Source organism: Erinaceus europaeus, chromosome 17, assembly GCF_950295315.1.
Source record: "Erinaceus europaeus chromosome 17, mEriEur2.1, whole genome shotgun sequence".
Taxonomy (NCBI): domain Eukaryota; kingdom Metazoa; phylum Chordata; class Mammalia; order Eulipotyphla; family Erinaceidae; genus Erinaceus; species Erinaceus europaeus.
Genome location: NC_080178.1, coordinates 22,096,305 through 22,168,393, shown reverse-complemented (window position 1 = coordinate 22,168,393; position 72,089 = coordinate 22,096,305). Strand labels below are relative to the sequence as shown.

The 72,089-nt window shown below is 36.4% G+C and overlaps 1 pseudogene; it reads left to right on the top strand.

Annotated features, from left to right (window-relative positions):
• The first annotated feature begins 15,171 nt into the window (after positions 1-15,171).
• Positions 15,172-33,692, top strand: LOC103118773 (Y-box-binding protein 1-like; annotated as a pseudogene).
• The last annotated feature ends 38,397 nt before the right edge of the window (positions 33,693-72,089 follow it).

Here is a 72,089-nt window from a genome sequence, read left to right as displayed (position 1 = left end):
ATTTACAATTCTCTTTCTTATTACTTAATGGAAATACTGATTAAAGTCCCTTCTCAGGAAGCTGTGTCATCCTAATCTGCAACTCAAGAAAAACTGGTCCTAAAAAGAGTGTAGCCTAGAATGTTCCCAACTGTGACCATGGACTGCTAACACAGACTGACAAGGACTAGGAGGTTATACAGTTTCCTGTACTATACAGTTTCCTGTATATAAATATAAATAGATATGGGTCTCAGGTTAGATACATGTGGTAAACAGTTAATTGTATATATATATTTTCTTGAAGTTTGGGAACTACTCTTTTCCCTGATCCAACTTTCTAGTCCTATTCTTAACTCTGACACCATCTTCCCAGACAATATTTTTAGCCCATATCTGTATTAGCTATCAAACTTAAGCAAAAATTACTAAAGTCATGGGCCCCTAGGAACAGTACCTAAAATAGACTTCCTAGATTTTTGCCACCCCATAATCCCTAATCTCATCTTCTCTATTCCTATTTTTGTGGTTACTGTTTATTAAACACTCTGTCCTGATTTTATATCTTAGCATCTTTCAGCCACCAAGTTGTAGATACCAGTATATATATCCTGACCTTTCTGGACAGATGACCTCACCAATGTGTCCTGGAAGCTCACCTTTCCAGAACTCTATCCCACTAGGGAAAGATAGAAACAGGCTGTGGATATGGATCGACTTGTCAATATCAATGTCCAGCAGAGGAGCAGTTACTCTGAGCAGAAACCAGAACTCTCACCTTCTGCAAAGCATAAAGAACTACAGTCCATACTCCCAGAGTGGTAGAAATGTTAAGGGAAGATAACCGGAGAACTTTAAACTCCAATTTCCTCAGGAGCCAGAGAAATAAGAGGAAAAAAAAAAGTGTTGGGGGGGAGGACAATAGAAGTAGTACATGTGACTCAGGAAGAGAAGGTAGGACCATAGAAAAAGTGGGAATATGTGTGTGTGTGTGTGTGTGTGTGTGTGTGTATAGTTACAGAAATAACAGTGAACCCACATCTGTGATCTTGGAATAACTACTTCAGTTTCCAATGGAAGAAATGAGGACACATAACTCTGGCAGTGGGGAAAGTGTTAAATTATACCCCTGTTATTTTATGATTTTGTAAATCAATATTAAAATGTTAATTAAATTTGAAAAAAGAAAAAGATAAATCACCTTTTCAAGGAATACCATAATGTTAGACAGTGTAAAAGTACAATAGTTTAAGTCATTTAAATCCTACACACACATATATTTTTCAGTAGTCTCTGTGTTACAGCAGTCTTCATAGGAGATGCCAAATGGATATTTCACTAAGATTTTTCTTTATATCAATTATAAAATGCATTTAATTTTTTTTTTTTTTGCATCCAGGGTTATCACTGGGGCTCGATGCCTATGCTGAATCCGCTGCTTCTAGAAGCCTTTTTTTTTTCCCTTCCCATTTTTGTTGCCCTTGTTGTTATTGTTTTTTATTGCTGTTGTTGTTGGATAGGACAGAGAGAAATCAATAGATGAAGGGAAGACAGAGAGGGGGAGAGAAAGATAGACACCTGCAGACCTGCTCACTGCTTATGAAGCTACAGCCCCTGGTTGGGAGAATGCATTTATATGAAAGCAAAACCACTAAGTACATGGGATCAAAGAGTAAGGCAGTATGTGGTGAGAGAAAATTTGAAATTTTAAAGAAGCAATTCACAAGCAAAATCACTCAACTTTGTAATTCTAATTGAAGAGATAACTATCAAGAAAATTTGAAGTCTTAACAAAATTGTTATCTTGAATCTCTAAGGAGGACAGATTTTTTTTTTAGTGCTTAATGTTGTAAAGGTATTTTAAATTTATAAAATATTATGATTAATTTAAATGAAAATTTAAAATATTCCTCTTAACTAAGAAGAACAGAAATGTACACTCAGGCAATATAATTAATTAACTAACCAGGAATAGAGTGCACAGGTAACTTCAATCTATTCTAAATCCACCTTTGCTAAGTATACACAGTGACAAGATCACATCAAAAGCTGTAGGAATATTAGAAGTCTTATATCTGCACAGATATTTTCCATCAAACAATGTTAACTTGACCAAGTTTTTATACTCTATATCCTATAGAATGTAAACATATTGAAGTCATTGAAAAACAATAATAAATCACAGCTAGTTGTGAGTATGGGTATTTGCATGCATTTGTTACTACAGTGCTATAATTTAAAAAATAATCCTTGGGGAAACAACTTATAAAAATGTAACATCTTATTTTCATAAAAGAAAGAAAGCAAGAGGTGTTTTCCTTTACAGTAAGCCATCATTGTTAGGACAAAGGAACACAGACTAACAATATAAATCAAAGAGCAGTAACGGAACAGTAATGTACATACTGGAAGGGTAAAGCAATTAGTAAATAACAAAGGTGTTTTCCAAACTATGAAGCACACTTTTTGGAAGAGTCAGATAATATAAGCAGTGGTGTCTTAGCCACGCTTTTAGGTAGAGATATTTTTAGGTTGTAACACTGACTGTAATGATGAATGTTCTCTTTTGTAGCATCCTTGCATTTTCTCTGATTAAAGAAGAAGAAAGTCTCTAAACCATGAGTACGGTTAATTTTTAGTAATGAAATAGTGAAAAAATGATCTTATACATAACAATATACACAGTCTTTATTATAATCTTATCAAGAAATAGTTCATGAAAAATACTCAACTCAATTAATAAACGATAATGTGGTTAAGAAAACAAGTCTGGGACCACCATTTAGGAATTTGATAATAGTGCTTCAACATTTTTAAAATTTTTTATTGGCTTATCTTACTACCCTTCATCAAGTCAGGTTGGCATCATGGTAGCATCTGCAACTTGTTGTTCTTTTCAGCACCTCCAAATTCTCACATGTGTGTTCTTTGCTTATAATCTTGCTTCTCATTTCATGATGGTCCGGACACAGAGAGAGAGAGGTCTCCTTATCTTATAATTTTGAAAATCAGTATTAAATCACTAATAAACAAGAAAAAAAGAGGAATACATTTCTTTCAATATCATCTGAACATACAGACTGTATATTCTTATGAACATTCCTACTGCCATCTTTCCAAAATTCAATAGGAAATTTATAATTACTGTATTCCTTGTATCTAATTATCCACACAGTATTTTTGTAGTCTAGTAAGGACCTGTGAAAGACTGCTCTTTCTCTATCCCTGATTCAGTAGGCTTCAAGTTTCTGTTCTAGTATTCTTAAATTCTATCGACATTGGTAGTTATTCATTGTTTTAATATTCTCCATGTCAAAAACTCAAAAAAGTATTTGCTGGATAAAACTGATCAATCAATGTACTCTCATAGTACGAAATATATAGTTCAACATTTTATTCTCTAAAGAAATATTTAAATTTTGATGAGCAGATAAATTCATTCAAACATAGTATCTCTAGTGATGTGTTCAGGGGACTGGCAGTTGGCTCACCCAGCCGAGCACATTTGTTACTATGCTCCAAAAATCTGAGTTCTACAGGCCTGCATGTGAGAAGCTTCTTGAGTGATCAATTAATTCTGCAGTGCCTCTCCATCTCTCTCAGTCTCCTCTTCCTGTCTATCTTTCTAGGTATCTTATTTTTTTATCTATAAGAAAGAAACATAAATGACTGTGGGAGCATTGGATTCAAGCAGGTACTGAGCCTCATTGATAACCTTGGTAAAAATAAAATAGTTTCTATAGGCAACATTACATTGATAGAATTTGGTTGGGGAGACTCTTGAAATGACTCATTTCAATTCTCCTCTGGGCAAATTATATCTTCCAGAAAAGCCAGCTTAGAGCTTTTGATATAACCAACACTATCTGTGATTACCATTTAAGCCTTAATGATAGAACAAGAGAAATAGATCACCTTAAGGGCTACGCGCTTTGCCATGTGGGCAGTCCAGGTTTGAGTTTATCATATGAGTGGCTCCATAACAACAGAGAAAGTTCCAGTGCTGTGTTGTCTTCCTAATGCATGCAAGTGGCCCAGCACTCTGCAACAAAAGTCAAATGAATAGATGTTAATGTCAGGAGGTTGGGCAGTGACACACTGGATTAAGAGCACATAGTTTGAAGCTCAAAGATAATGGTTCCAGCCCCTGGCTCCCCACCTGCAGGGGGGACACCTCACAAGTGGTGAAGCAGATTTGCTCGTATCTCTCTGTGTCATTCACTCTCTACCTCCCCTCTCAGTTTCTCCCTGGCCTATCCAATAAAAGTAAAAAGAAAAAAAAAAGGTTGCCAGGAGCAGTGGATTTGTAGTGCCGGCACCTAGCCCTTGTGATAACCCTGGAGGCAATAAATAAATAAATTCTAATGTTTACTCCCTTAAATGTTTAGAAATAAGTGGCTGAGGGAATCAGGCAGTAGAACAGCAGTTTAAGTGCATGTGGCACAAAGAGCAAGGACTTGCATAATGATCCTGGTTCGAGCCCCAGGCTCCCCACCTGCAGGGGAGTCACATCACAAGTGGTGAAGCAAGTCTCCAGGTGTCTTTCTCTCCCCCCCCGCTCTGTCTTCCCCACCTCTCTCCGTTGCTCTCTGTCCTATCTAACAACATCAATAACAACAGTAATAACTAAAACAATAAAGCAACAAGGGCAACAAAAGGGAATTAATACAAATAAATAAATAAATAAGAAATAAGTGGCTAAGGGTTGGCTTATGTCTTCAATGATTTATATTTAATTCTTAATGAAACTTCAGTATTTCAGAATATGGCTTTAAGTATTAGGCTAAATTGTTCATTTACTGGAGTCATTTCTGGTTTTAATTTAATATGACTAGTTTGCCAACAACAGGGAAAGGAATGCTGTGTGAGGACAAAGGCAGATAGGAGTGATTCTTTGAAAAGTCAGGGTATGTGTAGGCTTACTAGAAGCTGACTTAAGAAGCAAGGACACATCCTTCCCTAGAGGATTTAGAGAAGGCTTTGATTCTGCTAAAAATCTCATTTCAAACTTCCAGACTCAGACATTAAGACAAAATAATTTCCTGTTATCTTAAATAGCCTTGTGTGTGTTAACTACTAAAATTAGTCATTTCTTTCTTACCCAACAAACACATTATCCAAAAGAGGTATCGGACTAGCGTTATTAATTTAATTTTTTCTTTTAATTTTTTTATTACCTTTATTTATTTATGTATTGGATACATCCAGCCAGAAATTGAGGGGTAGGATAAAGTATAAAGAGAGAGAGAGAGAGAGAGAGAGAGAGCGGGCCCTGCTTCACCACTTCTTTATATTTTTTAATATTTATTTATTTATTTATTCCCTTTTGTTGCCCTTGTTGACTTCACCACTTTTGAAGCTTCCTCCCTGCAAGTGGGGACCAGGGGCTTGAACCCGGGTCCTTGGGTATTATAACACATGTGCTCAACCAGGTGTGCCACTACCCGGTTCCTATTCCTTTATTATTAATTTTAATTTAATTTAATTTAATTTTTTACTTACAGGGTGATCTCTGGGACTGGGTACCTGCGCTATGAATCCATTGCTCCTGGAGGCTTTGTTTTTCCCTTTTTTGTTTCCCTTGTTATTATTATTACTGTTGTTGGATAAGACAGAGAGAAATTGAAAGAAGAAGGGACAACAGAGAAGGGGAGAGAAAAATAGCCACCTGCAGACCTGCTTCACTGCTTGTGAAGCGATGCCCCTAAGGTGGTGAGCTAGGGGCTCCAACTGGGATCTTTATGTTGGTTCTTGTGCTTCATGCCATGTGCTCTTCACCCACTGTGCTACTGACAGCCCCCCTATTCATTTATTTTTAAACAACGTCTGTTTAGGTTGTTCGTGAACAAGGACAAGGACAAGGAAAAAGACACTGAGAGAAGAAAAACACTTTCATTATTTCTCTAACTTGTTAGGAAACCTGGTAAAATTGTTATCTTCTTAAATGGATTCAGATTCTATAATAATCCACCATCACACAGTGAGACAGAAAACCAGGATTCAAAAGTAGGTCTACGGAGCACACAGTGCCATGAACTGTTAAAAAAAAAAATTGGGGGGGTGTTGATAGCTTCCATTCTTCTTTAGATCAACATATTGTCAGAGTAAATTCTTTTATATCTGTGGTGAGATGAGAGGAACTCAGGTAAGTAAGCAATTATAACTTCCTACGAAATAACAATAGTACATGGCAGATGTGTGAGCCCCAGCAACAGGTGGTGGATATGACTATTTCCATAGACTTGCACAGCCCGAGAGTCTATAGCATTTTCTCCTCACTGCACAAAGAGTTTATTTTCACCTCTAGTTGATGAGGACAGGCTTCATATCACCCCTATAGTGCTAAAGCAGCAAACATTTCCTTCCTTCCTCCACACTTTCACATTCTATATAAAGTTATGCTCAGATGGCACTGAAATAGACATTTTTTATGTCCTACAAAAATACCACTGCAAAATAGCAAAAATGCCATAACTTGAATTAGATCATCTTCTAAGATTAACTTTGCCTAAAGAACAGACCCCCCCCCCCTTCATTCATTCTGAAACCTTTGAATCTTGGGGTTGGGGGAATGTTCTTAATTTTGAACCCCTCTGTGATCTCTGTACACTTACTATGGCTTTTATTTCCCTTTACAAAGTGAATTAACCAAATAAGCTCAAAGAAATCATTCCCTAGCTATGTAATCTTGGAAATTTAAGATAGCTGTATTCAACTTCTTATCTGTAAAATAGTAATACTGTTTTTTTTTAATTTAATTTGGTTTTCCTTCTCAAACTCATACTTACACTTTATTACATAATATCTTTTAAAAAAATAATTGAATAATCTCATAGAGATGTATGTTGATTGGTTTTAATTACAAATATTATTTGATGCCAGATAAATAATGGACTTTTAAAAACCTATTTCTGTTCACTCTACTTTTTGCAGCAATTTCTTTTTTTTCTTTCCATTTTATTTATTTATTTTTTAAAATTTCTTTATTGAGGAATTAATGTTTTATATTTGACAGTAAATACAACAGTTTGATCATGCATAACATTTCCCAGTTTTCCACATAACAATACAACCCCCACTAGGTCCTGTCATCCTTCTTGGATTTGTATTCTCCCCATCCACCTACCCCAGAGTCTTTTACTTTGGTGCAGTACACAAATTCCAGATCAGGTTCTACTTGTGTTTTCTTTTCTGATCTTGTTTTTCAACTTCTTCCTGAGAGTGAGATCATCCCATATTCATCCTTCTGTTTCTGACTTATTTCACTTAACATGATTTTTTCTTATCTATGGTTACTTCTGGTTGATTTGTAGTTTCTTCTGGGCTCTTGTCTTCATTCATTGGAGTAGCAGTTTTATTTGTTTTTGATCTATCCATTTTTTTGATTTATGTGTTTCTTTTTTTTTATGCTCTGTTGTTCCTCAGTTGTTGTGTCTTGAGTACAAGTAACACTGTACTAAATACCTTTATGACAATTGCACTCACCAACCTCAGGAATTACAGTAGCAACTGAAGCAAGTATTGAAGCAGTTTATTCACTACCAGTTAGTGAAACAATTTCTCCAGTACGTGAAAAAATAGTAACCAAATCCCAGTGAAGAAAGAGAAAAGAAAGGATAGCAAAAATAGACAGTTATGCGAATCTACTATCCACTGTATATTCTAGGGGTAACAAGAGGGGAAAGGGAACTAGAGCAGAGATACACACATAGAGAGTTCACTCTGAGTCAGATTTCTTCCCCAAAATAATTCACAAATTCAGAAAGGCAAAGAAGAAGGAAGAAGTGTATGACAAGATTAAAAAAAAAAGAGAGAGAGAGACAAGAGAGAGAAAAGGGAAAAGATAAGAAAAAGAGCTGTAATTAAAGAGCAGTGAAAGGAAATTCCCAAATGTGTATCAGTAAATTCAAAAAAGCACACTGTTTGGTGGTGTGGGGGCTTGGGGCTGTGACTTTGGAAGCTGTAGGATTAAGGAATAAAGGATGACAAGAATGAGAAAAAGAAAAATAAAAAAAGAAAGAGAGAGAGAAAAGAAAAAGATAAGAAAAAGAACAGTCATAAAAGGGCAGTGAAAGGAAAGGGTTTTTTTAATGTATTTATTTTTAATTATTTAATTAGCTATGCGGGTTGAGGTGGGGGGGTTGGCTACTTAGAAAGAAAAAAGGCCAGTGGTTTCAGAAGGGTATAGACTTAGAATTAATGATACTCCCTGGTGGGAGAGGAATTTGTTAAAGAAAAGGAGCTCCTAGCAGGGGATCCTGCTAGGAGCTGGTCCCCAGGGACTGGTTATGGGGGAGGGGAGGTATGCTTGAAAATTAAAAGGAAGAAAAAAATTTTTTTTTCCCCTTTTTTCCCCTACTCTAATTCTTAACCCAAATTAAGTTATAGTTACCTCCTTGGTGTCACCGCTAGGACCCCTTATTGGCTGGCCTTCTAAAGGCATAAAATCCTACCATTTCCAGGAGATGTGGTCGGAGCTCAGCCACTAGCAGCTTCTCAGTCCGCCATCTTCCAGGAAACACCCCCCCCCCCCGAAGCTTTTTTAAAGGATTTCTCAAAAATGAAAACTAGCTCCAAGTCCTTTTGATCCAATGAGAGCTGTACTCAAGATGTCCTTGGATCCGCCCTCAGGGTCATGGTGGTCCCCGGAGACTCCCAAGAGAAAGGCCCCGAGCTACAGTGCTCCCTCCCGGTCCTCTGCTGGCCGCCCAGCAGTGCTCTGTAACCAGCCGAGGAGACGCCTTCCCGGGCCGAGGACAGTGCCCGGCGCACCCGCCTTGTCCGCCACCACCTGGGAAGTCTGGAGCAGCCCGCCCGCTAGTCCGCGCCACCTCTACTCTAATTCTTAACTGTCACCGCTAGGACCCCTTATTGACTGGCCTACTAAAGGCAGAAAATCCTACCATTTCCAGAAGATGTGATCAGAGCTCAAGCTACTAATAGCTTCTCAGTCCGCCATCTTCTGGGAAACTACAACATGATATTTTTCAAGGTCCATCCAAGATCAGCTGAAAACGGTGAAGTCACCATTTTTTATAGCTGAGTAGTATCCATATATATACTTGCTCAGTCACTCATCTGTTTGTTGTTGGACTCCTGGGTTACTTCCAGGTTTGGGCTATTACAAACTGTGTCGCCAAGAATATATGTGTACACGGATTTTTTTGGATGGGTGTGTTAGGTTCCTTAGGATATATCTCCAGGAGAGAAATTGCAGGATCATAGGGTATGTCCATTTCTAGCCTTCTGAGAGTTCTCCAGACTGTTCTCCAAAGAGGCTGGACCAATTTACATTTCCACCAGCAGTATAGGAGGGTTCCTTTGACCCCACAACTTCTCCAGCATTTGTTACTGTTACGTTTTCTGATGTATGACATTCTCACAAGAGTGAAGTGGTATCTCATTGTTGTCTATAGTTGCATTTCTCTGACAATCAGAGACTTGGAGCATTTTTTCATGTGTTTCTCAGCCTTTTGGATCTCTTCTGTGGTGAATAGTCTGTCCATGTCCTCTCCCCATTTTTGTATGGGGTTATTTGTTTTCTTATTGTTGAGATTTACAAGTTCTTTATATATTCTGGTTATTAGCCTCTTGTCTGATGTATGGCATGTAAAGATCTTCTCCCATTCTGTGAGGGGTCTCTTGGTTTGGGTAGAAGTTTCTTTAGCTGTGCAGAAGATTTTTAATTTGATGCAGTCCCATGGGTTTATGCTTGCCTTAGTCTTCTTTGTAATTGGATTCGTTTCATTGAAGATGTCTTTAAAATTTATGCCACAAAGAGTTCTGCCAATATTTTCCTCTAACTATCTGATGGTTTCTGGTCTAACATCCAAGTTCTTGATCCTCTTGGAATTTACTTTGGTGTTTGGTGAAATACAGTGGTTCAGTTTCATTCGTCTGTATGTTTCAACCCATTTTTTCCAACACCATTTGTTGAAGAGACTCTGCTTTCCCCCTTTAATAGTCTGGGCACCTTTGTCAAAGATTATATATCCATAGGTATGGGGGCTTACTTCTGTGCTCTCAATTCTATTCCACTGGTCAGTGTGTCTATTCATGTTCCAGTATAAGCAGTTTTGATGACAATGGCCCTATAATACAATTTGAGATCTGGTTTGCAGCAATTACTAAGCTATGGTTCATTGTCTTTCCATTTTCATTCTTATCAGATTATTTGCTAATTTAGTTTGTGATTTTTTCTAAGTATTACTAAGGGATGCAATGTGTAGTTTCCACATATTGCACGTTGTACATTTTTGTTATTGATTTCTTATTTCATTTCTTTGTGGCTAGAGAATAAAATTCGTGGAACAATAACTAATAGAACTTACTGAAGAACTAGATAATTCTATTGTAATAGCTGAACATTAAAGCTCAATTAAAAACATAGAGCTAGACAGAATATCTGCAAGGTAAAATAAGATTTGAACAAAATAAAAAAAAATACTCTTAACAGACAACTTAAGATTATTTGCTTAGTGAAAATGGACTATTCTATAAGATAGACTATATTTTAGACCATAAAATAAGTAAAGAAAATAAGTAAAGAATAACTAGATAATATGAACAGCTCAATCACAGCCAATGAAATATAAGCAGTTATCAAAAACTTTCCCAAGAATAAAAGTCTTGGACTTTTATTATGGTCTTACAAATGAATTCTATAAAAACTTCAAAGAAGAGTTAGTACCTATACTTTCAAAAGTCTTTCAAAAGGTATACTCCCTTTCAGCTTCTGATATCAAAAACAGACAGGGAAACAACCGAAAAAGAAAACTACAGACCAATATTTGATAAACATAGATGCTAAAATATTGAACAAAATTCTAGCCAACCAGATACAACATTATATTAAAATGATTGTTCCTCATGACCAACTGAAGTTTATCCCAGGGATGCAAGGTTGGTTTAATATGCATGTAAATCAATGAACGTGATCCACTACATCAATAAAAGCAAGACCAAAAACTGCATGGCCATATCAATATATCAGGTACTAGACATGGCTGCCCACTATCACTATTAATATTCAACATAGTGTTGGAAGTTATTGCCATAGAAACCAGGCAGGATCAAGGAATTAAAGGGAGGATACAGATTGGAAGAAAAGAAGCAAAACTCTCCCTATTTGTGGATTACATGATATTATACTTAGAAAAACATAAAGAATCCAAGAAGCTTTTGGAAATCATCAGGCAATACAGTAATATGTCAGGCTAAAAACTTAACATTAAAAAGTCAGTGGCATTCCTTTATGCAGACACTAAATTAGAAGAAGTTGAAATCCAGAAATCAATTCCTTTTACTATAGCAACAAAAACAATAATATATCTAGGAACAAACCTAACCAAAGAAGTGAAAGACTTATATAATGAAACTTATGAGTCACTACAAAAGGAAATAGAAAAAGACACAAAAAAGTGGACAGATATTCCATGTTCATAGACTGGAAGAGTTAACATCATCAAAATGAATATATTACCCAGAGCCATATACAAGTTTAATCCTATCCCCATCAAGATCCCAAACACTAGTCTCTTTTAGGAGACTAGAACAAATGCTACAAATGTTTATCTGGAACCAGAAAAGACCTAGAATTGCCAAAACAATCTTGAGTTGAAAGAATAGAACTGGAGGCATCACACTTCCAGATCTCAAATTGCATTATAGGGCCATTTTGTCATCAAAACTGCTTGTTACTGGAACATGAAAAGACACACTGACCAGTGGAATAGAATTGAAAGCCCAGAAGTAAGCCCCATACCTATGGACATCTAATCTTTGAGAAAGGTGCCCAGACTATTAAATGGGGGAAAGCAGTCTCTTCAACAAATGATGTTGGAAAAAATGGGTTGAAACATGCAGAAGAATGAAACTGAACCACTATATTTCACCAAACACAAAAGTAAATTACAAGTGGATCATGGATTTGGATGTTAGGCCAGAAACCATCAGATACTTAGAGGAAAATATTGACAGAACTCTTCTCTGCTTAAACTTTAAAGACATTTTCAATGAAATGTATCCAATTACAAAGAAGACAAAGGCAAGAATAAACCAATGGGACTACACCAAATTAAAAAGCTTCAGCATAGCAAAAGAAACCACTACCCAAACCAGAGATCCCTCATAGAATGAGAGAAGATCTTTACATGCCATACATAAGACATGAGTTTAATAACCAAAATATATAAAGAGCTTGCCAAACTCAACAATAAGAAAACAAATGATCCTATCCAAAAATGGGGAGAGGATATGGACAGAATATTTACCACAGAAGAGATCCAAAAGGCCAAGAAACACATGAAATAATGCTCCAAGTCTTTGCTTGTCAGAGAAATGCAAATATAGATAACAATGAGATACCACTTCACTCTTGTGAGAATGTCATACATCAGAAAAAGTAGCAGCAACAGATACTGGAGAGGTTGTGGGGACCAAGGAACCCTCCTGCGCTACTGGTGGGAATCTAAATTGGTCCAACCTCTGTGGAGAAGAGTATGGAGAACTCTCAGAAGGCTAGAAATGGACCTACCTGTTGGAGAACAGGGCCCACTGTCCCAGGAAGTCCAGGCTGTTGTGTCTATGAGGTCCAAATGGGTTGACCCCTAACTCTCCCTTCTGGTTAAGATGAGGGCAGCCCCCCTGGCCTTTTGAACTAATGATGGATGGTTTCACTGGAATGTGGGCTACCTCTTCCCTTAAAACAAAGGCCATGAATTACTGTACATTGTGTTTGACTTAACTTGAAAGCCACCACCTATGTTCTTGCTCAACTGCCCCCTCCTCCTCCCCTTTCCTCTGAAGTGCCTGTAACTTACCCTGAGGTGCCTGTACTATTTACCCAGGGAAATATGCATTGTGAAGCTTATGATAAGACCTTGTATGGTAATTCTTCACTTGTTATCAAATAGTTTATAGATCAACATATGGCTGCGAATTGTGTTACTCTGTGCTTGGGCTAATGATTACCTTGACCTTCTACCTGGGCAATGGGTATATATACCTGTTTTCTCTCTCAGACAAACAAATCACCCTCCAAGGCTATTCCCAGGGCTGACTGTTTGTCTCCCTGCGCACATCACCCTCCACAGGGTGAGCTGCCCTAGGAGCCCCGGGAGGCACTCTGTCCCTCCATCTCCCAAAGGTTGGTGAAGTGGGGAACCCAGAGCAAGCTGCCCTGCACCTACTCTCTGACCCTACAATTCCTCTCCTGGTTATATATCCTAAAGAACTCAACATACCCATCCAAAAAGATTTGTTTATACCCATGTTCATAGCAGAGCAATTTGTAATAGCCAAAACCTGGAAGCACCCATGTGTCCAACAACAGGTGAGTGGCTGAGTAAGATACAGAATGGAATACTACTCAACCATTAAAAATGGTGATTTCACTGTTTTCAGCCCATCTTGGGTGATGTTTGAAGAAATTATGTTAAGTGAAATAAGTCAGAAACGGATAAATATGGGATGATCTCACTCATAGGCAGAAGTTGAAAAACAAGATCAGAAGAGAAAACTCTAAGCAGAACCTGGACTGTTGTCAGTGTATTGCACCAAAATAAAAGACTCTGGGTTGGGTTGGGGGGGAGAATACAGGTCTTGAAAAAGGATGACAGGGGACCTAGTGGGGGCTGTATTGGTATGTGGAAAACTGAGAAATGTTATTCATGTACAAACTATTGTATTTACTGTTGACTGTAAAACATTAATACCCAATAAAGGAAAAAGATATAAACATGTCTCAATAAATTTATAATTATTCAAGTCATATTGAAGGAAAATAATTCTTAAATGCCATGCTACTCTTAATTGGTTATATACGGTACAGTGGAAGTGCATTAGTCACTAGGAACAAAAATTATTAGTTTTTATTAATAAACTTAATGTGATAGAGACCTAACCCCCTACTTAGAAAGGATAAACTTAAAAAAGAACAACCTATAATACATCATAGGAGTTGCATGCAAATTGTCACTGATTTGGAGGCCTAGAGTAAATACTGACCACAATCTGGTAAAGGCTGGGTAGGATCAAAGTCAGTCTCATGAAAGAGGATCACACAAATATTTATAACTAATTCTGTAGAGCCTTAAATATTTCAATGTATATGTTTTTTAAGACAGAAGAAAAGGGAAAGGGGAAAAGTTGATAGTCCACTAAGTATTCAGAAATATTGGTGAATGATCCTACAATGTAGTTGGAAGTGATCAACTTTTTTCTTCAAATCATTCCCTAGCTTCAATATTTGACTTGCTTATAGTGGTTTTATGGAAGGAAAACACAAAATAAGAGGGCATGAGTGGTAGTGACTTGTTAAGGCAAGATTACAAGTTTAAAATTCAAGGATGTCTAGTGTTTAAGTGTCTGTAGCAATCACCCCAAGTATTAAGAAGCTTGGATTCTAGTTCCTATACTAAGCGTTTGATTTTGATTAAGTGTGGTATGATTTTAAATCATTGATAATTAAGTTATGTTCTCAGTCTATTAAAGTAGGTAATAGTGAGTCTTTCAAGGAGATTCTTTGCCATTTTTCAGAGGCCCAAAAATGTGATGCTAATGATTATCAAGTAAGTTGTCATATTTCAAAATTACTCATGGAAATGTTCCTAATTACTTGTCTTAGTGTGTAGCAAATAACAGCCTTACTAAACTAATAATGCTCAACATGATTTAAGGACTAGCCTTGAGATCTAATTCCCCTGTGATTCTTTGATGGAACATATATATTTGTGTTAAAACCATTGGCAGTCTAACATCAGTGACATATTCTATTTGAGTTTTTCACTAATGAACTGATAAAAATGACTTCAGTGTGAAAACTTTTTCTGAAGTGTTTTGGGAAACAAAAAGTATATAAATGCTTTCTATAATTCATAGTTAAGGCACTAGTGATAGAAAAGCTACAAATAAAAAATTAATCTTTGGTCAATTCACTTCTCATGAAGGTTTCCCTCCTTCAGGCAGGGGTTAGTGCTTGATCCTAGAGCGTTGTGAAAGATTATATGTGCTCGACAGGGTGAGCCACCTCCCAGACCCTATTTTTCACTTTCAAATTTTCCAATTATTTAAACTGCACACTTAAAAAAATATGGGGCTTTTTAAAAAAACAAATAGGTGTCACAGTGTATTACGCTGAAAAAAAAGTGACGGATTCATCCTGTGAGATACCATATTCACAGAGTGATAGATATGACCTTGCTTGAGGGTCATGATACAGTGTTTACTGTGGTATTTGTCAGTAAGGCTACAAAGGAGACACCATTAGCAAAGAAGCAACATAAGGTATTGCATTTACAAAGCCTACTATTTAAATAAAGCTGATTGAGATATTTTATAAATAACATAAATTAATTTTTAAAAGCCATTAAATATTGTGTATACATGAGAATGTTTAGAAATGTGTGTCTGAATATATACTAAAATACAAATTATCAGCTTTTTAAATTTATTTTAAATTTTTACTTCTTTTTAATTTTAAATTGTATTTATTTTGCATAAACAGAGAAACTGAAGGGAAGGAGGAAATAAGGAGACAGAAAGAAAGACAACTTCAACACTGCTCCACAATTTGTGAAGTTTCTCACTGCCATTGGGGACTGGGGGTTTGAACCCAAATTTCTACATTATAACGTGTGTACATTTCTTGTTGTACCACTGCCTGGGCCCCTATAAATATTATTCTTTCATTATTATTATTATTTGGGTAATTCTCCTGTCTTTAATTTTTTTTATATTGTGTGAGAACTGAATGAATACTATGTATTTTATAACAGAAAAAATAAAGGCTATTTTCATTTTGAACAACAGAAAAAAATACTATTTTATCTTTTGTATGTGGAATAAATTATCCTCACTACCTTTCTTTGATGATCTCTAATATACTTATGTGTAATTTTATATTAGTTAATTATACAAGACACATTAAATTCTTTTGAAAGAATAACGGTTTAAGTGCTAAGATTAAAATGAATACTCATTATATACTTATTTTAAAAACTATCTCTGAGTGTGTGGTTTTTACTTGTCCCAATATATTCATTCCATAAGGCAATCTCGCCAAGCTGTTCTACATATGTTGAATGTAAAATGCATTTTTTACTTAATTGCACAATTATATGTTATTGAGATAAGAGTCTGAGTTGGCTGAAGCTTATGAACTTTCAAGACTCCTCTAGCTCTTTTATATAACTACAATAATTATGTATTTTCCCTCTTTTGTTGCGTACATGGAGAGTTATGTGAAGTAAATCTCAGCATCTAATCCCTGGGCTGGGAGCTAGCTCCTAGCTGAGTGTGAGAATGTAAGTTTGAACACCAGACAACACATGGAATTAGTATAACAGCATAGTAGGAAATGTGTTGAACAGTAGATAAAGGCTGTGATATCTCTCTGTCTCTTTCTTTTTGTGAATGCATGTATGTATTTTCTTACCAGAGCACTTCTCAGCTCTGGTTTTTGGTGTTGCAATAGATTGAACCTGGGACTTGGGAGTTAGGGCCAAGCAGTGACACACCTGATTAAGTGCACACATTGCCGTGTGCAAGGATCCGGGTTCAAGCTCCTGGTTCCCACCTGCAGGGGGAACACTTCAGAAGTGGTGAAGCAGATCTGCAGGTGTCCCTCTGTCTCTCCCCCACACTATTCCCTCATCCCCTCACAATTTCTCTCTGTCTATATTCAAAATAAAGATTTTTTTAAAAATTAAGTCTGTTTGTATAATCATTAAGCTATATCCCCCAACCCACACCCAATTTGCCCCTCTCTATCTTCTCTAAACCTGCTGGGTAGAGTAGATTCTCAAAATTGCAAAATACAGAGAGAAACAATAACAACAACCAAAGTCTCTGGTACATGTGTATAAGAGGGGTGTGTTTATTTGCTGAGATATGACTGTTTTACCATTTGAGTGACTTGACATGATAAACATGATTCATTGATTTAACAGAGGCATCATTTTTTTTTCTTTCCCTAGATACTATTAGTAGCTAAGAATGAAAAAATAAAAGGTATTAGTAAGGCTGTCAAAATAGCTCACTGAGAAAGTACACAGTGAGGACTTCCTGGAGGCATGGCCATAATGTAAGGGCTAATAGTCTAGACTCTCCCTAAAAACAACAAATATCTACAATTGTAAGTCTTGACAAGCCTCACCATCTTCAGCTGAGACATCCACAGAAGCTCAGGTGGGTGCTCGAGTGTGTGGTTGGGGTGAGAAGACTTGTGGTGTGAGAATAAAACCATCATAGGGTGATTAAAAGAATTTTTTTTCTTAGGACATGCATTAACCAAATGAGCTCAAAATAAATCATTCCCTAGGTATATGATATTGGACTACTCTATATCCAACTTCCTATCTGTAAAACAGAAATAATACTTTTCTATTTGTTATTATAATTTTTATTTATAAAATGGAAACACTGACAAGACCGTAGGATAAGAGGAGTATACTTCCACACAATTCCCACCACCAAAACTCCTTATTTCATCCCCTCTCACTTCCTATTCTTTAATTCTCTCGGAGTATGGACCCAGATTATTATGGGGTATTAAAGATAGAAGGTATGTCTTCTGTAATTGCTTCCTTGCTGAACATGGGCAGGTCAACCCATACTCCTAGCCTCACTCTCTCTTTCCTTAGAGGGGCTGGCTGGCATCTGGGGAGGTGGGACTCCAGAACACATTGGTGGAGTCGTCTGCCCAGGGAAGTCCTGTTGGCATCATGGTAGCATCAGGAACCCGGTGGCTGAAAAAGAGTTAAGAGATAAAGCAGAACCAACTATTGACTAACCATGAACCTAAAGGCTGGAATATTACAAATGAAGATTTGGGGGTGTCTCCATTTTGGAAAAAGCTAGTAGGTCTATTTTAGGTATATTTCTAGGGGGCATGATTTTACTAGTTTTGGCCTGACCCTGACATCTGATATGCATATGGTCCCAAGTTATTGTCTGGGGAAATGATGTCATGGCTGGAAAAAGGGCTAGAAAGCTGGATCAGGGAAGAGAGTATCTCCCATATATGGGAATAGTGTATAAATATTGGGAACTGTAAACCCCATTGATTTGATCTGGGGCCCATAGTCAGCAGAGGAGCCTATGTAACCTCTGCATCCCTATAGTTCTGAGCTCACATTCTGTGGTCATGAGTAGGAACGGAATGTTCCAGGATGCACCAATTTTTATTGTTTATTTATTTATTTATTTTTATTGTTTAGTTAATTTGTTCAGCCTTCTCAGACTAGTACTTACAATTTATTAGACAGCATCCTTTAAAAACATAATTGAATAATCTCATAGAAATGTATATTGATTGGTTTTAATTACACACATTATTTTATGCCAGATAAATAGTAGGCTTTTTGAAAAGATATTTTGGTTAGGTCTACTTTTTGCAGCAATTTCTAAACTATGATATATTGTCTTTCTGTCTGTATGCCCTTTAGGGAGATCCTACAGTTCATCAGAGAATGATATGTTAGAGAAAGTCCAAAATGAGATAAAATATAAGTAGTTCTAAGTGGCATATGCCCCTTGAGCACACATTACCATCCAGAAGGAGCCATGCTCACGTTTTCACTTCCCATCTGCAGAGGGGAGCTTCACTTGTGGTGAAGCAGGTATGAAGGCATCTCATTTTTCCTCTTGCTCCTTGCTCTCTGTCTCTCCTCCCCTCTCAATTTCTTTCTGTTCTATCATATAAAGGAGAGGGGGAAAATGACTGTCTGTAGTGATGAGTTTGCCCTACAGGCACTAAGACCCTGTGATAGACTTTATGACAATAAAACAAAACCAAATTGTAATATGACCAAGTGTTCCTTTCTTCTACTTGTTAATTTTTTATTATTATTATTATTATTTATGAAAGATCATGGCACTGCTCAGACTTCAAGCTTGTAAGTCCTGCTATCTTCAGATGAGGTATCTCCATGACCCTTTTCCATTTCTCCATTAATTTAAGCAACTGAAAAGAAAAGTCTTTTCTCAAAGACTTTAACACACACCATTTTAATTTGTGTCAGATACTAAGGTCCCCTACCTAATCGCCCCCCCTTTCTCCCCTCAAGGCAATAACAATATATCTAAGATTTTTTCAATATTTATTTATCCCCTTTTGTTGCCCTTGTTTTATTGTTGTTGTTATTGATGTCGTTGTTGGATAGGACAGAGAGAAATGGAGAGAGGAATGGAAGACAGAGGGGGGAAGAACGATAGACACCTGCAGACCAACTTCACTGCTTGTGAAGCAACTCCCCTGCAGGTGGGGAGCTGGGGGCTTGAACCAGTATCTTTAAGCAGGTCCTTGTGCTTTGTGCCACATGTACTTAAACCGCTGTGCTACTGCCTGATTCCCAATAATTTTTTTAAAGAAAATGAACATTCTGCTTCAGCTGAACCATCTGAAGATTGCTGTTCTTGTTTTGGGGGGAGAGGGAAAATGTCCATAAAACCATGAAAACCCTCTTTAGCCTATCCCCCACCACTACCCAGTATTATAAACTCAGAAACAGTCAAATACAGAATTTGATATGATTTAATTTCTCCTTATAACCAACATGTTTTTAAAAATTCACATATCCTCAATTTTTTATTTCTTTCTTTTAAATTTGATAAGTTAGATCTGTTGAGAAGGAAGGGGGTAAGTAGAGAGTGAGAGGAAAATAGGTACCTTCTCCTCCTCTTGTGAAGCCTCCCCCTGCAGGTGGGGAGCAGAGGGTTTGGACCCTGGCCCTTGCATATGGAGATGTACCTGGGCCCTTTTTTATTTCATTCTTACATTTCATCTATTTGATTTTTTAAAATAATATACAACTTTGTGATTCTTTGTAAAGAATCAAAGTTTTACAATCTTCTAAAATAAAAGTGTGATATTAATGGTACTATGCTAATCTATTTTGAGGTACTTAAAAGATATTCTTATACGCAGTGTCATTCACTTAAACTTTGTGTTAAAGTGATATAATAAAACATGTGATGGAAAAAGAGAATAATTTTTCTAGCACCTTTTCTTTTATCTTAAAAATAAAAAAAAATGTCTTACTTCTGTGGAGATATTCCTACAAAGGCCTCAGAATATAAAGTAAATATTAATTAAAACAACACTGAAAACCACAATTCACCAAGTCATTAACCAATGCATGGAATCGTAAAAGGATTTGACCAAACATTTAAAATACAGCCTCAATTTCTGTCTCTATGCTAGTGCAGATACAACAGTGAGGTTCACAATTCCACACTGTATCTAAATGTTAAGACTTTTTGTTCCTGACAGTCACTTATAGCTTGTATTTAACTCATCACGTTGAAAACCACTTTGAAAAGCAGATACCTTGAGCACTAAGGGAGCTATAAAAAAAGTCTACATTTCTGTTGCAGCTTTTTAAAATTCCATTATAGAACAGTTACAGAAATGGAAAACATATCAAATGCTTATACAGGAATTTTCTTAGTGAAATAGGAGAATAAAATTGTATTTCTCATTTAGATTACTTAGAAAAATATGTGCTTATCTGTGTTTCAGCAATGGCAGTAAGAAAAGTTGTATCATAGGTATCTGAGAAATCTTTGTTCTTTAATCCTTTACTGAGGACTCACTATAAGTTTTTCTTTTTTTTTTTTTTCTTTTGCCACCAAGGATATCACTGAGGCTTAATGCTTCTATTACTGCACAGCTCCTGGCAGCCATTTTAAATTTCTAGATACAGGGTAAGAGACAGGCCAAGAAAGAGATTGGGAAAGAGACAGAACGAGGGGGAGAGATATTCTGTCATTCTTTCATTGCTCCTGAAATTTCTTGCCTACAGTAACCTACAGTAACTGCTGAGATCTACGCTGTGGATCCACTGCTCCTGGCGGCCATCTTTTTTTTTTTTTCCCATTGTTGTTGTTGCTTTTGTTACTGTTGTTTTTGCTGTTGTTGTTGTTGGAAAGGACAGACAGCAATTGAGAGAAGAGGGTAAGACAGAGAAGGGGAGAGAAAGACAGATACCTGCAGATCTGATTCACCACTTGCAAAGAGACTCCCTTGCGGGTGGGGAGCCCGGCGCTAGAGACAGGATCCTTATGCTTCACTCTATGAGTGCTTAACCCAGTGCGCTACCACCCCACCCCAACCACCTTTTATCAATTTTAGAAACTTTTCCATACTTTCTAGCATTACTAAAGAACACAAGCTGGTCCTAACCCATTCCTACCCAAAACCAAGCATTAATCATTTTCCAAGAAAAATTTCTTTCTTAAATGTTTTCTTCATTCAGCAAAATACTGCTTTATAGATGAAAATAAATTAGTCATGCCAATTGCATTTTAATGACAATCCTTGAGTTAAATTTAACATGTCCTACTAAATATCAGCTAGGAATTATGTGAACAGTTCAAGTTAAGACACTGGATAAGACCTTCACTAATTTCAGCTATACTGAGGCAACATTATATAAAATAAAAATAAACTCTTAGAATAGTCAGTCATGTATACTGGCATCACCACACTCAACTGAGCACTTGGATATTTCAGGGTGACAATAATCTTCAAAGCTTCAAGCTATCCCTAGATCCAGTTTATTCCCATCTACTCTGCAATTTTTTTTTCATGTTTCCACTAATCTCCTGTCAAGCTTTTCTGTTGTATGTATCTGAGTTACTCCTATAGTCTTCCTGAAGTCATATACTCCAGTCTACCTTAACAGAAACTACCTTTTATGGTTTCCAGTGACAGTTGTCTTTATATTCTATTTTATAAGACAGAAAGAATTTGAGAGGACAGTAGGAGGGAGGGATGGAGGGAGGGAGAGAGAGAGAGAGAGAATGAATGAGATGAGAGGAGAGAGACTCTCATACATACTTCGCCACTCATGAAGAGTCTCCCATAAAGGTGAGGAACAGGGGCCATGGTGCACTTGGTAAAGCACATATGTTACAATGCACAAGGACCAAAGCTTGAGACCTCATTCTATACCTTTAGGGGAAACCTTCATGAGAAGTGAAGCAGTGCTGTAGGTGTCTTACTCCCTCTCTACTCAGCCCTTCCTTATCAATTTCTGTCTCTTTGCAAATAAATAAACATTAAAAGATCAATTAAATTTTTTAAATGAGTTTATATATATGCCATTTATAAGATACACAATGATTATTTGCTTTTTAATAACATCACTTTGCTCAAGCATTTCTTTCTCTTTGAAGGAATGACATACCTTAATGACTTTTCCCTTCTTCTAGAACTCCCTACCATTTTCCCACTTACATACAATTAATTACAGCAGTTTCTAATTAAATTTTAATTTAATTGTTTAAATGGAAAGTGCATATTTAAAATGTTGAGAACCTCACGGGATTACAGTGTTCATGGTGGTAGTTAATTTTAACTCAAGTTGATACTATTTTCACATTTAAGAAAATATCCATCTGAATTAGGTGAAATTGCTAATGTACAAGATACTATTTTGAGACCTTTTTTCAGCAAAAGGCTGAAATAAGATGCTTAGTTGGATCAATTATGCCCGTATTGTTCCTTGTCATTTGAATGCATGACCACTAATTTGTTTTAACTTGAAACCTCACCAGAATAGTTAAACAGAAAGAGAGGTTAGCATACAGTCACAAACAGTATAGGCCATGATTTAATCATAAACACTGAAGTGAGATGTTTGAGGATTCTGTTTGCTATGTAGATTTAGAGACTGTAAACCACTCCACATTTACAGTGCCTTTAATATTCAATAACTACAAATTTTGGTCACTTTCCTTTTTAGACAACAGTGGTAAACATTCTTAACATTTCCTTTATAAAGTGCTCATTATGAATACTCTTGTTACAGCTTCCAGCAGTTTTTGACTGGTGTATTTGTTAAAAACTTACATAGAGATATAGATGTAAATAAAATGTACATATGTAGATCTTCTCAGTGGAAATTTTGATTCAAATATATTATATATATTACAATTATTAGGTTTGCTATGGTGTTAATGGGTTATATAAAATAATTAAATAATCTTAAAGTAAATATCTGGTGAGTATTGGTAGATCATAAAGCATAAATAGGAGGAATGGTAAATAGTTGGCAATGTAATGGGGAAATTTTAATTAGGTTAAGGTAACAAGTAACAACTTTTAATTAGGTTAAGGTAACAAGTAACAAATTTATTGGTAGATCATAAAGCATAAATAGGAGGAATGGTAAATAGTTGGCAATGTAATGGGGAAATTTTAATTAGGTTAAGGTAACAAGTAACAACTTTTAGGGCTGGATAATGCCTCAATCAGTAGAGCACACATGCTCCCATGTGTGAAGTGGAAACTTGAAGAGTGGCAGAATAGTGCTACAGATCACCTCTCTCTCTCTCTGTCTCTCTGTTTCTCTCTCTTTCTCTGTATGTATGTGTGTGTCCCATTTCCTTCTTTCCTTCCTTCCTTCCTTCCTTCCTTCCTTCCTTCCTTCCTTCCTTCCTACCTTCCTTCCTTCCTTCCTTTTTTCCTTTCTTCTTTAATTGTCTCAAGCTTTATCAATAGTACTTGGTGTGAATTCACTTGCACTGTGAATTCACTGCTCCTAATGGCTTTTGCTTTTCTTTTCTTTCTTTTCTTTTCTTTGCCTCCTGGAGCTCTGTGCCTGCACTATGTAAAAATCTACTGCTTCTGGTGGCCATTTTTTTTTTTCCAATTTTGTTGCCATTGTTGTTGTTGTTTATTGTTGTGTTGTTTTTGGATAGGACAGAGAGAAATCAAGAGAGAAGAGGAAGACAGAGAGGGGGAGAGAAAGACACTTGCAGACCTGTTTCACCGCTTGTGAAGTGTCCCCCTATAAGTGGAGAGCCAGGGGCTCTAACTGAAATCCTTAAGCTGATCCTTGCACTTCCTATGCGCTTAACCCACTACACTACCACCACCACCCTTTTTATTTTATTTGATCAGACAGAAAGAAATCAAGAGGGAAGGGGGAGATAGAGAGGAGGGAAAAGATAGACACTTGCAGATCTGCTTCACTATTTGTGAAGCATCCCCCTCTGCAGGTGGGGAGCAAAGGTGGGCCTGGGGGAAAATCCATGTCCTTGCACATAGTACTATGTGTGCTTAACCAAATATGTCACCGCCAGGTCTCCTGTTCCCCCACATTTTTAAGTGAAATTATTTGTTTTATCTTTATTTATTTACTGGATAGAGACAGCCCAAAATCGAGAGGGAAGGGGTGCTTGGGAGAGAGATACCTGTAACACATCCTAACTACCTGCACGCGGGTTCCCCCACATGCTTTGTCAACCAATAAATAAACAAAACAAAATGCTTTGGCCACCAGTGGTGGTAAAATCATTATAGAAACACTGAATCCTAAATATACCCCCCCTTTTTTTTTTCCTGGCAGGGGGAAAAAAAAGAAGCAACAACTTTTTTTTTTTAACTGGGAAGTAGAATCACAGACTACTTCCCTGCTCTAGTATCAAGGTAGTTACACAAAAGAGAAGTTATATTTCTTCCTACCATTTGAGAAAATATGTTATGTAATGTGCAAAATGATACTGTTCACATGGTGTTACCCTCCTCCCTGAATTCCAGGGGGTTTGGGGGATATGACTTACAACACTAAAATTTCTCTTATCACTTGTGGAAGTTTGTCTTCACGTTAAACATTTAAGGTCAATGTAAAAAACATGCTCTATTAACTTAAACAATAAAACCGAATTGCAGCAATTTGTGACTTAAGACAGTTGACAGGGGGTCGGCTGATGGCACACCCGGTTAAGTGCATATAGTACTGTGACCAAGGACCCAAATTCCAGCCCCCGCCCCCTTCCTACCTGCATAGGTATGCTTCACAAGCCGGGAAGTGCAGATGTCCTTCTTTCTCTCTTCCTCTCTATTTCTCCCTCTCCTCTCAGTTTCTCTCTGTTCTTTTGAATAAAATGGAGGGGAAAAAACAAAAATGGCCTCCAGGAGCAGTAGACTTGTATTGTGGGAACTGAGTTCAGGCTATCACAAAACTCTAAAGGAAGACAAACAAACAAACAAACCAAACAAAAAAAACAGTTGAGTCAGACTAAATCTAAAAGTTGGCATATTACTACTACTATTTATTATTATTATTATTATTATTATGCCTCCAGGATTATTACTGGGGCTTTGTGCCAGCACCATGAATCAATCCACTGTTCCTGGATGCCATTTTTTTCCATTTTATTGAACAGGACAGAGAGAAATTGAGAAAGGAGGGGAAGAGAGAGAGAGAGAAATAGACATCTGCAGACCTGCTTCACCATTTATGAAGCTACCCCTCTGGATTTGGAGACCTGGGGTGCTAACCAGGATCCTTATATAGGTCTTTGCACTTTATGCTACATGTCCCTAATTTGCTGTGCTACCACCCCAACACCCAACGTTGACATTTTTATAAGTGTTTTGTTCTCTGTGAGCTAAAGGATTTTGACTGATTTTTAATATTGTACTTTTGCTTTTGAATTTTTTTATCCATAGTACATATAAGTAGATATCTATTATCCATGCCTGTGAAATTGGATCTGTGGATTTGACACTCTATATTCATCTAAAGCAGCATGTTATATTAAATACTTATGTGCCCATAAGATAATAAAAGACACAGTGAACGTCACTCTACAATGCACATCACTTATGGGGGAAAAGCATGAACCTACAAATGCCTTTTGCATTTTATAAATTTAGTGTCATTCAAGAGGATCCATGTGTATATTTCATTTACAAAATATTATTTTGCATATAAGACAGTGGAAGCAACAGTTGCCATAATTAAATAAATCTCAGTATATTCTATTATTTATAAGTTTCTACTCATACAAGATAAATTCCACATGAATATATAAGTAATAGAAAGCAGAGTATCCTGTTACTAAAGTATATAGGACACTTAAAAGTTGAAACTAAATAAGAAGGGAGGTTTTGAACCTTTGCCCTCCTCTTCATGTGTGTGTGCTCTTTTTTTCTTTTTTGTAACTTTGGTTCCTGGAATTTTAATCTCAAAATTGTTCTAAAAATACTGTTTCTGAATAATACAAAACAAATAAAAGGATTTTTGGGGGTGCCAGATGGTGGTACACCTGGTTAAGTGCTCACATTACAATGCACAAGGACCCAGGTTCAAGGCCCTGGTTTCCACCTGCAGGAAGAAAGCTTCATGAGTGGTGAAGCAGGGCTGCAGGTGTCTCTCTCTCTCCCTGTCTTCTTATCTCCTCTCAATTTCTCTCTGTCTATATCCAATAATAAATAAATGAAAATATTCTAAAAAGGATTTGGGGGAAATTGGTGGTACTATTTGCACAATTTATGGTAAACTGAATAGTATAAATAGTCTTGGGTTCTGTGCAGAGAAGACTGTATTCCATGGTTAATCAATATGCACATTTATCCCTTTCACCTCAATGGTAGGTTGTTGGAAATCAAGAGCTAGAGTCCTTACTGTATAATCTTGAGAAACATACTCTCTCTGTCATCATTTAAAGCTCTCCACTGAAAAAATTTAAAAAATATAAAAACTAATTTAAAGTTACTTCCCCCTTGAGTTCATTCATTCGTTTGTTCAATGAATAGTTATTTATCTGTGTACATGATGAGAAGTCATGCATGCATTATTTCACTACCATGAGCTGGTTTATTTTCAAACATAAACAGATAAATAGAGAGAGGGAGATATACCACAGTGATAACACTTCCCACAGTGTCATAGTGCTACTGTGCAATGTACTGGGTGCTTGAACTGGAACCTTACCATTTAAAACATCTTTTTGATCCATGAATATTCATTTCCTATAATAGAGTGTTTTCAGCAGCCCTCCAAATTCTAGGAATTTCATAACTGAGGAAACAGAGGTTCCAGATTCAGTTTTTCAACCAGTACTGAGAAGTGTCATGGTAAAGATATAGATACAGATATGTGATTATATCATTAAAAGAAACTAATTGGTTATGATCATGTCATTTATATACTTTTGTGGAAATGTAGGTAATAAAATAATTATAGAGAAATGTCATAGTGAGTAATGAAATTGGGTTTATTTCATGTAGAAGTACATAGAAATGACTTGTCTACAGAATAGCAGTTGTGTTGAAAACTGAACAGAAATAAACAATCAACAGTCCTTTCGTTAATTATTTGTTAAGGCTCATAATTTATCTACATGCATTCAGATTTAATTCCTGAGTCCCTGACCCTTTCATCTAGATTAAGTCACTCCACTTAACAGTGAGAACAGATATGTTTTTCTCTTTGCAGTTATTCCATTATTATTCTTCACATGCAAGCTTATGATTGCAACTTATTGTCTATTGGACAGACTTCATACTGCAGAGGGAACAATAAAATTATAACTTAGTGACAGGTCTACTTTACTGCCAAAGTATGTTGTAGCTCACTATTAATTTCATTGTCTCTTTCCTTTCTGTTTGTCATTTTGCAGGAGACAAATAAACCTGATGTTTCTAATGACAAGCTGACACAAAGAAAAGACACTAATTTAAAAACAAAAAAAAAACTGCTTTTCTTTCCTTTTTTCCCCCTCTTGCCACCTGGTTTCTGTTACTAGGGATTGGTATGTGCAACAAATAAACTACTTAATGCTGTGGCCATAGTTTTTCCTTCCTTCCTTCCTTCCATCCTTCCTTCCTTCCTTCCTTCCTTCCTTCCTCCTTTCTTCTTCTTCTTCTTCTTCTTCTTCTTCTTCTTCTTCTTCTTCTTCTTCTTCTTCTTCTTCTTCTTTTGTTTGTTTGATAGGACAGAGAACTTGAAAGGGGAGAAGGAGCTAAGTGGGGAGAGATAGAGCGACACTTTCAATACTTGTCTCACTACTACTGAAGTTTCTCCTCTGTAGATTGGGGCCTGGGATTCAAATCTGGCCCTTTGAATACAGTAACATGTGCACTTAATCAGGTGGACCTCTGCCTATGCCCCTCAGATTGCTTTTCAAAGATCCTTTTGGGAGTCAGGCAGTAGGTAGCAGGTTAAGCGCACGTAGATTGAAGTGCAAGGACAGGTGTGAGGATTCTGGTTAAAGCCCCTGGCTCCCCACTTGCAGGGGAGTCACTTCACACGTGGTGAAGCAGGTCTGCAGGTGTCTGTCTTTTTCTCCCCCTATCTGTCTTTCCCTCCTCTCTCTATTTCTCTCTGTCCTATCCAACAACAATGACATCAATAACAACAATAAGAACTACAACAATAAAAAAATATCCTTTAGACTCTGGAAATACAAATTTCAAAACTTTTTAAGAACTTACAGTACTCTCCTCTTCCTGATCAACTAGGAATATCAAAGAATACCACTCGATACCACAACAAGACAAGACTATGACTACTTTGGGAACCCACCAAGCCGCCAGTGAGTCCAAACACCTGTAGCTCATAGAAAGAGAAAGGCCTAAGGAGAGATTCCTGGGCTAAAGCCTGAATCTACTCCAGAGCAGCTGGTAACAGACTGTCAGTTTTCTAGTTCAGGAATAATCTCTAGTCTGTTATACCAACAAAAAAACTGTTGATGAGAGAAGGCTCACCTAATGCAACTATAAGTAAGGTTCACCTAATGCAACTATGAGTCTCCATTGCTAGTTCCCTTTAGAGGCTGGGGTAGCAGTGGGGAGACCCTGTGCTGACATCAAGGAGGGAAGAAAAACGACTGTAAAACTGAGGAGATCTGCACCCTGGTGACCTAGAAGTTGGGCTGTATTGTGGGACCTTTTCCATATTGTTCTGCTGATGAATTGGGAAACACTGTAAATAATTGCCTCAGTACCCACAAAGTACAGATGAGATTTGTTTAGAAATTTGCGGGGTCAAAGAGTAATTCCTGACTTGGTTCTGGCTGATGGCAGAGTAGCTGAATTGGGGTTTTGAATTCTCAGGTCATGGGAGTATCTTTGCATAACCACTGGGACATCTTTCCTCCACCCTGCTTTATCTCTTAGTCAGAAGTGAGTGATAAAGATGAAAAACCTACTTATAATTAAAGAGCACTTAGGCTCCAATAGCCTGGGGGGGAAGAAAAAAAAGAGCTTTTAAAAGCCACTGTGTTTCAACTCAGGTATTGAAACAACTGTTGATTTCCACAACTGTGAAGTATTTAAGTACCTTACTTAGACACAATTCAATCCAGTCAAGAGTCATCAGCTAATTGAAAATTACTGAGAGAGACCTCATAATATACAATATACAATGGTAAACCAAGAAGAAGCATTGAAAAAGTGAACCAAGACAAAATCTCAGATAAAAGCCCCCTTAAAGGTAAAAGCACATAAGAATGAGGACAAGATCAAACACTAATTGAGGAATTAGTCACAAGAATAAGGTAAGCTGTTGAAAGCAATATTATCAGGAATGAGTAAACAACAAATGAGACTTAAACAAAACACTAATTATATGGATGTAATTTGAGAGCTGAAAGCTGAAATAGTTGTGCAAAGAGCACAACCAGTTGAACAAGCTAATACAGTACCAGAACAGGGTAACAAAATAGCTGAGCAACAGGAAACAATAGAAGGAGAAAGAGAATAGAATAAATGAAGCAGAAAACAGATTTACAAAGATCAAAGACAGATTAGAGAAAACTAAGAAAGAAGTAAGACATTTCAAAAAGAGACTAAGAGATACTGAAAACAACAGAGACATACGGGATGACTTCAAAAGAAGAAATATATGCATTATAGGCCTACCAAAGGAAGAAAGAGAGGGAGAGCAATAAAATATTCTACAAGACATAATAGATGAGAACTTAAGGAAGTCTAGACAACATAAAAGACATAAAGGTTCAAGAAGTCCAGAGAGCCCCAAATATAATTAACCTAGACTTAAAGACACCAAGACACATGATATTTAGAATGAAAAGGAGTTAGGATAAAGAAAGGATCCTGAAGGCTTATGTACTGAAAATTATGAGTCACTACTCAAGGAAATAGAAAAAGACACAAAGATGTGGAAAGATATTCCATGTTCATGGGTTGGAAGAATTAACATCATTAAAATGAATATACTGCCCATAGCCATATACAAATTCTTTGCATCCCCCATCAGTATTCCAACCAGATTTTTTAGGACAATAGAAGAAAATCTACAAATGTTTATCTGGAACCAGAAAAGACCTAGAATTTCCAAAACAATTTTGAGAAGAAAGAAGAGAAATAGAGGCATCACATTCCCAGATGTTAAATTGTATTATAATGCCATTGTAATCAAAACTGTTTGAAAATGGAACATAAACAGACACACTGATCAGTGAAATAGAAGTGAAAGCCCAGAAGGAATCTCCTATGAACATCTAATTTTTGACAAAGGTGCCCAGATTATTAAGTGGGAAAAGGGAAAAGGGAGTTCTTGAACAAAGGTTCTTAGAAAAATGGGTTTAAGCATGCAGAAGAATGAAACTGAACCACTATATATTTACCAAACACAAAAGTAAATTTCAAGTGTATCAAGTACTTGGATGTTAGACCAGAAACTATCAGATACTTAGAGGGAGATATTTGCAGAATCCTTTACTGGAAAAAATTTAAAGATATCTTCAATGGAACGAATCCAATTACAAAGAAGAATAAAAAATGGGACTACATCAAATTACAAAGCTTTTGCATATCAAAACAAACCAATACCCAAACAAAGAGACCCCTCACAGAATGAGAGAAGATCTTTACATGCCATACATCAGACAAGAGTTTAATAACAAAAATACATAAAGAGATTTCCAAACTCAACAACAAGAATAAAAACAACCCCCATCCAAAAATGGGAGAGGATATCAGGAGAATATTCACCATATTCAACACAAAAGAGATATGAAAGGCTGAGGAACATATAAAAACAAGCTCCAAATCACTGATTGTAAGAGAATTCAAATAAAGACAACAATGAGATATCACTTAACTCCTTTGAGAATGTCATATGTCAGAAAAGATGGCATCAACAAATGCTGGAGAGGTTGTGAGGACAAAGGAACTTTCATGCACTTCTGATGGGAATTTAAATTGGTCCAACCCCTGTGGAGAGCAATCTGGAGAATTCTCAGAAGATTAGAAATGGACCTACTCTATGATGCTACAATTCCTCTCCTGGGGATATACCTTAAGGAAGCAAACATAATCTTCTAAAAAGATCTGTTTATGCCTATATTCATAGCAGCACAGTTTGTAATAGCCAAAACCTGGAAGCAACCCAGATGTCCAACCACAGATGAATGCTTGAGCAAGTTGTGGTATAAATACACAGTGGAATACTACTCAGCTATTAAAAACAGTGACTTTACCATTTTCAGCCTATCGTGAATGGAACTTGAAGAAATCATGTTATGTGAGATAAGTCAGAAACAGAAGGATGAATATGGAATGATCTCACTCATAGGCAGAAGTTGAAAATCAAGAGCAGAAGAAAAAAACACTAAGCATAACTTGGACTGGAGCTGGTATATTTCACTAAATTAACCACTCTGGGGTGGGTTTTGCGGAGAGTTCAGGTCTTATAACATGACAGCAGAGGACCTAGTAGGGGTTGTGTTGTTATGTGGAAAACTGAGAAATATTATGCATGTACTAGCTATTGTACTTACTGTTGACTGTAAAACATTAATTACCCAATAAATAAATTTAAAAAAAAACTTACAAAACCATTATTAAATTTTGGACATGGTGCATTAGTCCTATCTAGTTCAGGGAAACTCAGTCTGTCATTCTTGTGATATTTCTAATACCATATAAACTTTTACCAGAAAAAAATGTGTCCATAAACAGATATCTATGAATGAATAAATAAGAAAATGCATTTGGAAAAAAACAAGTATGGGACAGGGTGGTATTGCATCTGGTTGAGCACACAATTCACAAGAGTCCAGGTTCAAGCCCAATGTTCCTACCTACAAGGGGGAGTTTTGTGAGTGGTGAAGCAGTGCTACAGGTGTCTGTCTCTCTTCCTCTCTATCCCTTCATACTCCCTTGATTTCTGGCTGTCTCCATCCAATAGATAAATAAAAGTAACTTGTTAAATATTCTGTATGTTAAGAATATTAAAATTCCTGAAATATGATATGCAGGAGGATCCAAGTTATTGTCTGTGGAGGTGATGTCATAGCTGGAAAAGGGACAGAAAGCTGGATCAGGGAAGAGAGTAGCTCCCTAATATGGGAAAAGGGTATAAAAATTATTGACTGTAAATCCCATTGATTTTATTTGGTCTGGGGTCCATATTCAGCTTAAAAAACTAGTATAGCTACAGACCCTTTGAAATATAACTAAAATATGCCTACTAGCTATCTACAAAATGGAGGAACCCCCCCCCCCCCCCCCCCCCCCCCCCCCCGCCCAACACTTCATCTGCACTATTCCAATCTTTAGGTCCATGATTGTTCAACAATTTGTTTGGCTTCGTATGTTAACTCTCTTTTCAGTCACTAGGTTCATGATGCCGACCAAATTTCCCTGGACAGACTACCAGACCAATATGTCCTAGAGCTGTGCTTCCCCAGAGCCCTTCCCCGCTAGGGAAAGAGAGAGACAGGCTGGGAGTATGGATCCACCTGTCAACGCCCTTGTTTAGAGGAGAAGCAATTACGAAGCCAGACCTTCAATCTTCTGCATCCCACAATGACCCTGGGTCCATATTCCCAGAGGTATAAAGAATAGGAAAGAAATCAGGAGAGGGGATGGGATAAGGAGATCTGCTGGTGGGAATTGTGTGGAGTTGTACCCCTCTAATCCTATGGTTTTGTTAATGTCTCCATTTTTAAATAAATAAAAAAAATTAAAAAAGAATATTAACGTGCAATTTCGATAGATAGGGGGAGTGGAGTGCGGACCCCAGAGAGCCCTGAGCAGCTCCACCGCCACTGGCTGTGTTAACATCACACCCTGGGAGGAGCTGCAGCTGCCTCAGCTGACCCCAATCACCATCACTGTTACCATGAGCATTGAGGTAACTCCCAGCAGTCATCTACCGCCCCTGCCCCCGCCTCCGCCCCACCATCAGCGCTGCTGACACCAAGCCTGGTAACTTGGGTAGAGGCACAGGGATCAGCAGTAGGGCAGGCTCACATCAGCAGCGCCTGTAGGAGGGGGCAAGAAGGTTATTACAACAAAAGGTTTAGGGACAGTAAAATGGTTTCATCAACAGGAATGACACCAAGGAAGATATATTTTTACACCAGACCGCCATAAGGAAGAATAACCCCAGGAAGTACCTTCGCAGTGTAGGAGATGGAGAGACTGTGGAGTTTGATGTTGTTGAAGGAGAAAAGGGTACATAAGCAGCAGATGTTACAGGTCCTGGAGGAATAGAAATTCCAGTGCAAGCAGTAATATGCAGCAGAATGGAATCATTATAGACGCTATACACGTCACAGGGGTCCTCCACACCATTACAGCAAAATTACCAGAATAGTGAGAGTGGGGAAAAGAATGACGGATCAGAGAGTGCTCTGGAAGGCCAGGCCCAACAATGGGCCAGCTCTACCACAGGTGATGGTTCCCACCTTACTACATGCGGAGACCCTATGGGCGTCAACCACAGTATTCCAACCCTCTGGTGCAGGGAGACATGATGGAGGGTGCTGACAACCAGGGTGCAGGAGAAAAAGGTAGACCAATGAGATAGAACATGGATCAGGGCTATAGGCCACGATTCTACAGGGTCCCTCCTCGCCAAAGACAACCTTGAGTGGATGACAATGAAGAAAATAAGGAAAATCAAGGAGATGAGACCCAAGGTCAGCAGGCACCTCAATGTTGATACCACTGCAAGAGTCTGTTAATAAAGGTCTTAAATAATAATTTAAAAAGAATATTGAAATGCAAACTTATACAAACCTATTATCCTTTGAAACAATAACTAGTATTATATCTTGAAGAATTTAGATTATTCTTTCAAGTACACAGACATTGTAAAGACACTAGAGAATACACTTTATCTCTGAAACTTATATCTTTGCTAATATGCCATCTTTTAGGAGCCCTTATCTTTAAGATAGGTCATATTTAACAATGTCACCATCAGTTGCTAAATTCCATCTGGTGTCTGATCCAGTGGCCTTTAGAGACGTTATGATGAATTCGAACATATAGTCAGTAGTTCTCCTGAAGTCAGAGCTAACAGATTACCCTGTACGTTCCTCCACACTCTTACAAATGGGATAACTTCAAAAGGTGGGTAGTCAGGTAGTGGAGGGATTTAAATGTATATATTACCTGAACAAAGAATTTAGTGGGAAACAGACCAGATTATGGAGTTACATATGATCTGCTTGGGAAATTTATTTGAGAAGCTTGATTAGGTCATATATATACATATATATATTTGATATAAATATATATAAGTATATGGCATATAATTAAAACATTTAAATGTATTATTTTCCATATAAATATAAACTATGAGCATTAATGACATGCATAGTAACATAATGAGTTTATATGTTTAATAGTAGTTATATGATTAATATAAACAGTACCTCAATTTAAATGAGAACATGAGTTTCAGTACTCTTACATTCTTTCTAGATGAAAAATAGGCACTTAGAAAGGAATTCACTTATATATTAAACATTCATTGAAACAGGAAAAGAAAGTGATGTAGCTATTTCATTTAAACAGGCAAAAACCTGAAGACTTTTTTTTAAATACAGAAGGACCCTAATAAGAAATCACTTAGGTCAAGACTCCATATATAAATCCTTGTATATTTGAGTGGAAAACAATTTGTATGACCAGACTTAAATAAAAGTATTGAATCTTTATCAAATTACCACTTACTTTAAAAGAATTATCTGATTTGTACAAACCATTTAAGGTCATCAGTCTATTTACTTTATTTTATACACATTTTAAAAAATTTAAAGTATATTCCCTTTAAATATTTTCACATGAAAAAAATTAATTTCAGAAAGAAATATAGCAATGTCTAAAGGCATCTTATAAATCAGATTGGGTCATAGCTGATGATATATGATAAATCACAAGATTGAAACACAAGTTATGAAAAATAAATTATTGACAACATAAGGTATTTTCTGGTATTATACTATAATTAGAACAAATATTTGACAAAAGCAATAGATTGAGTTAAGTAAGACAATTCATGGTATCATTAATTCTGAGTTATATAATTCTTAAGTAAACAAAATAGCAGTACATTAATTCATCATTCTCTTTGCAAAACAACTTCATTTATGGATTTAAGTTTCTGATACAAGAATGATTAGTTTTATTTAAATATCACTGTAAATGATTGCTATTTATTATTTTTATTTTTATATTAGTTTTCTATTTTGTATAGACACAAGCAGAAGTTGAGATGGGAGGAAAAGATAGAGACAAAGAAAATGAGAGAGATACCTGCAGCACTACTTCACCACTAGTGAACTCTCCCCTGTTCCCCCACAGGTAGGGACCTGGCCCTTGAACCTGGGTCATTATACCATATTATATGTGTACTCAACCAGGTGCACTGTCACCTGGCTCCAATAAATTTTATTTATTTAACAAATATTTTAACAAAATTTAAAGTGAATTGATTATGTTCTATATTTTAGTAAACTAAAATAACACATATTTTCTGAACTTAACCAGATCAAATTGAGTTTCTGATTCATATTTGAACTAAACTTCAAAATTAAGCTCAGTATTAACAGTTGAAGGATGTACCTTGCAAAATACAAAGGCTTATTAGAATCCTGATCATAAACTGATAGACCTACAACTAGATTTGTTAAATTTATAAGTTCTCATCTCACGGGGCTACAACCAACTTCAATTTTATGACAAATTGTAAATGACAACCAAAAGTTGTATGAAATAAAATAAATATTGGGGGATCTGGTGGTACCACAGTGGGTTAAGCACACATGGAGCAAAGAACAAGGACCATCATAAGGATCCCAGTTTGGGCCCCGGCTCCCTACCAGCAGGAAGGTTGCTTCACAGGCAGTGAAGCAGGTCTGCAGGTGTCTATCTTTCTCTCCCCACATCTGTCTTCCCTTCCTCTCAGGACTTCTCTCTGTCCTATCCAACAACAAAGACATTAATAACAACAACAATAATAACCACAGCAACGATAAAACAACGAGGGCAACAAAGGGGTAAAAGATGGCCTCCAGGAGCAGTAGATTTTGGTGCGGGTACCAAGCCCCAGCAATAACCCTGGAGAAAAAAAAGTTGAAACCAGAGAGAAATCTTTTATTTATTTTTTATTTATAAAAATGAAACATTGACAAAACCAGAGGATAAGAGGGGTACAGCTTTGCACAATTCCCATCACCAGACCTCCTTATACCATCCCCTCCACTGATAGCTTTCATACTCTTTACCCCTCTGGGAGTATGAACCCAAGATCATTGTGGGATGCAGAAGGTGGAAGGTCTGGCTTCTGTAATTGATTCCCGGCTGAACATGGGCGTTGACAGGTCAGTCCATACTCCCAGCCTGTTTCTCTCTTTCCCTAGTGGGGATGGGATATGGGAAAGTGGAGCTCCAAGGCACATTGGTGGGATTGTCTGTCCATGAAAGTCTGGTTGCATCCTGCTAGCATTCTACTTGAAACTTATAGCAAGACTTAATATTATATTAATTTATTTATTTTTACAAAACTTAGTGGTTAATGTTAGTTTAAAAAGTCAATTGGCTGAAGTTGGGTGGTAGCACAGCACAGGTGGCTTAAAGTGCAAGGATCCCTGTTTGAGTCCCTGGCTCCCCACCTGCAGAGGAGTCGCTTCACAGGCGAGGCAGTTCTGCAGGTGTATATCTTTCTCTCCCCCTCTCTGTCTTCCCCTCCTCTATCCATTTCTCTCTGTCCTATCCAACAATGACATCAATAATAACAATAATAACTACAACAATAAAACAAGGGCAGAAAAAGGGAATAAATAAATAAATATTTTTAAAAAGTCAATTGGCTAATTGCTTCTGTAATTCTCAGTTGTGTGAAGAAAAACAATTCACACTGATTAAAAGTAGAAGATTTTTATTTCTGTATTATATATAAAGAGGGAGAAACCATAAAGTATTTACTGGCTGTTACATTACTTAAGTTGAAATTTCAGCTGGCTCTGGAAAATGCATTATTTTCAAACTCAAGAAAAGAGACAGACACTTCCAATACATTCCTCCCACATCTCATATCCTGAGAAGGATAATAACAGTGTCATTAAATGTGGAAGATACTCAATTAATTCTTATTCAGAAGTGCACTCAGTGATAAAACTTTGGAGAATTATTCAATCCTTTTAGCTTCTGAGAGAATACATGGCAGATGATTATTATAGATCACTATACTTAACAAACTAATTTGCCTTCTCTTCCAATAAGAGATTAAACATCTTGAATACAATTGTTTTTCATATAGGATAACCAGTGTTTAGGGAATTATTTTAAGACCTACTTTTAATAGAATCTAATTTTTAAGATAAAATTTTTTTCCTGTTTGTCTCTTATCTCATTCTCCTCTATAAGAATAAATAAATTGCTTACATATTGACCATATACTTTCTTTCAAATTAGTCTGATTTTTTACATAATAGAGTTTTGTGTAATTCTTGCTTCTATCAAATGAGGTTTTTATCCTTTTAAAATATTTTATTTACTTTATTTTATTTTATTTTAGAGAGACCAGAGCATTGTTCAGCTCTGGTTTGTGATGGTGCTGTGGATTAACCTGGGGCATGGGAACCTCAGACATTAAAATCTCTTTGCATAACCATTATGCTATCCCCTCAGCCTGAGGTTTGTATTATTTCTTAAATTTCCATATGAAGAAAATAGTTGGAGAATTGCCCAAAGTCACATGGACAATTTTAGGAAATCCCAAAGCCAGATTTTAAACATTTTTATGGTTGACTATGAGTCCTATGATCTTAAACAATGTGACACTGTGCTAAATATAATGTATTCCTTCAAATATACACCCACGCTCAGCACTGTGCATAACAGATGCATAATGGTTGTTTATGAAAATAAATTCATTTTATACATTTGTGTACTTTTATAAAAAAGCATTTCAGATATATTGAATTGTCCACAGAGCAGTTCTTTTCAATAGAGTAGGTGTTCCATTTCTTTTCTTTTCTTTTTTTTTTTTTAATTTCCTCAAGGGACAATCATGTAACCCAGTGGTAGAGCACATAGTTCACATATATGTAGTGAGGTCTTGGTTCTAGCATTGATAAAAAATTCTCCACAAAAATAAATGCACTAGGAATAAGGCAGTAGCCCAGCGAGTTAAGTGCACATAGCAAGAATGGTAAGGACTGGCTTAAGGATTCCTTTTTGATCCCCCAGCTCCCCACCTCAAGGGAGTAGCTTCACAGGCAGTGAAGCAGGTCTGCAGGTGTCTTTCTCTCCCCCTCTCCATCTTCCCCTCCTCTTTCCATTTCTCTCTGTCCTATCTAACAACGATGACATCAATAACTACAACAATAAAACAAAGGAAACAAAAGGGAAAATAAAAAATTAATTAAAGAAATTTTAAAATAGGTAAAAATATAAATATATAAAGTTCTAGGGTAGACAGCATTGGTTCTGCAAAGAGTTTCTCATGCCTGATGCTCCAAAGTCACAAATTCAATCCCCTACACCACCATAAACTAGAGCTGAGCAGTGCTTTGGTTAAAAAAAAATTAAAATAATGAAAAATCAAACGCTTAACCTTCCCTTTGCAGCCTTGTTCTTTTCTATCATGCACTAAAATAGCACTTCCTTCAGCATTTAGATTTATTTACTACTAAGAGCTCATTCAACTTCAGTTAATATAGTAAACAAATACCTAAAGTCATGAAAACAATCTTTTTAATAAGTTCTCAAAAATATATATTTGCACAAATCTTCAAGTTTTATTCTCTGCTGTTATCAATATGCTACCATAGCAGCAGGGATTATGTTATCTATGATCGTATCACTTTGTCATTAAAATCTGACTAAATAAACTATGTTTCTTCAAATTTATTGAATCACATTGAACATAGGAATAAGGATACAGATTTTTGTTTCTGAATTCCCTTATATTTAGGTTCAAGAAGTTTCCTAGAACTTCATATTTTTCACTGAATTTTTTAAAATCTACCTTTACATTAATTGATAGAACTTTTGTTGTAACTGGACTACTTATAAACCCTAAACTTACACTAACTAAGGGAATTGAATCATGAAGTTAGTTTCAACTCTCAGTTATCTTTTGTGATTGGTGGAGGTTACTTCCCCTGAGGTATCGGGTTCTTTTTGTTTCTTTGTTTATTTGTTTTCTGTGAAAGAAAACATAGGATAGAAGAAATGAATGATTTTTTTGCCATCACTGCCACTTTTTTCAATGTCAACATGACAACTTTATTGTTATACTTTATCTAAGAAAGAATTATGTCACTCCAGTGTTAAACTTATTCAGTTAATACATATTTTTAGTTCCACTGAAAAAGAACTTGGATCATATACAAAAGCTACAGGTTGACATTATGTTTGTCAGCGTAACAGTTTTTAAAATATTTTTATTGAGGAGGTAAATGCTTTACAGTGCAGTCACTGACTATTGGTACAATTTATTATGCAACAGGACCCCAAAGTTCTCTCCTGCCCCACCCATCGCCTACTTCTCAAAGTGTTTTGCTATGATATAATACATCATTCCCAGTGTATGTTTCACTTTTGTTCTCTCTCCCTGTCCATAATTATTACGTCTTGATGATAAGTTATAGCATTCAGTATCTGTCCTTCTCTTTTTGGCTTATCTTACTTAACATATCTTCAGGTTTCATCCAAGATTATGCAAAGGAGATGACTTTATGATTTTATCAGCTAAGTACTATTCCACTATGTATCAGTGGAGTTCACAGTTAACTGTATTTATATATGTTTCCCATATTTGGGAGCTGCTCTCAGCCCTGGCCCAGCTTCTGGTCCTATTACCAACTCTAACAGCATCTTCCGAGACAATACTTTTAGCCCACCTATATGTTAGCTGTAGGGCCTAGGAAAATATTAATAGTCAAAGCCCACTGAAATATACCTAAAATGGACTTCCTAGCTTCTTTCAAATGAAGACCCCAATTTTTAGCCACTATACTCTTAACTTTAGGTTCATGATTATTAAACAATTTATTCTGTTTTGTATCTTAAAACTTTTTCAACCACCAAGTTTCAGATGTTACCATGAAGCCAACCTGGCTTGCCAGGGCAGAGACCCCATCAATGTGTCCTAGAACCCCATTTCCCCAGAACCCTACACCACTGGGTAAAGATAGAAATAGGCTGGGGGTATGGACTGACCAGTCTGTACCCATATACAGTGGAGAAGCAATTACAGATCCAGACAGACCTTCCACATTCTGTATCCCATAAATATCTTTGGTCCATACTCCCAGAGGGATAAAGAATTGGGAATATTCCAGTGGAGGGAATGGGATATAGAACTCTGGTGATGGGAATTGTATGGAATTGTATCCCTCTTATCTCACAATCTTCTCCATTGTTATAAATCACTAACAAAATTAAATTTAAAAAAAAAGTAAATCCTTTAAAAATAAAAACAAGAATGAGCCAAACTATATACACCAGAATTTTTTGAATTATTGGGTAATAGAGTAAGTTCACTTCTAGTATTTAAGTGTAACATTTAAGTTGCTATTTGTCTACAACATGAGTTGAGGAATTATTTTTAAAAAATAAGAAAGGTGCACCTGGAAGCTAGGCATAGGGATTAAATGAAATAACAAAGCACAACTTATTAAGGCAATTTGATATGCATTAATTTTCATCAACTAGTGGCTTTTTTAAAATAGAAGCTACCTTTAATCCACAAAAACACAAAGAAAGCAATAAATCAAATGTTCTACTTGACAGACTTTGGGAAATTTAGCTAAGTCAAGATCACCTACCTCGTTAATACTCATTCCTGGCTTATTCTACTTCCCTTGCAACCAAATCTGAAGTCTGTTCATTCTGTGCTATACTACCATATTTTCAAGAGGAACAAAAGTCACTCATATTGCTTGCCAAAGTGTGGACAGCCACACAGAACAACAACTCTAGAGATTATTTTATAAGTAGACCTACTTCTGTAATAAATGCGATGGAAACTGGCTCATATCAGATGTAGTTAAAGTTTCCAAAAAATTCCCAACTTCTGCCAAAGATGCTGGACGTGGTGGAAGGGTGCAAAGAGTTAATCATTTCTTTTTTTTTAATATTTATTTTTATTTATTTATTCCCTTTTGTTGCCCTTGTTGTTTTATTGTTGTAATTATTATTGTTGTTGTCATTGTTGGATAGGACAGAAAGAAATGGAGAAAGGAGGGGAAGGCAAAGAGGAGGAGAGAAAGATAGACACCTGCAGACCTGCTTCACCACCTGTGAAGCGACTCCCCTGCAGGTGGGGAGCCGGGGTTCCAACCGGGATCCTTATGCCAGTCCTTGTGCTTTGCGCCACCTGTGCTTAACCCGCTGCGCTACAGCCCGACTCCCGAGTTAATCATTTCTAACAACAGAACAATGAGGTGACTAAGTATTGGCTGAACAAATCAATTTTGTTTCCACATCTGGACTCTTTGGCATCATCCTCCAAACACACAATTTTTTTTTGTCACAACAGTTTTTCAGAGTGCTCAAACACATTTTCTCATGCCTTTAGTTTGCATGCAATCTTTCTACTAGTTTATTCTCTGTACCTTCATTTTCTCTGAGGGGAACAAGAGTTACTCAGATGTTCTGGATGAAGCATCTAGGCCAGAAAAAAAAAATCATTCCACTTAGATAAAAAGATGAAGATAAAAAAAAAAAATCATTCCACTTAGATAAAAAGATGAAAAGAAGAAATGAGCAGATACGTCAATCTCCATTAATCAGAAAAGATCATACCACACTTACTTCTGAATCTTGTGGTCAGTATAGAACATTTGGGATTTTCTTTGACCTAGGCAGCATACTTGCGGGATATATTATCCTTGGTTGAAACCTTTTTTCATTCAGGGCTCTATAGATGTCTTGCCATTCTCTTCTGGCCTTTAGAGTTTAGGTAGAGAGAAGTCTGCTAATAGTCTTATAGGTTTTCCCCTGTATGTAATTTTTTGTTTTTCTCTTGTAGCCTTTAAGATCCTTTCTTTATCCTTACTTCTTTTCATTGTGACTATGATGTGTCTTGGTGTCTTCACGTCTGGGTTGATTCTGTTTGGGACTCTCTGAGCCTCTTGGATTTTAATGTCCTTTCTGTTGTTCAGGTGTGGGAAATTTTCTTCTATAATTTCCTCTAGAATGCTTGCTTCCCCTTTCTCTCTTTCTTCTTCTGGCAGGCCAATTATATGAATGTTACTTCTTTTGAGATCATCCCATATGTCTCTGTTGGTGTTTTCAGTGTCTCTCAATCTCTTTTTAAGCTCTTTCACCTCTTTCTTTGTTTTCTCTAGCTCATCCTCTGTCTGGATAATTCTGTTTTCTGCTTCTGTTAGTCTGCTTTCCCTTGCCTTGGCTGCTTTCTTCATTACAGCTATTTCAGCTTTCAGTTCTCTAATTGCCTCAAGGTAGTTAGTATTTTCCTTGAGGGTCTCATCTGTTGTTTCCCTAATACTGCTATTGCTTTCCTTTCCTCCAAAGTTGTTTTCATTTCTGTGATTAATAAACTTAGTATTGCTTGCATGCTTTTCTTATCTATGGTTACTTCTGGCTGATTTGTAGTTTCTTCTAGGCTCTTGTCTTCATTCATTGTATTCGCAGTTTTATTTGCTCTTGATCTACCCATTTTTAATGTGGTTTTTTTTTATGTTCTGTTGTTCCTCAGTTGCTTTGTTTTATGTACAAGCCACACTATACTAAATACCTTTATACAAATGTAATCAACACCCTCAGAAGTTACAATAGTAACTAAAGCAATGACTGAAGCAGTTTAACCAATACCAGTTAGTCCCACAACGTCTCCAGTTCAAGAAAAAATAGCAACCAAATCTAAATGAAAAAGAAAGAGAAAGGAAAAAAGAGATAGCAGGAATAGACAATTATGCAAATCTACTGTCCACTGTAGATTCTAAGGTTAGCAAGAGGGGAAGGGGAAGTAGATCAGAGATAGACACGAAGAGCGTCATCTCTGAGTCAGACTTCTTCCCTGAAATAGTTCACAAATAAGTATCAGTGAAATCAGAAGGCAGAGGGTGGAGGAAGGGAGAAAGGAAGATGGGAAAAAAGAAAAGAAAAAAGAAAAGGAAACAGAAAAAAAAGCATTGAAAAGAGAGTTGTATATATATATATATATATATATATATATTTAATTGGCTTGGAGGTGGGAGAAGGGTGATAGTGTATAGAGGAGGTATGAAAAGTGAGACATGTTTCTCTCACAGTGGGTGATAATTCTTGTCATTTAGCAATGGAAAGTATACTAAGAGTTAATTTTGGTCACCTGAGCGGGGGGGGAAGGGATATGCGTGTATATATAATAGTATTTGTAATTAGAACAGAGTAAAAAGCCCAAGCAGTGGGTCTATAGCTTGGACAGCTCCCTGTTAGCCTACTTACATTGAGTCTAGACAACTGATTGAGAAAGAGAACACAATACAAAACAAACGGGAAAAAAGAAAAAAAAGAAAACTTTCAAGCAGTCTTTCCCAGGCTGGGTGAGGCTTGCTTGATTAGCTAATTGTCACTTGAATGGGTCTAAGTCCCTTACTCAGAGAAACAACCAAAATAGCCTAGAAATTTGGAAGCAGGGTTTAATGGTACCCTGGTGGGCCAGGAATCTTGGTAAAGAAAGGAGCCCCACGGGGAGCCTAATAGCAGCAGCTACCTACCCCTGGGGTCTGGTTATGGGGAGAGGGGGGCTGAGAGAAATAATCAAGAAATTTCCTTTTTTTTTGCTTTAATTTTTAAACCAAATTGAATTATAATCACCTCCCTGGTCTACCTTTAGGATGCCTCCTTGCTTGTCCCGCTGAAGGCCAGGATTTCAAGGCTTTCTAGCAGTTGATGTCAGAACCCATGGGTGCTACTACTTTCCTTCCTTCCTTCCTCCTCCTTCCTCCTTCCTTCCTCCTTCCTTCATTCCTTCCTCCTTCCTTCCTCCTTTCCTTCCTTCCTCCGTCCTTCCTTCCTTCCTCCTTCCTTCATTCCTTCCTCCTTCCTTCCTCCTTTCCTTCCTTCCTCCTTCCTTCCTTCCTTCCTTCCTCCTTTCCTTCATTCACTCTTTTTTCTATTCCTTCCTTCATCCCTTCTACTTTAATGACTTCATGAAATGTATATTTCATAATGACTAAAAATGATATTTAAGCTGGTATATTCAACCATAAGGACTGTAGTATTAATGTATAGATAAAACTCCAAAATAAATTTAAAATTCTTTGGAAAGATACATAGAAAAGACCCTAATGGGGCTCAGGTGGTAGTGCAGGGGGTTAAGCACACGTGGCACGAAGGCCAAGGACAAGCATAAGGATCTGATTCCCAGCCCTGGCTCCCCACCTGCAGGAGAGTCACTTCACAGGTGGTGAAGTAGGTCTGCAGGTTTCTTTCTTTCTCTCCCTCTCTCAATCTTCCCCTCCCCTCTCCATTTCTCTCTGTCCTATCCAATGATGAAGACATCAACAACAGCAATAATAACTACAACAACAATAAAACAACAAGGGCAACAAAAGGGAAAATAAATAAATAAAAAAGACCCTAATTTACCTAAATCCTGTCTCATCCATCTCTGCAGTATATATATAGCCTTTTGTTGCCCTTGTTTTATTATTGTCTTTATTGTTGGATAGGACAAAGAGAAATGGAGAGAGGAGGGGCAGACAGAGAGGAGGTTAGAAACATAGACACCTGCAGACCTGCTTCACAGTAGGTGAAGTGACTCCCTTGCAGGTGGGGAGCTGGGAGCTCAAACCAGGATCCTTATGCCGGACCTTGTGCTTTGTGCCACCTGCGCTTAACCTATTGCGCTACTGCCGGACCCACAGTATCTATATATTTTAAAGACCCTTAACTCTTTGCTTGGGAAAAGAGAATGATGCTTATAGTTCTAAGTTTCTGTATGTACTTCCTTTATCAAATCCAATTCTATGACTAAGTCTATTTCACTTGAATACTTTGAAAATTACACCAGTCATAAAATCTACCTAAAGGTCCTTTAGTCTGTAATTGGCATATGATGTCTAATTTCTGTAGCACCATGTGTGTTTCTTTATTTGTAAGTTTTTCTTTCTTACCAGACTCTTAATTATCCTAAAAGGAAAACTTTTTTTTTTCTTGACGTATACTTGTACGCTAAAGTGTGAAAGATAAAATGCCCCATATTTTGTCTGGATGAATAAAAGCTAAAACATACCCTTTTATTCTTTATGTGAGAGACTTAATTTGGGCAAGAAATGCTTATGACTACCAATATTCATTTTTTCCTCTTTTCCTTCCTGTAATAAAGCTCCTCTATAATTAGACAGACTGTTAGTTCAAGCAATAGAACTTCTAGGCTAAACTCTAAAAGCTCTACTTTGATTATTCTGCTGTCTCTATGTTCATCAGCCAGCTGGTAGCAAGCCATCCAGAGCTAAAAAAAAAAAAATTGAAAGGCAAATATATAAGCTAAAAGGACCCTGGTTGCTTAAACGAGTCGGGGAAAAGGGTGGTTTAGTGAAAGTAGTTTGGGTTTCTTGGTGACTCAATGAAGTAGAGCCTCACACTGATCAGTCTGGGGAGATGACATGATAAAGACAAATGTTCCTTGTGTAAGACTGAAATTTCAGAACTATCAAATACATGATACTTGATATTATTTATAAAAAATATTTGAGGGATATACCACAGGAAGATTGGCAACTAAATTATATATTAGGAATACATTCGTGAGGTTTGCTTCACACTGCAAATATACCTACATTAATTTCCTTGATTACATCACTTCACTCCAATTTTTTATCTCACTGAGTGGCTGTGTAGGGCACCTACTTTGCCATGACTGCAGTTCAGATTTGAGACTCACCTTCACAGGAGAGGTGTCATAACATAAGGGGAACTCTTGTGTCTCTATCCCTTTATCTCTGAATGGTTAAAATAGCCTAGGACTAGTGAAGTCATATATTTGAGAGGTTCTAGCTCTATAATAAGAATACAATAATTAAAATTTTATCTAAGGCTCATTCTTTATGCCAATGACCTATATTTGAAGAGTTTGGCACATAAAATTGACCTAGGACAGCTGTTTAGAAGCATAGATCCATTATTTTCTTTTAACAGTCTTTGACTTAATATGTATTTTCAAGTAGGCTGGGGAGAGAAAAATAGTCTTGTAGATTTCTTTTCATTTTTTAATGATAACATCATACTTCTTCTAGCCTAGAGCAGAAGACTCTTTAGATTACAAGGTAAACACCAAATAAAATGTTCTGGCTTCCTACATAGAAATATCCATCTTAAGTATCACACAAGAGTAACATTTTTATAGGTTCTTATTTACCCTTTATGCCACTTTATTTTGGAGTGGTGGAGGTGTGAACATCGACAGAATTTACTGTCTAAATTGTCAGTAACTAAATTGTTTGAGGTCACTATAGCTATATTTTTCTTCCTTAAAGGCATTCATATTTGCTTTTAAAACTGTTTAATTCTTAATTTACAGGAAAGACTAAGTTGCTATTTGACTGTCAGCATTTGACTAGACTCTACGTATAGTTTATCCTGAAAAAGTTTAACAGATGATGGATGGACAGATAGCTGATAGAAAGATAGACAGACTCAATTTATTCAAATGAAGTACATTGAGTTAAACTAGAAGAATTTAATCTAAATCTTCTATTTAGATTTAACCTTATTTTTCTCTCATACTGATTCAATTACATATTTAATCCTGAAACACAACTCTTTTAAATATTTTCAGAATTCATCTACTTAGAACTTCTACCTTTTTTTGACAAATCCAAACAACCATTATAGGTTTTATCTATTTTTTTACTTTATATTTATTTATTTATTGGACAGAGACAGCCAGAAATCAAGAGGGAAGGGGGAGAACAGAGAGTGAGAAATGGAGAGAGAGAGAGAGAGAGAGAGAGGGAGAGAGAGAGAGAGAGGGAGAGGGAGAGGGAGAGAGATTGAGAGAGAGAGATACCTGCATCCCTGCTTCACCATTCAGAAAGCTTTTGTCCTGTAGGTGGGGACCAGGGCCTAGAATTTAGTTTCATATTATTGCAGTAGCAAATTACTACAAATCAAATGACCCAAAGCTACACAAATTCATATATTACCATTCTGACATCAGAAGTCTGAAATAAATATTTCAGGGACTAAAATCAAGTGTCAACTGTATCCCTTCTAGATTCCAAATGAAAGTAAGTTTCTTCCTTTATTTCTTTGTTTGTTTCTTTTTTTTCCTGATTATCTTCCTTGGCTTATTTTCTTTTCCCTTACCTCAAAATACATTATCTAATATATTTTTCTTTTTTTTATTATTATTTTTTTTATAAATTTTTTTTCTAACTTTTTTTTTTAAATTTATTTATTTTTTATTATATAGAGACAGAGAGAAATTGAAGGGAAGGGGTGATAGAGATGGAGAGAGACAGAGAGACACCTGCAGCCCTGCTTCACCACACATGAAGCTTTCCCCCTGCAGGTGGGGACCAGGGGCTTGAACCTGGTTCCTTGCGCACTGTAGTGTGTGCGCTTAACCAGGTGCGCCACCACCTGGCCCCCCTAATATATTTTTCTTTTGGAAATCTCATTTTACTGACATTGACTGTCTTGTCCTTTTTTAATATATTTATTTATTTATTTATTTATTTCCTTTTGTTGCCCTTGTTTTATTGTTATAGTTGTTGTTGTTGTCACTGCTGTCATTGTTGTTGGATAGGACAGAGAGAAATGGAGAGAGGAGGGGAAGACAGAGAGGGGGAGAGAAAGATAGACACCTGCAGACCTGCTTCACCGCCTGTGAAGCGACTCCCCTGCAGGTGGGGAGCCAGGGGCTCAAACCGGGATCCTTATGCCAGTCCTTGCGCTTTGCGCCACCTGCGCTTAACCCACTGCGCTACCGCCTGACTCCCTGTCTTGTCCTTTTAAAATAAACCTTGTGAATACATTAGTCTAGCCCAGGTAATCCAGAATAAAGGTCCTGTCTCAGAACTCTTAATTTAATCATATGTGCAAGTTTCCTTTTGTGATATTTGATTATATATTTCCAGGTTCCAGGAATTAGACCATGGGTATTGTGCTGTTTATAATACTTCCTAGCTTAGTTCCCATTTAAAACATATCAAGAGTCAGGTGGTAGCACAGCGGGTTAAGCACACATGGCACGAAGCACAAGGACGGCATAAGGATCCCAGTTCAAGCCCTGACTCCCCACCTGCAGGGGAGGCACTTCACAGGCAGTGAAGCAGGTCTGCAGGTGTCTATCTTTCTCTCCCCCTCTCTGTCTTCCCTTTCTCTCTCCATTTTCTCTGTCCTATCTAACAATTATGACATCAATAACAATAAAAAACAAGGGCAACGAAAGGGAAAATTAAAAAAAAAACACATATTCTTCAATAGACTTGAACTGAGTGTAAAGACTTTAGCAATATGTAACTTGAACTACTGTATAGTTGGTACTAAAATTGAGAAGGAATAGACTATCCAATACATGGGGCTAGAGAAGATACGGAACTAGCAGATATATGAAATCATAAATTTTCAGATAGTATAGATTCTCTTTATAACTACTACCAGGAAAAAAATTTATTTCTTTTTTTTAAAGATGCTGAGCACTAATATTAATGTAAAATAAATAAATACAATCACTTTAAACTATTTTAAATTTAAAATTTGTTATTTAAAAGCACACAGTAAAAATTTGACTAAACAAAAGTTAAGAATATCTACAGTATAAGTAGAAACAGCCCTATGAATAAATCAGAAAAAAAATGGTTGAGATCCAGCTAAATAACTCACTTGAATAATGTGCTACTTTGCCATGTGCTCAAACCAGGCTTTTGCATGGGCTACAAAACATTGAATGAAGCTTCTGTGATGAGATGTCTCACTCTGTATAAATCCACCCCTCCCAGCAGCCATATTTTTCCATTTTTATTTCACTTTTTATAGGATAGGACAGAAAGAAATGGAAAGACAAGGGGAAGATAGAGAAAGGGATAGAAAGATAGACACCTCCAAACCTGCTTCACCACTGGTAAAGCATCCACCCCACAGGTGGGGAACGGGAGCTCGAACTCAGGTCTTTGAGTTTGATTATATGTGTACTTGACTGGGTGTACTACTGCTCTGCCCTCCTCCCCCAAACTGAAGTACTTAGGTGGAGTTGTTGGCATCCAGGTGTACCTATATGTGTATGCGTAGATACCGGTGTTTTCATACATGTATGAATGGAAATGGTGAGGAAATCTAGTGGGTAAATGGTAAAGCTTTGTGGGGAATATTAGGTTGTTGGTAAATGTGACAGGGATGAATGGGTTTGAGAAATATTTGGAAGTAATTCTATCTGTGTATGAAATGCAGGTGGCTAGTGTGAAAATAGGTGTATTACTATGGTTTTCTTTTCTTTTTCTTTTTTTTTTTTGGAGCAGGTGTTTGAATGAATTGATTTAATTAAGATTCAGTATCAGCTAAAATATTTCCTCTGCAGAGACATATTTTTTCCCTATCTAAAAGGGTTTACCCACCCCTATAGTTACTCCTATTTTACCTCATCCTGTTTTACCTTCTGTAGAACACTTATCACTGTTTGAAATCATCTTATTTACTTAGTTGTAAACATGTTCATTGACTTTTACTTCATTCGTAAGTATAAGTTTCTTGACTGGAGGGAACTTGCTTGTCTTGTTAAAGACTATATTTAAGCACCTGGCAGAGCAAACCAGTATATGGGAAGCACTTAACATATATTTACATGAAACCAAGAAGGAAGATGAGATGGCAAACAAGGAAGAAAAAAGAAAGGAAGAGAAAGAAGGAAAGGTGGGAGGAAATGGTAAGAGAAAGCAGATTAGAAGGATAAAAACTTTCTTTTTAGTGTAGAGATAGAAGGGGAATAACTTAGAAACAAGCTCTTAAAGATCTAAGGCATATTTCCTGAAATGTAAAATAAGTTGGCCAGGAAAGGGAAATTTGAATGCTAGAAAAAATAATACTGTAGTAATATACTCAAATTTCCCTTTCCAGGCCAACTTATTTTTTTATTATTATTTATAAAAAGGAAAGACTGGGAGTCGGGTGGTAGCACAGTGGGTTAAGCTCACATGGCGAGAAGTGCAAGGACCAGCGTTAAGGACCCTGGTTCGAGCCCCCAGCTCCCCACCTGCAGGGGAGTCGCTTCACAAGCAGTGAAGCAGGTCTGCAGGTATCTGTCTCTCTCCCTCTCTCTGTCTTCCCCTCCTATCTCTATTTCTCTCTCCTATCCAACAATGATGACAACAACAGCAATAGTAACTACAACAATAAAAAAAACAAGGACAACAAAAGGGAAAATAAATAAATATAAAAAATAAAAATATATATTAAAAAAAGGAAACACTGATAAAAACCAAAAACCGTAGGATAAGAGGGGTACAACTCCACACAATTTTCATCACCAGAACTCCGTATTCCATCTCCTCCACTGATCACTTTCCTATTTTTTATCCCTCTGGGAGTATGGACCCAGGGCCTGGCCAACTTTTTAATTAACATTTATATGTAATATTTTGATTGACTCTGGAATCATAATATAATTTGGCTACAGTGGTCAAAATGAAATGAGAAGATATCCATACAGATAAAAATCAAAATCTTATTCAGGCCTTATTAATAAATGCCAATAATTACCAAAGTACAAATAATCATGAAGCATGGAAAAATCTAGGAGAATGCCAAAGCTACCATTTTAATCAGTGAATTCTATTAGTGATACTTGTATAGCTTTGCACAATCTTTTGCATGTTATGACATATCCCATAAAATCATAGATTCCAGGTGTTTTCTATAAATATCTAACAGAGCAAATAGATTCTATTAAGACAGTCCCATAGATAAGCATTATGTAGTAAATAATGTTGATGTTTCCACTAGGAGGACAGTAATCCGTATGTTTGCAAATGAAAGATATAATCTTTCCATGAGCAGAAGAACTGTGGATTTCAGAAACGTTTGTGAATATTTTGATTTTGGGTGGTCTAGGAGGTGGAAGAGTGGATAAGACATTAGACTCTCAAGCATGAGGTCCTGAGTTCATTCCCTAGGAGCACATGTATCAGAATGACGTATAGCTCTTTCTCTATTTCTCTCTTTTCTATCTTTCTTATAAATAAATATTAAAAAACAAATTTTGATACTAGTATTGCTGCTTCTAAATTTGATCAGTTTCCAATTCTTCCATGTTTTTCATATGTCTTATACATGATTTGAAATATTTATGAAATGGTAAAAATGTCTTACACACTCTAATAGTGGTAAATATTTAAATCACTCAATTGGAATTAGGGGTTTATTTTTATAAAATATGTTACATACAGCCATAGTATTTAGTATGTCCTTGTTAACACCAAATGCAGTCCACGTTCTGCTTTGTGTTTTTTTTGTCTTTCAGCTTCTTTGTTCTGGTAATAGTTAAATTGTGTGACATTCGTATTTGGTAAAATAAGATCTTTAATGAAATTTATTGCCTCTTCTTCATAGTGTTTAGAAAAGAAATTGTGTGCAGTTCTACTCCTTTTATCCTATAGTCTTGTCAATATTTCCATTTTAAAAATAAAAATATATATATAAAGCCTCAATTGAACTAGGTTGACAAATTCTGCCATTACAATATTTCCCTAAGGCTGGAGCACCATCAGCTTATTCAACTTTATGATTCTTCTTAATTTCTTGGATATCAACCAAGGGATGGACCTGAACAAAGTTTTAACACTTTAGTCTTGATGATGCTTTGTGTCCTAATAAAAATGAAGTTGAAATTTTAAGCTCTTAACAGATAGAAATATTCAAATGGATATGACCGGCTGGTGGTGGAGTTGTGTAAATGGTGCCCTCTTACCCCACAATCTTGTCTATCAGTATCAGATCAATAATGATAAAAAAGAAAGAAGCTGAACGATAAGAAAACATAAAGCAGAACTTGGATTGGGTTTGGTGTATTGCTCCAAAGTAAAAGATTCTGGGGTGATGGAGAGTCAAATACATATTGAATGTGATCCTTATCAAGTTCCTATCAGTTTTTAAGGAAAGAAATAAGACAATAGTTACTAAAGTGTATCTGGAAGGAGAAATACCTAAGATTGCCATATTTATTCTTTTTTTTCCCCTCCAGGTCATCACTTGGGCCTTATACTGTACTATGAATCCACAGCTCCTGACAGCCTTTTATTATTTTATTTTATTTTTTTTTATTGGATAGGTGCAAAGAATTTGAGAGAGGAAGGAATGATAGAGAGGGTGAGAGAAAGACAGACACCTGCAGACCCCAATGAAGTGACCCCAGTCCCTTCAGGTGGGAGCCAAGGGTTCAAACTGGAATCCTGCTTCACAGCTCATGAAGAGACCTCCCTGCAGGTGGGGAGCAAGGGGTTCAAACCAGGACCTTTACTCTGGTCCTTGTGCTTTGTGCCACAAGCGCTTACCCCACTGAGCTACTTTCCGGCATCTGAAATTTGTTATCTCATTGCAATATTTTGAATAACTCACTGAGGTATGATTGCACTCGTTCTTCAGATGAGGATGCAAAATATCACTTTACAATTCATTCCCAAGGTTAATAGTTAATAACAACTACTCTAGTGGGTTGTTCTAAGAATTATTTCTGGGTATTATCAGGAAATATAGTAAGGTTTCAGCCTCCAAAAACAATATGTAAAAGTTAGTGGTGTTACATTATGCAAACACTAACTCAGAAAAAGAAGATATTCAGAAATCAGTCCCATTCTCTGTAGCTGCAATAAAATATCTAGGAATAAATCTAACAAAATAAATGAAAGACTTATATACTGAAAATACGAGTCATTATGTAAGGAAATAGTAAAAGACACAAAGAAGTGGAACAATATTCAATGTTCATGTACTGGAAGAATTCACATCATCAAAATGAATATTCTACCCAGAATTATATACAAATTCAATGCAATCTCCACCAAGGTCCCACCAAGTTTTTTAGGATAATAGAACAAAATCTACAAATGTTTACCTGAAACCAGAAAAGACCTAGAATTGCAAAAACAATCTTGAGAAAAAAAGGACAGAACTGGAGGCATCACATTCCCAAATCTCAAATGGTATTATAAAACCATTATAAACAAAACTTCCTGGTACTGAAATAAAAATATATACACGAATGGAATAGAATCGAGTGCCCAGAAATAAGCCTCCACACCTATGAACATCTAATCTTTGAAAAATGTGCCCTGAGTATTAAATGCGGAAAGGATAGTCTCTTCAACAAATGGTACTGAGAAAAATGGCCTGAAATGCACAGAAGAATGAAACTAAACCACAACACTTTACCACACAAAATAGTAGACTCAAAATCAATCAAGGACTTGGGTGTTAGAACAGAAAATATCAAATACCTAAAGAAAAATACTGGCAGCACTCTTTCCTATCAATTGTTCCTATAAATTTTATAGGCATTTTCAATGATATAAATCCAATTGCAGGGAAGATTAAAATAAATATAAGCAGTAACTAATTAAAAACCCTCTGCACAGCAAAAGAAATCATACAAATAGACTCATTGCAGAATGGGAGAAGAAGATCTTTATATGTCATATATCAAACAAAAGACTAATAACTAAAATATACAAATATCTTAAAAAACTAAGCAATCAAAACTAAATGATCCCATCCAAAAATGGGGAGAGGCTATGAACAGAATACCCACCATAGAAGATACCCAAAAGACCAACTAACATATGAAAAATTCTCCAAGTCATTGACTGTCAGAGAAATGCAAATAAAGACAACAATGAGATACCACTTCACTCCTGTGAGAATCTCATACATCAGAAAAGGAGAAGTTGTAGGGACAAAGAACCCTCCTGCACTGCTGGTGGGAATGTAAATTGGTCCAATCCCTGTGGACAGAGCTGCCTTCTGAGAACTCTCAGAAGGCTAGAAATGGGCTTACTCTATGACTCAGCAGTCCCTTTCCTGAAGTTATAGCCTAAGGAACCAAACACTCCTATTCAAAAAGATCTGTGTAAACCTGTGTTCATGGCCGTGCAATTGGAGTAGCCAAAACCTCGATGCAACCTAACAACATATGAGTGGCATAAACACACACACACACACACACACACACACACACACACACACACACACACACACACACACCACACAATGGAATACTACTCAGCTATTAAAGAATAATTAACTCACCTTCTTATACTGGGTAGAGCTTGAAGGAATCACATAAAGTGAGATAAATCAAAAAGAGAAGGGTGAATATAGGATTATCTCACTCATAAAGAGAAGTTGAGAAATAAGAACAGAAAGGGGAAACACTATGTAGAACTTGGACTGGGTTTGGTGTATCATAACAAAGTAAAGGACTCAGGTGGTGGGGAGAGTTTACAGGTCCTGTTGCATGATGGTAGATGAGGACATAGGGTGGTGGTGTGAGTGATTTGCAGAAATTTTACACATGTATCAATAATATTTACTATTGACTGTAAATCATTAATCCCACAAATGAAAAATTTAAAAAGAATTATTATGTATTAGAGATAACAATAAACAGCAATAATCTGTGGACTCAATCCATTTTTCTGAAGAAACTAGAAAAGCTCCTAGTATTTTATTGATATGTTAGTCTTACCTCACAGTAAACCTAAATCTTCACCACAGTATCATTCAAATTTAGTTATCTGCATGAAAGTATGAAAATGTGATTGTTCACCAGCACATAAAAGACAGTAGCAATAAATATGAAAAGCAAGTACAGTTGTAAATACAGTCTATTACCATGGGGGGAAAAAGACTATTTTAGTATTCCTAGAGAAATTTTGTATAACGATAACATCATTTTCAAAGAACTTCACAGAAGCTTATCAGCAAGCCAAAAATACAAAAGAAATAAATTTATATTTGTATATTTCAATCAGTTTTAACCAGTTAAAAGGAAAGATGCTTTTAGCCAGTATGGTAGGAAAGAAAACAAATTAAACTGCCTTTCATGTGGGTGCTAACATTTCTGGGTTTACAATAGAAAATTCTTTACTTGAGTTCTCTCTGTATCTTCTTTATGACTTCCTTGTAGCAACACTTTCAACTGTTTTCACAGTTACAGTGTGAAGGAAATACTTTCAAGAAAAATTATCATTATTAAAACATTAACTGTAGGACAGAATCTATTTTCTAGAACCACAGATAAGGTACATATTCTGGTACCACAGGGCTTGTGTGTTCCATGAAACGACTTCAAAGAGTTTGTGAATCGCTGAAACTTTACAAAAATGTATTTGCATATTTCTCAGTATGGGTTTATAGCTTTCATTAGATTCCAGCATGGCTGAAAAATAACCAAACACTTGTTTCCCCCAGCACCTGTGCTAATTTAAAACCTCAATTAGCATTTTTTTTACATTTTTTTCGTTTTTATTTAAGAAAGGATTAATTAACAAAACCATAGGATAGGAGGGGTACAACTCCACACAATTCCCACCACCCAATCTCCATATCCCACCCCCTCCCATGGTAGCTTTCCCATTCTCTATCCCTCTGGGAGCATGGACTCAGGGTGATTGTGGGTTGCAGAAGATAGAAGGTCTGGCTTCTGTAATTGCTTCCCTGCTGAACATGGGCATTGACTGGTCGGTCCATACTCCCACTCTGCCTCTCTCTTTCCCTAGTAGGGTGGGTCTCTGGGGAAGCTGAGCTCCAGGACACATTGGTGGGGTCTTCAGTCCAGGGAAGCCTGACCAGCATCCTGGTGGCATCTGGAATCTGAGGACTGAAAAGAGAGTTAACATACAAAGCCAAACAAATTGTTGAGCAATCATGGACCCAAAACTTGGAATAGTGGAGAGGAAGTGTTAAGGGGATACTCACTGCAAATTTCTAGTGTACTTCTGCTTTCAGGTATGTATTTTGCAGTAGTTTATGGATACGTGTGAACATATGCTCTCTCTCACAGAACCTGGTCTATATCTAGGTTTTGGGACTTTGTTAGGAAGTGAACCACCTGGGATGGAATTAGAGCGTACTATGAAAGGAAAGGTCTCACCTGAGTAATGAAGCTGAAGGGTTGTCATTCCACACGTGAAGTCTCTGGACACAGCCTGAAATGAAGCATGTTGAGGTGGCAATCGTTGTGTTGGTTAGGTTGTGATCGGTGGATGCAATATTATTTGATATGGATTGGGAGAGCATATGGGAAAGTGGGCCCTATCCAAGGATTCCGGACTGGAGGAAGTAGAGGCCCTATAGTGGAGATGTGAGGTTCCTGCTGTCTTAGGGTTCAAAAAGACAATCGATAGTTAATGTTATTATCACATTAATTGGTAATTGGGTTAACTTTGAAAAGTCCTTTTGTTATGGTTTGCTGTACAGTATCCAGTATCTTGTATATAGCTGTGATATTGGTTGCTTCTGATATACTTGGTCTAGGCTTTTGAAAGTGTCTGCATATCAATTACACAGCCTATATATTAAAAACATTCAGTCTGTGTTTTAAAAAACTTCGAGACATACAATTAATTTTCCCCCTCTCATATTAATTAACTAGTGATTTATGTGACTACCTTTTACTAGGAGTGTACATAAACACCATTCCCACCACCAAAAGACTGTGACCCATCCCTCCCACTCACTCCCAACCCCCACTGTCCCAGGAAGCTGCATGTCTATCCCTCACCACAGGGTTTTTACTTTGGTGCCCTACTTACAATTTGGTCAGGTCCTGCTTTTAGTTCCCCTTTCAGATCTTCTTAGTCAACTTCTGTTGATGAGTGCTAATTTAAAACCCTTATTAGCATTTTTAAGATGCTAAATCTAAGACACAATATTCCAACTGTTGGTGCCATAATGGATTTAGTGGAGACAAAGACTGGAAGAAATTCCTCTACAACAAAGAAACTCACACTTCAGTGAAACCTAAAGTATAATCTCCCTATACCATAAGGCCTAAAGTAAATGTTCTTTACTCTTCTTCATAGATATTGACTTATGTATTTTCTATTTGTAGAGAATTTAAGCAATATAAGTAGTTTATTTATTTGAATAGCTGTTTGTTTAAGTGTCATTTAAAATAATGAACATTCTTTGGAGCTTTACTCTGGGTCAACTTGACTCGACTCCTCAAGGGAGGCTTATTCATAAGTTCTCTGTATATATATATATATATATATATATATATATATATATATATATATATATTCTAAGTAAAAAAGCAAACTATTGGTCAACTTACATCCTCTATGTAGTAAAAATTGGATTTTCTAAATTTCAAAATATTCTCTTGTTTAAAAACAAAGAAAATGTATATCATATCTGAATGATTTAGCCAATTATCACCATATGTGTCTATATACATTAAATTTCAGGATATTTGGTAATTTTTTAACATGGCAAAATAATTTGTTGAGTAAATTTAATCTCTGTACCTAGTCGTGTGTGTGTATGTGTGAGTATGTGTGTGTGTGTGTGTGTGTGTGTGTGTGTGTGTGTGTGATCAGTACAGAAAGAAGATGTGGGTACTTTTCATGTAATCCCAAATATAAATCAAGTAATGTTGTTCTGACTATTTTTAGTGCAATACTGGGGAACAGACCCAGGACATCATGCAATGTGATACACTATTACACTACATCTTGGGCTAATTTATATGCTATATTTTTTACCAGCAGACAATGGAGGGGCTTGAGGGGGAAAGGTGCAAAGAGAGATGCTAGGAGACCAGAATACAGTTCCACCTAGTGAGACAGTAAGAACTATTGGTAATGTCCATATTTCCTCGCATGTGTGTGGTATCAAACCTAGGACATGACATATGGTAAGGTATGAACTCAACCTGATGAACCACCTCCCAGGCCTCCAAAGAAGTTGTTTTTAAGCAATAATATATTTTAGAGCTACCAGAGCTTATGTTCAAGATGCTGATAAAAGTTTCTAACAATATGGACTATGATACCAAGTGAAATCTTTTAAGAGTAGCAAAAAAATTGAACACAAGTTTTGGTTAGACAAAAATTGAGAGAGTTGTCAGTGCACTGAATTAGTAAACTATGAAATCTAATTTCTAGGGATATCAATATGAATCATGAACAAAGAATAACAGAATACCTTGGCACTATGTAATTAAATGTATGATGAAATACCAGCTTATGTTTTGTGTATTAAACATGAAAACAAATTTAAAAACTATAAGAAATTTCAAAATGTCTTATAATTGACTTTGATAGCACACTGCTTTGCCATGCCCCTAAACCAACCCCTACTGAGTGATCCAGATTCAAGCCCAGCCCCCACAGCACTGTATTTTTATTGCCTTCTCTCTACCCTTGTCTGTCTGAGAATGTCCAACTAGAAATGATGAAGACATGAAATTAATTAATTAATTAAATGCAGAAAAGGTTGTATTTGCATTTAAAATGCAGTATCTACAAAAGAGAATCAATGCTCAATATTCACTTTTAAAAAAAATGCATTGTAAATATGAATGTTCAGTACATATAGTACATGGCATATAAAAATATATATGTGTATGTACATATGAAAGGAGATGATATACTCTACAGTCTTGAAATGAGCAAACAGCAACGAAGACTAAGAAGATTCAAAGAAAAACTGATGAAGATGCGAGGAGACAGGAAAATCAAAGAATAGAAGGTCAAAAGTAAGTTTGATAGGAGTTGTGGAGAAGTAGAAGGCTGAAATCTTATGACTTTGTCAATCAGTGTTAACTCACCCATAGTCAAAATTCCCTTTTGTTGCCCTTGTTGTTTTATTTTGTATTTATCATTGTTGTTATTGATGTCGTTGTTGGATAGGACAGAGAGAAATCGAGAGAGGAGGGGAAAACAGAGGGGGAGAGACCTGCTTCACCGCTTGTGAAGAGACTCCCATGCAGGTGGGAAGCCGGGGGGGGGGGGGGGGGGGCTCAAACAAGGTTCCTTATGCAGGTCCTTGTGCTTGGCGCCACATGTACTTAACCTGCTGCGCTACTGCCCCACTCCTGTTGGTAAATTTTCTATGGATACTGTGTTATATATCATATTTTATAGAAAATGGAGACAAAACAAAATAGATGCTCCCTAGAGAAATACATTGATATCCTTTCACTTTATAGATTCATTCCATAGTTAGTAGAAATTAAGGATTATATTGATACTAGTAATTTATAAAAATAATGAAACAAGTTTCACTCATTTTTGTCAAAATTTCAAGATTTTTGCAGATTATTATATATTTCTGTATTGTATGCATCCTTTGAATTTGTCACTTTGTTTTATAGCTAGCATGAAAACATTTCATTAAATATACAGGTCAATGAATCTGAGATGTTAGAGGGATGCATTTTGATACCTTTTAATGTGAGTGTATTTCTCAGGTATGTTTTAGGAAAAATTTGAAGCAACTCCAAATTTCATAATATCTGAAATCCTCTTATAAGAAATTAAAATATTGTTGCCTGGAAAGTTATTGAAAATCAGAAATGTTATGTTTCTCAAAATCATTTTGGCTATGATATTTTGGGAGTATCATCAATTCATAATATATATTTTTGGAAGTATCTTCCAAGAAAATGATTAGAAAGGGAAAAATCCTCTTTCCCTCTGCCTCTCAGCTACTCTGCCTCTTAGTATCTCTCTTTTTGTCTCCCCTCACACTCTTCCTTTCTGGGAAGGTTTATTTGGAGAGGTGAAACCCAGGGACAAAACAAAGATAATTATCCTTGTTATTGTCTTTTTCTTTAAATATTTTTTCAATGTGTAAGTCTTTTTTAAGTATTTTATTTGATAGGATGAAGGAAAATTTAGAGGCAAGGGTGAAAAAGGGGGTCAGAGAGACAGAGAGGCACCTGCAACACAGCTTCACTGCTCTTGAAGCTTTCCTCTAGTCTGAATACCAGGTCTTGCTTAACCAGGTACACCATTTCCAGGACCTCTTGTTGAGGGTTTCAAAATTGCTCTTCAATTTTGCTTTCACCCACAAGCGAACCAGTACTACTAAATAACTTCTTTAGCTTTATAGAGGCAATTGAGAAAATGATAGGCAATGTTTTCAAACAGAAAAAGCACACAGTGTGCCACAGGAACTTATTCTTGCTGATAGCAATTTTATGGTAATGGAAAGTCAAGCTAAATGGACCTAAAATCTTACTAGTAGACTGCTCTTTGGCATAATTTTTAGCCTTATTTAACCAGTGAGAATGGGAGATAATAACATAAAAATCCACCATCTCAGTGTATGACTTATAAGAGAGTAAGAGTTCTATACACATAGAAACAGAGACTACAGCACTTACCTACCATTTGTGATTGTGAAGTTCTATTTTATTTTGTCCATTTTTTAAAAAATTTCTATTACCTTTATTTATTTATTCGATAGAGACTGCCAGAAATAGAGAGGGATGGAATACGGGGTTCTGGTGGTGGGAAATGGGTAGAAATCTACCACTCTTATCCTATGGTCTTGTCAATATTTCCATTCTATAAATAAATAAAAAAAAGAAATAGAGAGGGAAAGGTGTGATAGAGAGGGAGAAAGACAGAGAGACACTTGCAACACAGATTCACCACTCTCAAAATTTCCCTTCTGTAGGTGGGGACCAAAAACTTTAGCCCAGGTCTGCTGGGAAATTGTGCAGATGTGGTTGAACACTGGCAGGGCCCACAAACCATTTTGTTTACAGATATCCACCAGTTATCCTCTCAGGGTATTGCTAACTTAGTTAAAACCATTGCAGCATTTGCTAGGACACAGGGAAGGTGGAAGCATCTTAGTGACTGCCTTCCCAGTGTGCCTTTTGCCTCTCCACCCCCTTTCCCAGGCCAATCCCGTCTACTTCCAGTTTTTGCCCTATATAGCCCTCCTGCCAATAATGAACGACATCAACAATAACAATAATAACCATAACAAGGCTAAAACAGCAAGGGCAACAAAGGAGGGGGGATAGCCTCCAGGAGCAGTGGATTCATGGTGCAGGCACTGAGCCCCAGCAATAATCCTGGAGGCAAAAATAAAACAAAATAAAATAAAATAAAATAAAACTCATATATATCTTTATAAAATATAAAACACAAATAAGTAGCATTTATGTAAGATTTCAAAGATTCAGAATATGAGAAACACTTATTCTATCATATTCTTCTTCTTAGTTCAAATTTTTACATACTGTGATTCATGCACTGTTTCCTCCATTAAATCAACTATAAATTTTAAATATCACTACATCTGTTGTTATGAAGTAAATTAATGCAGAAAGACACATGTTTTAATTATATGCTTGACCAAAAGACTGGAAAACAACTTAACCCTTAAGAGAGTGTATTTGATGTGATAGAATTATGCCAAGTCATGTGATACCACCAACAAATGCAGATGTTAATAGAATAGTGTCGTTTGGTTTTATTTTTTTACTTGTCTGCTTTATACAGTAACACTTTCAGACTATTTTTATAAATGTGAATACTAAATATACAACTCAATTCTTGGAATGTATTTTGACTACAATGTTTTAATGGATTTACCTAATATTTCCTCATGTTGTTTGATTTCATTGTTTGAAAGTTTTCTTTTTGCTCAGTTCTACCACAGATACTGTTCCAGACTCTTGGAAATAGAGTTGGCAGTCAGCTGAGGTAAAGAACAAACACCTCATCACAGACCCCTGCAAGCGTCAACCCGGCTTTGACCTGGCACGTTATGATTGGGCCCTCCTATTGAACAGGCCATGGCCGGTGCGCCGCTATGTTCCATCGCTGGGGAGCCAGAGACCACCCGAACTGCCCCTGCGGCTACAGACAGACTATGACCCACATAGTCAACGACTGCCACCTCTCCAGATTCAAAGGAGGTCTTGAAACTATACATCAGGCTCAACCTGACGCTGTTGACTGGCTACGGAAGAAGGGCAAATGCTAGAAGAAGACCACAGATAAAATATTTATTTATACTTTTAATTATTTCATTCAATAAAGTATACTTTCATTTCATTTAAACATTTCTTTAGTTTATATCAATCAAAAATTATAAATGAAAGCAACATGTAAAGTAGTAATGGAATGTAATAAAGTATAATGAAAATTCAGATGAAAGCTTTAACTGACAGATTTGTTTCCATTGTATTGGGGGTGGGTAAATGTATTACAGTACAGGTTTTGACACATGGTCAAGTTTCTTATCTCTCTGTGGTAGATATTGGTAGCACATTCTTACCCCTAGCCTAGGATTTTTTCCACCAGCATTCATCAAGATACAAAATCCCGGGGGTCAGGCGCACAGAGGGTTAAGCTCACATGGCACAAAGTGCAAGGACCAGTAGAAGGATCCGGGTTCGCACCCCCTGCTCCCCACCTGCAGGGGCTTCGCTTCTCAAGCAGTGAAGCAGGTCTGCAGGTGTCTGTCTTTCTCTCCCCATCTGTGTCTTCCCCTCCTCTCTCCGTTTCTCTCCGTGCTATCCAACAACGAACGACATCAACAACAACAATAATAACTACAATAAGGCTACAACAACAAGGGCAACAAAAGGGGGAAAAATGACCTCCAGTAGCAGTGGATTCATGGTGCAGGCACTGCAGTAACCCTGGAGGCAAAAAAAAAAAAAAAAGATACAAAGTCCCTTCTCATCCCTTCCAAACCCCTCTTTCCTCAGAGTATGCTGCTTTGATGCAGTCTATGTTTTGGTACAGTCCATCTTTCCCTTTTTCTTTTCTCTTTCTGTTCTTGGATTTTTTTTTTTTTTAATTTCCACCTGAGGTGAAATCATCTGGTATTGTCCTTTGTTTTTGGCCTACTTGACTTAATATCCCACCTCCATCCAAGCAGAGATGAAGATGATGACTTCTTCATTTTTCACAGGAGTCACGTGGTGGTGCACTTGGTTTACTGCATATGTTAACATGCACAAAGACTCAGGTTCAAGCCCCTGGTCTTCACCTGTATTGCGAAGTTGCAGAGTGATGTAGTAATACTGTTGGTGTCTCCCTTTCTCTTCCTTATCAGTTTATGTCTCTGTTCAATAAATAATAATATATTTAGAAGGATAAAAGTTTCACGGGAGTCCGGCAGTAGCGCAGCAGGTTAAGCGCAGATGGCGCAAAGTGCAAGGACTGGTGTAAGAGTCCGGTTTGAGCACCCGGCTCCCCACCTGCAGGGGAGTCACTTCACAAGCGGTTAAGCAGGTCTGCAGGTTTCTTTCTCTCCCCCTCTATCTTCCTCTCCTCTCTCCATTTCTCTCTGTCCTATCCAACAACAGCGGCATCATCATCAACAACAACAATCACTACAAGGGCAACAAAAGGGAATAAATAAATAAATAAATAAATAAATAAATAAATAAATATTTTAAAAAGCTTCAGACATCCTTCCCTATGTACTCCAGAAAGGAGATATCTTCATGAGCCACAGGAATAAAAGTAAACAGAATGTAGAATTTCCTGGGTAGTACTAGTGAATTTAGTGAATATTTTAATTAGCAAGGATTAGTTGTTACTAATTTTCATTCTCAAGTTAGAGAATATCTGTTTCTGCTTGCAGATCACTCTCCAGATCCAACTATTTCATTGTCTGTTAGAATGTATCAAAAGCTTGAGTCACAATTGGATGTTATCTACTAAAGTGCAATTTGTTTAGAAATTACAATGAAAAAAAAAAAGAAATTATCAATGGAAACACATTCCAGGGACTGATGGTAAATCACTGGTCAGGTTGGATACTTTGCTATGTTCAAGTTCTCTAGGTTCTAGTCAAAGCACAATATGACTGTGCCATTCGGAAAGTTCTGGCATTGTAGTTTTCCCCAACCCCTGCTTGTCTACCTGAGGTAAAAAGAATGAAACGAAAATTCTAGTTATAGTGAGATCACACAAGTGACTGGTTCAGTAGTAGAGAGAGATAAGTCAGAAAATTCACCCACTTGAAATTTTTAACATGTATGGTTATAATTATTTTTTTTAAAAATGGGTAAATAAAGTAACTAAAAGTTAAACACAGGGGTAGATAGCATAGTGGTTATGAAAAGATATTCTCATACCTGAGCCTCTAAAGTTCTAGGTTTAATTCCCAGCACCACCAGAAGCCAGAACTGAACAGTGCTCTGGTAAATATATATATATATATATATATATATATATATATATATATATATATATATATAATATTAAAGAATACTAATTAGTAACTACTCAGTATGTCCAAATAATCTGAATACACAGAAAAGTTATAGGTCTTGAATGAATATAGTAGGATAAAAAGATTAAAAATAAAGTAAGTAAATAATTAGAATTGAGAGTAAATGTCAGAACTTACAGAGGAGTCAAGTTGATTAAGATATTCAGTGACTCATTCAATTAATAAAAATATATTGTATGTCAGAATCTAAGAAAAAATAATGCCATAAACCATATAACAACATTTAGAAGGGCTGGGCGGTGGCAAACCTAGTTAAATGCACATACTACAGTGCTCAAGGATGGGGGTTCAATCCTCTGATCTTCACCTGCTTCACAAAATGGTAAAATAGAATTGCAGGTGTAACTCTCTCTCCCTCTGTACCTCTCCTTCCCCTCTTAATTTCTGTATCTATCCAATAGTAAATAAATAAAATAAAAACATATGCTTTCCTTAGAAAAGTAGAGAATGGAGAGTTTCACTTATTTGAGGAGTCCATAAAGATCTTGGGTCCATTTTCCCAGAGGAATAAAAGATAGGAAATCTTCCGGTGCAGGGGATGGGATGATAGGTATTGTGTGGAATTGTACCCCTCTTATCCAAGGGCCTTGCTGAACATAATTAAATCAATATATTTTTTAAATGTTTTCCTTAAGAACTTTGGCCAATCTGAGATATGAAGAGTGAGTAGGTTTTAACTAAATCAAGTTGATGGGGATTGAGATTACAAAAGACAGACCAGACCCAGAACATTGCAGGAGCCAAAGGAACATTTGTGTGGCTGGAAGACAGCATGATCAAAGAAGATATTTTAGAGAAAGCTGAGTGCAAGTTCATATAGAGTTTTAGCTTATGCTTGTGATCATATTGTTTATGTGAAAGTCAATGTGAAACTATAGAAGTTTTTTAAACAGAGAGAGGCATAAACATCTGACCTTTGGGGGCGGGGCGGGAGTCCTTCCTGTTAACCTACATGTAGTAAGTTGGTTGCTGAGTAGTACTGATCAGTTTGAACATAGGAATACCACATAGAAATACATGATAAATTATGTGAGAAAACATAGATGATTTTCTATAATTACAATAGGAGAAGTAAGGTGATAAAACCCAAATTAAGTGAAATTTAAGTGTTAGCATCAGTAAAAGCACACATTAATACAATTAAGAATTAGTTCAATCAACATATCTGATTTAAAATTTCGAAATGATTAGAAAGCACACATATGCAAACTAAAACAATAAGCCATTTTTCATATATAACTGGCAGAAATAAAATCTTGCACAATGTTGCTTATTGACAAGTGGGTGCCACAGTAAGAATATAAATCAGAACAGCTGCCATTTCAGGAAGATTTGATGTGATCAGTTAAAATTAACAATATATGAGAGCCTCAGTCTTGCCTCGGCCACCAGGTTCCAGATGCTACCATGATGCCAACGGGAATTCATTGGACAGCTGACCCTACCAATGTATCCTGGAGCTCTGCTTCCTCAGAGCCCTGCCCCACTAGGGAAATAGAGAGACAGGCTGGGAGTATGGATGGACCTGCCAATGCCCATGTTCAGTGGGGAAGCAATTACACCTTCTTCCACCTTCTGCACCTTATAATGACCCTGGGGCCATGCTCCCAGAGGGATAAAGAATAGGAAAGCTATCAGGAAAGGGGATGGGATATGGAGCTCTGGTGGTAGGAATTATGCTCCTCTTATCCTTTGGTCTTGTCAGTGTTTCCATTTTATAAATAAATCAATTAATTAAAATAAAAAAGAAGGAAGCACAAGGAACAGAATAAGGATCCCAGTTTGAGCCCCTGCATCCCCACCTGCAGGGGAATCCCTTCATAGGTGGTGAAGCAGGTCTGCAGGTGTCTATTTTTCTCTCCCCTTTTCTGTCTTCCCCTCCTCTCTCCATTTCTCTCTGTCCTATCTAACAACGACGACATCAATAACAACAATAAAGCAACAAAGGCAACAAAAGGGAATAAATAAATAATAAATAAACAGAAAAAAGAAAAATAAATGAAATATGTATTTTCTTCACCCAGAAATTTTACATGTTGTGCTATACATGAGATTATATTTATTCGTATGACATAATTATATGATAGTCATAGACTGAGGCACATTTCAAAATAGGAAAAAAATAAAAACAGAGAGTCCATTAGGATATCAGCTCAAAGGAGATGATAGCCACACAGAAGTGTGGTTAATGTCAGAAAATAATTTTTGGTAAAGATAGACTTGCTTTGGAACTATAGAACTGAATCAGAAAGCACTATGGTGAAATTACTCTTAGCTGGGTTTGAAGGTATTATTTCTTTTGCTGTGGCATTCTTTAGTCTAACTTTCCTATAATAATTACATTTTAAATAATTGTCAGTGTTTTCCTGGTTATATAACAATCTTCAGTGTTCCAAAATTTCTGGACATCTTTCATAATTGCATCCCTGACACCTACAACCATATGAGGCATGTTGTATGTAGTAAACACAAGTTTATTATAAATTATGTGTGAGTGCTTCCATAAATTAATGAACATACGAATGAACACACAAGCTAGTTTTGCTACTCATTTTATGTAAGCCAGGTATAAAAAAATCATTTCTTTTAAGTTCCCATATAAAAATTGAAATACATTGGCATTAGATTTCTCGGTACTTTTTCCTACTCTAAAATTTTATGAAGTTGGTGCTCCTTGGGCTGTCTCAAAAATTCATCATTTTTTCATGTTGTAAAGTATTTCTGCCTCTTTTATATTTTATACATAAGTTAGAGCCTAAATGGAGTTTGTTCAGTCTAACGTTGTATATGATCAAGCAACAAAAATCAATAAAAATCACATCTTCCAGGTGTTATCTCACACCGTTACCTTTTATATAATAAATTAAAATTAGAGATGTTTTCCTAAAATTCTGTTCCATATCACAGAAAGTAAAGTCAGACCACAATAAACTGACCATACACACATTTTTAACTAAACAATATACTAGAACAAAAGATTCATTTTGTACTTCATTACAAATAGGCAAACAGGATTCTGAGAGGAACACTAATTAATACAAACTTGTTCTCCTAGTCACAAGCAGAAAACTTATTAGTCTACTTCTTTCTACAGGTAATAGTATATCATATTACACCACTGTGAGATATTAAACTTCTCTGATATTTTAACTGAACTGTTTACAGAACAATAGTTTTCCACCACAATATGTATATACTAATAGAATGACATGCCCCATATAGTAACAAAGAACACTTAGTGGAAATGAAAATCATACAATATTAGTGTTTTATAAATGCTCCTGGTACAGAATATAATTTATATGTATATTCACTTTAATCTCTTACTACTGCAGTATTACCCTTCAAAAGAAAGGTTATACAATCTTATTCCATTTATTCCAAGCCTGGCCAGAACACTTGACTCATTGGCTAAATGTGGGTGAGCACGATATACACCATTTTCAACAACCATTGCATGATCTAAGAGACACAAACAAAGCCTGTAATTGAAATGTACAGTGAAGAGTAGAAAAAAATGTATAGGCCACTGATAGTTTATTTTGTATTATACATTGCATCATAGGAACAGCCTTGCACAATGTTTTAATATGACACACACTTCCATTCATAATATTAGTATATATATGCATATGTATAAAGTAAATATTTTTATGGGAATAAAATTAGAGCATAAGAAGGTGCATCAGAAGCAGACCAGATGTTTCATGCAGAAGTCCTAGGTTTAATCTCTGGTACCAAATATATTGCATTTCTATTGTTGTGAACTCTATAACTCTTATAAAAAAACAACTTTTGCAAATATGTTTAAAGAGTTTAAACTTACGAAATATTTTCTAATAGAACTGAAAAATATCCTTTAAGAGACTTTGTGGGGTGTTGTCTGCACTGTTAAAGAAACATCTCATAAAATATTGATTCTATTTCTATATATAATTACTTATTACTTTCATTTAAATGATCTATTTTGGAGAATATTTTCTCTATATACATATATTTCAGAGATATCTCACTTATTTTCTGTAACTGAGCAAATCATTTCATGAGGTCTATAATTTTGCTCCTGGCAAATAACTGAACAGATATGAGTATATTTTGTTCAAAGAAAGGTAGATCTCTGTTACATATAAGTTTCTTTTTTCATACTAGTGGTAGATAATTTCATATGCTTCAATTAACTATGCTTTGTCTATTGTTATCCTATAGGTAGACTCTATTTTATAACTATGACATAAACTAGAATGGTAAGCGTCCTAGTGAAAATCTACAGAAAGCTGAAACAAGCCCAGACCCATCTCAGAAGAGATGGTGGGAACTGAGAAGAACCCAATTATATGACAGCATAACCTGCAATCCGCATGTTACCTACTAAGAACTATGTATTCTTGTAAGAGAATGAAGTTGGAGGTTGCAATGGCCACAGAGGGACTCTCACAACTTCTCTCCAGTTCCTACCCTTTACCTTAATTTCTGGAAAATTTCTCTTAGTTGTTCCCCTTGCTACTCACTGCTTTGAAAGGATTGTCTATATTCCTTCTCTAAAACCACTTCCTACACAAATTCTTCATCTTTCACTTCAAAACACACTTTTGTAGGAAAGCACTTACTGGTTTTTAGATTATGTTTAACTGTGATTTTCCAGCTATCTGGCACCTGTGTACTTTATTCACTTGTTAAATCCAGCTTATATTCATAAAGTTTTAGTTCTGTGCTCACTTGAAGAACATTGTCCCTCTTATTACACTACAAGCCCCAGGAGGACAAAAAACATGTAGATTTCTTCTGTCTGCTACTTATTCAAGATCTTCACAGTGCTTATTTCCTAGGACAAATTTAAAAAAATTGTTGTTAATATCTGAAATGGTGGTACTAGTGCGTTAAAAATGATAAATTTGATATGACTACCAATATCTGAATAGTTTTCTCAATAAAAGTATTAATTTGTTTATATGCATTGCATAAACTTGAAATTTGAATGGTGGCTTATTGGTAATCCCCTTGAAATTCTTCTACCCAGTCATGTGTTTCTTTTTCTTTTTAATTTTTTATTGGGGAATTAGTGGTTTATAGTCAACAGTAAAATAAAATACAATAGTTTGCTCATGTGCAATTTTTCTAGTTTCTATCCAGCATACTTCTGTCTATCTATGCAATCTTCTGGTTCCTAATACTTAAACTACTGTGAATAAAGTCTTTAAGCCACTAAAAAGCACGAAGAGGTGCAATATAGATTCATCTCTTTTTAGAATTCTTTTTTATAGCAGGTAGTATTAAAATGTTTTCAGGATAGTATTTAAATTAAATTTTTACTCTAAAATGGTTATTTCCCTCTAAAAATAACCCCTTCCTATTAAAAACCTTCAAATGTTGAAATAAAGTTCTTTGTAGTCAGGTAATGACCTAAAGCAGCTTCTAAATAGAAGATAAGGACGCAATAGTTATTTAACTCCTGTAATCCAGAAAATTCTCTTCCCTTTTTTACTGTAACACTCCACAAGTAAAGTGTTTATCTATAACAAGCTTCAATTTTTCTTTGGCAAAAGGATGGAGAGAAACTCATTAGAATTGTGATTATCAGAAAGTGTTTATTTGCTGATTTCATGAAAGTCACTTTACTTAAGTTAGAAAAATAAATGAAAGGATTTCATGTGGTTTTAATAGTAAAATATATACCAATGCAAAACATATGTAATATTTGCTAATGGTTTATTCTCAAATAAAAATTTCCCCTCATTTAGTACAATAATTGCAATAACTAGGTAATGGGCTAGGAAGAGGTATAATGCAATGGTTATGCAAAAAGATTTTCATGCCTGAGGCTCTTAGGTCCCAGGTTCAATTCCCAGGACTGCCATATACCAGAGTGGAGCAGTGCTCTGTTCTATGTCTCTCTCTCTTTCTCTGTCCCTCCACTCACACCCTCTCTCATCTTTCTTAAATAATCAAATTACAATAATATTACTAAAATAACCTCGTAAAATATCTTAACCTTTAGAATAGAATCATTACTCATTAAATATTTTCTCTTGGACTGGCATGATAGTTCCTATGACTCATACCCTTTTTTGTCATGTACATACCCAGGTAAAAGTCGACCCTCAATCTCCTTAGGGAAGTATGATTTGGTATTGTTCTCTCTCTCTCTCTCTCTCTCTCTCTCTCTCTCTCTCTCTCTCTCTCCCTCTCCCTCTCCCTCTCCCTCTCCCTCTCCCTCTCCCTCTTCCTCTCCCTCTCTCCTCTCTCTCTCCGTCTCTCCTCTCTCTCTCTCCCTATCTATCACTCTCTCCTGACCCTGTCTTTCTCTTCTGATCTGAAAATGTTGGTCTAAAGCAAAGAAGCCCAAATGGCAAGAAACATTGTCTTGTTTGTAACATTTATTTACTTATGTGATAGTATAGAACACAATTCATCTCTGACTTATGGTGGTATTGATGACTGAACCAATGTCCTTCAAGGCCTCAGGCCTCAATCTTACATTTCTTTTCTTTAAAAAAATGATTTAATTATGGTTTTCAAGATTATAAGATTACAAGGGTATTGTTCTATGCCACTCCTGCCACCACAGTTCTATGCCTTTCCCCCAACAGCTCTCCTCTCCTTCCTCCCCAGTGATAACCACCATAGTTTTCATCAAGTCTCAGTGACATTTTGGGTGATTTTTTTTTCTTTTTATTTTTAATTATCTTTATTTATTTATTGGATGGAGACAGGTAGAAATCGAGAGGGAAGGGGATGATAGGGAGGGAGAGAGACAGAGATACACCTGCAGCCCTGCTTCACCACTTGTGAAGATTTCCCCCTGCAGGTGGGAACCAGGGGATCGAACCTGGGTCCTTGCGCATTATAACATGCGGGCTCAACCAGGTGCACCACCACCTGGCCCCTGATTTTTTTTTAACAAGTTCATATGTTTCAATTCTTCATATTGCACATATGAGTGAAACCATCAAAAAATTCTTCAGAGAAAATAGGTTATTTGGTAATAGATATAAACAATAGTAACAGGAGTTTTTGACAACATACAACACATTAAAGAACCTTTAGGTTCTTTAAGAGAGTGGGGGAAGATAGCATAATGGCTATGCAAACAGACTGTCATACCTGAGGCTATGAAGTCACAGGTTCAATCCCCCACACCACCATTAGCCAGAACTATTAAGATATACACATAAAGATGAAAAAAACAAACCCAAAAGTGATGCATAAAAAGATTAAAAAGTAATAGAGAGAAAATGACAACATTTAAAATAGAGGACTGTATAAGTGTGAATGTATCATATATATGTCTTTTATAAAAAAATATTTTCTATCTCACCATTCTTTGCTTGAACAACATCTATCCATTTCTTCTTTCCCTTTAATACTTTAAAGTTGTCTTATATTTATATGTCTTGTGTGTCTGCTTGAATGTGCATCATCTTCTTGAAAGTTAAATATTTTTTTCTTTCTTTATATGTGACAATCTTCACGGACTCCTGCAAGGCATATCTGATAATGCCAAACTCTTTTTATTTTTGTATGTCTGCTGCTGTTTTGATTGTACCATTACATTCAAATTATACCCAGGCAGGGCAAAGTATGTGTAGCTGACAGTTATATTCTTTTGAAAATTTTATTGGGGATGGAGGCTAAGGGTGGTCTGACACCATTACCATGGTCTCTGTGGCAGTTGGAACACTTTAAAGTTTGGTAGGCTTCACAGAGAGTTTGGTTCTCCTATACTCCTGGATGGTTCCTCTGGCTAAAGATGTGTGGCTGCCACAGCTCTAAAAAGCAGTCTTGAATTGCTCTCTTTAAGTCACTTGGCCCCTGACCTTTTAAATCCATCACATGGATTTGAGGCCCATGCAAATATGCCACCTGTGGGCAATGAAGC